This window comes from Arachis hypogaea, chromosome 3 (assembly GCF_003086295.3).
Source record: "Arachis hypogaea cultivar Tifrunner chromosome 3, arahy.Tifrunner.gnm2.J5K5, whole genome shotgun sequence".
Classification (NCBI taxonomy): domain Eukaryota; kingdom Viridiplantae; phylum Streptophyta; class Magnoliopsida; order Fabales; family Fabaceae; genus Arachis; species Arachis hypogaea.
This window is the reverse complement of record NC_092038.1, coordinates 11,420,040-11,492,128: the sequence shown is the minus strand read 5'-3', so window position 1 is coordinate 11,492,128 and position 72,089 is coordinate 11,420,040. Positions and strand designations below refer to the sequence as shown.

The 72,089-nt window shown below is 32.0% G+C and overlaps 4 protein-coding genes and 2 long non-coding RNA genes across 14 annotated transcripts in view; 2 read left to right on the top strand and 4 right to left on the bottom strand.

Annotated features, from left to right (window-relative positions):
* Positions 1 to 1,385, top strand: part of LOC112789490 (serine/threonine-protein kinase-like protein CCR4) — a 3,103-nt gene extending 1,718 nt beyond the window's left edge. The window contains exon 1 of the mRNA XM_025831418.3: positions 1 to 1,385. This exon is cut by the window's left edge and continues 1,718 nt beyond it. Within this exon, the coding sequence (XP_025687203.1) occupies positions 1 to 1,111 (1,111 nt within the window). The 3' untranslated portion in view covers positions 1,112 to 1,385.
* A 1,589-nt stretch (positions 1,386 to 2,974) lies between these two features.
* On the bottom strand, positions 2,975 to 7,852 carry LOC112789489 (uncharacterized). The gene is made up of 3 exons (XM_025831417.3): positions 7,330 to 7,852; positions 3,853 to 6,576; positions 2,975 to 3,518 (listed from the first exon to the last, which is right to left on the bottom strand). Exons 2-3 carry the CDS (start codon positions 6,401 to 6,403, stop codon positions 3,145 to 3,147), a joined length of 2,925 nt encoding a protein of 974 aa, XP_025687202.1. The 5' UTR covers positions 6,404 to 6,576; positions 7,330 to 7,852; the 3' UTR covers positions 2,975 to 3,144.
* Positions 7,853 to 20,984: 13,132 nt separating this feature from the next.
* On the bottom strand, positions 20,985 to 22,778 carry LOC140182526 (uncharacterized). The gene is made up of 3 exons (XR_011878277.1): positions 22,567 to 22,778; positions 21,340 to 21,445; positions 20,985 to 21,224 (listed from the first exon to the last, which is right to left on the bottom strand). It is a non-coding gene; the product is annotated as an uncharacterized lncRNA (long non-coding RNA).
* Positions 22,779 to 23,121: 343 nt separating this feature from the next.
* On the bottom strand, positions 23,122 to 24,184 carry LOC112772946 (uncharacterized). The gene is made up of 3 exons (XR_011878276.1): positions 24,057 to 24,184; positions 23,885 to 23,965; positions 23,122 to 23,219 (listed from the first exon to the last, which is right to left on the bottom strand). It is a non-coding gene; the product is annotated as an uncharacterized lncRNA (long non-coding RNA).
* Positions 24,185 to 38,948: 14,764 nt separating this feature from the next.
* LOC112789488 (pentatricopeptide repeat-containing protein At5g47360) lies at positions 38,949 to 46,564 on the top strand. Of its 8 annotated transcripts, XM_072232369.1 has the most exons (5): positions 38,949 to 39,429; positions 41,076 to 41,587; positions 42,249 to 42,324; positions 42,432 to 42,554; positions 44,666 to 46,564. In XM_072232369.1, the coding sequence occupies exon 5, from the start codon at positions 44,931 to 44,933 to the stop codon at positions 46,374 to 46,376; it is 1,446 nt and encodes a 481-aa protein (XP_072088470.1). In that variant the 5' UTR covers positions 38,949 to 39,429; positions 41,076 to 41,587; positions 42,249 to 42,324; positions 42,432 to 42,554; positions 44,666 to 44,930; the 3' UTR covers positions 46,377 to 46,564. The 8 variants fall into 8 exon arrangements, with proteins under 8 accessions (XP_072088470.1, XP_025687194.1, XP_072088468.1 ...); XM_025831409.3 differs by lacking the exon at positions 42,249 to 42,324; XM_072232367.1 differs by having other exon boundaries at positions 42,310 to 42,554.
* Positions 46,565 to 56,285: 9,721 nt separating this feature from the next.
* On the bottom strand, positions 56,286 to 63,040 carry LOC112789486 (uncharacterized). Of its 2 annotated transcripts, none has more exons than XM_025831407.3 (6): positions 62,339 to 63,040; positions 62,117 to 62,249; positions 61,126 to 61,261; positions 60,442 to 60,478; positions 58,718 to 59,042; positions 56,286 to 57,750 (listed from the first exon to the last, which is right to left on the bottom strand). In XM_025831407.3, the coding sequence occupies exons 1-6, from the start codon at positions 62,519 to 62,521 to the stop codon at positions 57,725 to 57,727; spliced, it is 840 nt and encodes a 279-aa protein (XP_025687192.1). In that variant the 5' UTR covers positions 62,522 to 63,040; the 3' UTR covers positions 56,286 to 57,724. The 2 variants fall into 2 exon arrangements, with proteins under 2 accessions (XP_025687192.1, XP_025687191.1); XM_025831406.3 differs by having other exon boundaries at positions 56,286 to 57,730.
* Between the last annotated feature and the right edge of the window lie 9,049 nt (positions 63,041 to 72,089).

Genomic DNA, 72,089 nt, shown 5'->3' with positions numbered 1-72,089 from the left:
AGGAGGCCGCGTCCACGACTCTGGGCGATTGGATGAATCAGGGACTGGGAGCGCCTCGCCAAGCCACCCGGAAGGTGGAGGCGGCCGTGGAGTTCTAGAGAAGCGTTTAAGCCACGTGATCAGCTTGGGAAACGGGAGCCATTTGGAGGAATACAGCCTTCAAGTGCTTCTTGAAGCGACCAACAATTTCTCAGAGGACAAGAAAATAGGGACAGGTAGCTTTGGGTCTGTATACCATGCCACACTGCAAGAAGGCAAGGAAGTCGCCATAAAAAGAGCCGAAAACTCTCCCCATTCGCCCTCCAATGCCACCAGAAGGCAGGAAGACAAGGACAGTGCATTTGTGAACGAGCTAGAGAGCCTCTCTAGGCTCCACCACAAGAATCTGGTGAGGCTATTGGGGTTCTATGAGGACGCCAACGAGCGCATATTGGTTTACGAGTACATGAACAATGGAAGCTTAAACGAGCATCTCCACAAGCTTCATACTTCAACATTAATGTCTTGGGCCGTGCGCATCAAAGTAGCACTTGATGCAGCAAGAGGCATAGAGTACCTTCACCAATACGCAACCCCACCAATCATTCACCGCGACATAAAATCATCAAACATACTGTTAGACTCAAAGTGGACTGCCAAAGTTTCTGATTTTGGACTCTCACTCATGGGTCCTGAAGACGAAGAGTCGCATCTTTCGCTCCTTGCGGCCGGCACAGTTGGTTACATGGACCCTGAATACTACAGGCTTCAAATGCTAACTACAAAGAGCGATGTCTACAGTTTCGGAGTAGTGCTCCTGGAAATTCTGTCTGGCCACAAGGCCATACATAAAAATGAGAATGGAGTCCCAAGAAACGTGGTGGATTTCATGGTGCCATATATTAATCAAGATGAGCTTCACAGGGTGCTGGACCCAAGAGTGCCGCCGCCAACGCCCTACGAGATAGAGGCGGTGGCGTACGTTGGTTATTTGGCAGCAGATTGTGTGAGGCTGGAGGGCAGAGATCGTCCAACAATGACTGAAGTTGCAAATTACTTGGAAAAAGCATTGGCTGTGTGTTTGGCGAAACCATCCATGTCAAGATCCACAACCAACACTTCTGATGAATGAAGAACCAGTCCCTTTCTTCTTGTAGATTCCATCTCTCTTTCCTTCACTCATTTTTTCTTGTTAATACATTTTTTTAGACCTGTTTCGTTGTCACACCATGAGACAACAATTATACGCGGTCCAATTTTGTTTTTTTGTGTTTTGAATTAGTCAGGGCCGTAGATGCCTATGTATTTATTTTTATGTATTATACATTGATGGTTGCTGAACTAACCATGAAGGAAAAAATCATATTGATAATAATAAAATATAAGAATCACTTCTTAGTTCTTAATGAATTGGTACCCGCTTTAGTTTCTTAATAATTGTTGGAAGATTTTGACATACGACTACAGTAGTAACAGTAAAATCATGTGATATGAATAATAACTGCCGTGAATAATAAGGTTGAATAGCGAATCTAAATTTGATTCCAACAAAATTCTGTTCCTGTAGATATAACTTCTCATCAATCAATCTTATAACCCATGACCATTCCTTTTATGGACATTAATCATTGACTGGTAAGACCATAAAAACTTTGACATGGTACACGTTTAGAACAATTCTCTTATAAGTTTTCACCTTAAAATTTTCTAGAAAAACCAATACTATGTACAGATTTTGAACAAAAGTGGAAGGAAAAAATAAAAATAAAAGACCCATTTGTTCGAGTTTGAAAGTCAGAATTTTCTTCTCAGGAATTTTCAGCACAAAAAATATAAATAAGTAATGCATAGCCTTGAATCAGAATTAGAGCTTACAAATAAGCGGGTGGGTCGGGTTTTAGCAGACTCATCATCAGTCGCGAGCCAAAATTAAAAAACATGGATTGACTTGTACTTTAAACGAGTCAAGGAAATGTCGGTATGACTCGATTCGTCCAAGCTAATGAGTTAAATAGGTTGATTTGTTTCTTTTTTTTCCTAAAAAAATTGCTACATAGTTTTAGTAAATTCTTTTTTACTTAATATCCATACAAATAAAAAAACTATCATACATTAATATATTTTCATAGTAAATTATCTAAACTTTACAAAAATTATTAACAAATCTATAACAAAGATAGTGTCTAACAAATTAATCTAGCTTTATATATCACATATATAAAACACTAATTAATTTGAATATGGAAGCAAAGAAGGTGTTAGACTCGCGTATGGGGAGGAGGGGTGTTTCACCTCGTTGTGGGATTAGAGGAAGAAGAACTCGGACCCTGCGAGTTGTGAATTACCCAGAACAAAAAAACGGAGGGTCCGAATTCTACGTTTTAGATTTCAAATTTCATCAGCTGCAAATCGGACCATGCGATTTGTGAAGCAAAATTTCATGACCAAAGAACTCGCATGGTCCGAGTTGTGTACTCTGAGTTTTTTTAATTTTTTTTAACACAAATCGGACCCTCCGATTTGTGTACTCTGAATTTTTTTCAACTTTTAAACACAAATCGGAGGGTCCGATTTGTGTACTCCCACAATTTTAAAAAACACCAACAATTACCATGTTAAAGTATATCACTCATTTTGTTTCCATATTAAAATTTTTTAGCCTATATAAAAAGTACAGACGAGTCAACCTGTATATGTATATGTTCAACCGAATCTGTTTAACTCGCGAGTTATTCGAGTAGAGTCAATTGATCTGCTTTTAAACAAGTTGTAATTTTATTGATTCGACTCGTCCACTTTTACAATTAAACCAAGGTGACTTATGAGTGTGACTGGTTTTGTTGTTGTTGTTGTTGTTGTTGTTGTAGTATGAGAGATGATAAAATTATCAAGTTAAATTCATATCTAACCCCACTGAAAAACTTGTAACACTACTAAAAGCAGGGGAAATATCCTTTAAAACCTAAGCAAAAATGTTAGAAATTGAATCAATAAGAAAAGTAAAACAAGATGATCTTATACCGTAGGAAAAAGACATAGTTGCCATTTTTAAGGCAGAGAGACATATTTCAGTCCCTACATACATTTGGACAATGTTACCGAAAGTGCATAATAACTGCATGATACATTATGATTAAGGGATAGCTTTCAAGGATTTACATTTAGCTAAAGAAAATCACTTGTTAAAGGAGCCTCTTGTTCATCTTTGAGAGGAGATTTCAATGTGCATGGCTCAGCATCAGTGAGCATGTTGACAACCTCTCTCATTGTTGGGCGCAGAGATGGAAGCTTAGTTGTACACTTTATAGCAATCTTCAACACTTTTATCATATCGTTTTCAGACTTGGATACCAACCTGTTATCAAGGATGTTAACAACACTTTCTCTGTCATTCAGATGAGTCAAAACCCAGTATACAATGTCCTTTGCCTCTCCATAATCCTCTTCAATTGGTTCTCTGCCTGAAACCAATTCTAATAGCACCACTCCGAAGCTGTAAACATCACTCTTTTCATCTATGTCAAGTGTATAAGCAAGTTCTGCACACAAGAGTGTATTGCATAAATTAACTATAACATGATATAACTTATTTAACAACGGCATGCATATTTCATGTCTCAAAAATAATAACAGATTGCATTTGGTTTCAGAGATAAGACACAAATATAAAGACAGAGAGACAGAAAGTTTTAGAATACAAATTTAGTTTATTTTCTATACTTCTTTCTAAACCTGGGATAGAAGGGACACAAATCTTCAGTCCTTTATCTTTGTATTTGTGTTCTATCGTTAAAACCAAACTCAAGTTGTGTATGCTTCCTAAATATTAAACAGTGAAATAAAATTTCCTGCACAAAATAATTTCAAAATTACCTGGTGCTATATAACCATGTGTACCAGCAACACAGCTATAACCCAATTGGTCACTGGATTTTTCTGCCAACCTTGCAAAACCAAAATCAGCTATTTTGGGCTCATAATCCTGATCAAGCAAGATGTTGCTTGATTTTATATCCCTATGAATAATAGGTGGAGAACAATCATGGTGTAAATAGGAAATTCCCTTTGCGGCTCCCAGAGCAATCTTATACCTCTGGTTCCAATCCAACTCCCGCTTCCCATCTTTAATATCTCTGTGTAGAGCACGAAAAAGATTACCATTTGGCATGTACTCAAACACCAAAAAATTGGACCCTCCTTTTACTAAACAAGCATAGAGCTTAAGTATATTCCTATGTCTAATTTTCCCCAGAATCTCCATCTCTGCAGCTAAAATCTTCACATTATCACCTTTGCCTAGTTTCTTTACAGCAACTGTGGCGTGACTCTTTCGCAACTCCACTCGATAAACCCTCCCTGTACTGCCACTTCCAATTAAATTATCATCATTCAATTTGCATATTTCATCCGCATCGATATCTACTTGGTGGAAAGATGCAAGTTTCCATTTTTGACTTGATTCATCTTGACCATTCAAGTTCTTATCCGCAATAATATGCTTGAGGTTTCCACGATTCAAAAGCAGCAACACAGCTAAAGCAATGACAAAAATAGAAGCAATGAGAAAGAACAAGACAAATTTATCAGCAAAAAGCCTTTTCTGACCATGACTTTCAGCACAGATTCTCAAATCAGGATTCATGGGAGGTCTAAAATTTTCCTCAACACAAAGTCCCTTGTTCCCAAGAAAAGCTTGCTTTCCTCCAATAATCAGAAGACCAGATGGGATCCTCCCAGAAAACAGGTTTTGAGAAAAATCCACAGAGCTCAGTTTCAGTGTCTCTAAATTATCCGGAATAGAACCGGAAAGTCTGTTTCCAGATAGATTAAGAGAGTTCAATGAGCTCATAAGTGAAATTGACTGGGGTATGTTTCCAGAGAGAGAATTCCATGCAAGATTCAAGTCTACTAGCCTTGGACAATCACCCAATTCTTCAGGTATTGGTCCAGTTAAGGAATTCTGTTCCAGATGCAAAGTAGAGAGTTGCTTCAGTGATCCCATTTCAGGTGGTATTTCTCCAGAGAAAGTATTATTGTTCAAGTAAAGCTTCTCAAGGTTCACCAGATTGCCAAGTTCTGATGGCAGCTTACCAGAAAACTTGTTCTGTGTCAAAACTAACTCACTCAAGTTGGTAGAAAACCCAATCTCTGAAGATATCTCACCACTGAAATCATTGTAAGCCAAATCAATTATTTTTACATCTGGAAGTGCCCAAACACCATCTGGAATTTTCCCAGATAATTGGTTACCACTAATCCTTAATCTCAACAGAGACTTGCACGAGGCGTAAGACCCGGGAAAATTCCCAGAGAAATTGTTTTGCAATGCAAGCAAAAATACCAACTTCCTTCCTTCACACAAGAACTTTGGGAAATCACCTGAGAATTGATTCTCAGAGATGTCAATACTCTCAAGCTGTGAAAAACGGCCAAAATTCTCCGGAATTGTCCCGGTGAAGCTGTTTCTATAAACTGAGAACCCAACAAGACTCTGCATCTCCCCAAATCCAGCAGGAAGCTCTCCAGACAAGTTGTTACCATACACTTGAAAGACAGTCAAGTTTTTCATATGACCAATTTCATCTGGTAACTTACCAAACAAGTGATTTGAAGACATGTCAACCTCATGCAGATTGGTCAGGTTTGCAAACTCAGCTGGGATTGTTCCTGTCAAGTTATTCGAGAAAAGCTCAAGCTTGTACAGATTCTCTAACTTGGAAATTGATCTGGAAATTTTCCCAGAGATCCTGTTCCTTGAAATGTCAAGTGTCTGCAATGCCCTCATTTCATACAATGATTCAGGAATCTCTCCTATCAAATGTGAACCACCAAGATAGAACCAAGTCAAGTTCTTGAGATTTCCAAGTGTGTCTGGAATCTCACCCTCAGTGAACTCATTCACCCCAAGGCCCAGTGACACAAGGGCAGTTAGGTTCCCAACCCAGCTTGGGATTCTCCCAGTGAAGTAATTTGCTGAAAGATCAAGAACCTGAAGGTTCCTCAGCATAGACAAGTCTGGGATGGTTCCAACCATATGATTTCCTGTCAAATTCAGCACTCTTAGGTTGGTGCATCTATTTATTTCCACTGGAAGTTTTCCAGAGATCATGTTTGATGGCAGTGACAACACTTGCAGGCTCTGAAGAACTGAGATTGATGGGAAAAGGACACCAGAGAGGGACTTATTCTCTACTGAGATTTCTGTCACCTTCCCTGAGAATGCATCACAGTTCACTCCAACAAACTCACATGGAGACACTGATTCATTCCATGAACCCAAACAATTCAAGGGGTCATTCAAATGGTTCTTGAACTCAAGGAGAGCTTTGGCTTCCAAGGATTGAGATCCACATGGCGGGAAAATGAAGTAGGAAGTGAGCAACAACAGTTTGAAGAAGTGAAAGAGAATGGGAGTGTTGGCCATTAGGACAAAAGTTGAGGGACAAAATTGTCAGTTCAGAACAGTGAAAGAAGAATAATTGAAGCGGTTGGCAGGTGGGTGGGGGAATTAAATGATCTTTGAACTTTAATTTGATGAACAGCAATTAATTAAGAAACCATTATTGAAGGGTAAAAAAAAGGGGTCACCTCATCATCCTGGAAACAGAAACAAACATTCACTCACATTAAAATATTAACAAACACATGGCATGCATAATAGTAATCAATAAATAATGCAAACATGGGTGTGATGTGTGAAACTGAAAAGAAAGGTGACGTTGAGACGTCAATTTTGTTTCTATGTGTAGTAGTAAGAAGTATTAATGAATTATTGCACTGTCTTTTCTATGATTGTAATCAAAGGCATTATTGAAACAGACTATGCTTGCTTGCTTGCTTTGGAGTCACTCATTCGTATCTTTTGCTGAAAAGTTTTGTTTCTAATCTAATTTGTTCTCAAAGCAAAGCACATAGATTAATCATGATTAAGCATCCCGCTACTTCTTTAGAAAATCATTAGATACCATTACTAACAACCATGGACGTTACAATGATATTTTATTTTTCACTTTTTCGGAGACAGCTAACATTAAAAGTGTAACAACTCATTTCTTTTCTTCTTGTTCACAAATTAAGACTACTTGTACATAACAAAATCGGTCATTAGTATAAAATATAAGTTGAAATACAAAGTATACATTAAAAATGAGTTAAACAATATATATTTAAACACAAATATATGATAGCTGATTTGAGGATTGATGTTTGATATAAACATAGCATTTTAGAAAACAGAGTAAAAGGAATCCAAAGATTGAAAAAGAAGATATAAATTAATGAACTTGAGCTGCAAGGGATTAAATTTTCCTTCAGATAAAAAGGATGTGGTTAAGGTTTTGATCTGATTACCTGATTTTCAGTGAAATTGAATTATTCTTCTTGTCCAAGATGAAGAAGGAGCTAATGAGAAATATGATTGACGTTTGAGTGGTTTGTGATATGAAAGATGGAAAACAAAGGTGAGTGAGTGAGTGAGTTAGTGAGTGAATGAATGGGTCAAGATAATGAAGAACAAAATGAAGGCATTATTGGTGTTGATGGTGATGCATGACTGTGATTCCTTGAAGAAGTAGCAGCTGTAATATTCTGTTTGGAAGGTTCTACAGGAATCATTGTGGACAAGAGAAAAAAGAGAAGAGAATTGAAGACTGAAGAAGAAGAAGAAGAAGAAGATAATGTTGAAAGTGGAAGCTTGAAGCACAATTTTGGTACTGACTCTGTGGGCACACCCCACATAAGAAAGACAGAGACGGTTGGTAGCAGAAAATCTCTCTCTGATTCTAATTTTCTTTCTATTGGTTAAAAAATTATCTCTTTTGGTAATCTATATCCGTAATACTGAATTATTGAAGTAATTAAAATAGTCTAAGATAAATTTGGTAACGCTGAGTTTCTTCCTATTAGTGGGAACTAAAGAGACACCGACAAATTTATTTTATATTTAAGTCCTTTTTTCTTTTCACTAAAAATAATGAGTTCTATCATTCCTCAAATATTTTAACAGCTACGAGGGGTTTGTGTATGTTCATAGTTCTTAATTAAGCACGAGATCAACAACTATTTCTCCAATTTAAATTCCATTGCGTAATGTCAAGGTTGGAGCCAGTGATATTCTCTCGTTCTAGGTGCCGTTTGGACTGTGCATGCTTTTGGTTGGAGCCAGAGTAAATACAAAATGTTTTGTTAGATAGTGAAATTAGGACTAGAATGATTAGAATTTCAAATAGTAAAACAAAAGAAATAAGATATTAAAATAGAAATGATTTTTCTTTCTATTTAACTATACTTTTGTTTAAGAATCACATTCTTTTTAATTAAACCGTTTTAACTAACATAATTTTTTTTTGAACAAAATTTATATTTTTGATAATTCTTTTTAAAAATAAGTGTGTTTAGGAATAACCTAAATTGATAGGATCTGTGACTTAACGAGGCTTGACAAACTTCACAACTTTTGGATTTTTGTGGTGGATAAAAATAAAAAAATGCAAAGACACTTTAACCTCCAAATCAGAATTAGTTTAAGAGGTCAAAATTTTAGAATTTATTTTGTCTCTTATTTTAGATAGCGCTGCACACGAATCGGATCGGATCGGATCGGATATAGCCTAAAATTTTATTCGATCCCCACTGCATTCATCGGATTGGATCGGATACGATATCTGCATTTTTATAGGTCGAATTAGATATCGGGTATATCCGCATAATTAAAAAATATACATTTTAAGATTCTATTTGGCTGTTTTTACAAAAAAAAATCCAAAAAATTCATTTTTTATCTGTTTAAGCCTATTTACGCCTAAAATATTATCAATAATAGTTCTCTTGAATAACAAAAACAAAATAATAACACAAGATTTAAGTTTAATTATTCTAAGTTGAAATACAACATAAAAAATTAAAAATAAAATAACATACTAAAATTCATATCACATTAAGGTTTACTATCTTAAACTATGCTATTTATATGTGATGTGCGGATATGCGGATTTGCGGATCGGATCTGCGGATATCACTGCCGAATCCGCAATCCGATCCGATCCGACGGCTCTACGGATCGGATAATATCCGCAAAATTCGGATCGAATGCGGATAATTACCGCGAATATGCGGATATTATCCGATTTATGTGCAACCCTAATTTTAAAAGAGTTGGAGACTTCTCTGTATAAGTGTTTTTTTTAACCACATTTTTTCACATCGAAATAGATATGATTCGTATTTGAAATTTAATGCCGGAAGGACATTTGAGTCGAGTCAAGGACTAAAACTCCAAAGTGGTCCCTAAGATTGGGCGAGTTATCCATAATCGTCTTTGACTTTCAAAATTTTCTAACAATATCCCTCACATTCAGCTCCGGGAGCCATAGTTGTCCTGCGACCCTTTCCGGCGCACAGTCAGCAAATGGAGTAATGATCTGGCACCTCCCATGCCATGCTAGAGCCAGCAACGGCTAGCTGACGTGGCAAATCTTAATTTTCTACCCAATGTGGTACTGGTCCCATTAAAACCCTAAAAGCTAAGAATGATTATTATATGTAGTATCTCTTCTTCCCTTCTCCTTCGTCCTATAATTGTGGTCCACCATTGTGATTTAACGGAGATTCCATTGACATGTGCAAAGGTGCTTTCCACATAATAAAATCAACCTGTCAGAGCCAGATCTTAGTAAAAATTTGGGGTTGCAGGAAGAAATTCGTGATGAACTTGGTGCAGAGTTCCACAAAGAAGTTGGATTTGAAGGATGACGATGAAAGGGTAGCTGAAAATGAGAAGAAAGATTCAGACTTTGTAACTGGTAGTGAAAAATATGGTGGTGAGGAATTGGGTGGTGAAGGTGGTTGTGCCCCAAAAATAGGTGAAGCACAAGGGAGTGATGATAATGATGGTTGGGATGATGATGAGGGTTATGGCTGGAATGAGAATGTGAAAGAGAGTGAGGTTGATAAGGTAAGTGGAGATTTTGATGTTGATGGTGATGTAATGGTGATGATGAAGTTGAAGTTGAAAGTGATGAAAAAGTGGAGAACAAGAAAGATAGAAGCAGTGGTAGAGTTCAACAGCAATATCCACTGAGGCCTGATGCTGAAGATTGTGCTTTCTATCTTAAAATTGGAACTTGCAAATTTGGATTCAATTGCAAGTTTAATCACCCACTTGGTAGGAGGAAGAACTAGGTATTAATTATTCTTCTGTTCCTATTATCAATCTAGCACAGTAGTCTATATTGCATGTTTGAAAATTAAGGTTGAAATTCACTTATGAATATTTATCATTTGTCCAAGATTTTTTCCTTGTATTTTTAGCATTATATATTATATCAATGGAATGAGTAGATTGAGATAAAGGGCATTTATACTTAGCTGAATAATCACTGGCTTGCTCTTTATCTCCAAACATTGCTTCAGAGTATCAATGGAATCTCCATTAAATCACAATGGTGGACCACAATTATGGGACGAAGGAGAAAGGAAGAAGAGATACTACATATAATAATCATTCTTAGCTTTTAGGGTTTTAATGGGACCAGGACCACATTGGTAGAAAATTAAGATTTGCCACGTCAGCTAGCCGTTGCTGGCTCCAACATGGCATGGGAGGTGCCAGATCATTACTCCGTTTGCTGACTGTACGCTGGAAAGGGTCACAAGACAACTATAGGTCCCGGAGCTGAATATGAGAGATACTGTTAGAGAATTTTAAAAGTCAAGAACGATTATGGATAACTCGCCCAATCTAAAAACCACTTTGAGATTTTAGTCTCGAGTCAGGATTATTCCTGATTCTTGGGCCGAGTTAAGTTCGAAGACCAGGTCGTTGCTAGGTCGCTGTGGTCAAAACTCGAATCCGCAATAAAATGTATTTATTATTTACAGTAGTTCAACAAAACTAATTAATAATGTTTTTATATTTGTCTTGTTTTATTAATACTATATTAAGATAATTAGTATTTTTGTGTTTCTGACTATTTTTATTATCATTTTTTATAATAAAAATTTAAGTACAATTAATTTTACTAAAATTAATAACTAAAAATTATTAAATAATAATTTAATTAAATTTGTTAAATTATTTAAAATTCTCAAGTTAACTCCGTTTCTACCGTTCTTTATGTACTTGTGTCTCAATACACATTCCAACCACTTGGAATGCTATCAATTAGTATGAGAGGGGTAGCGATGTCACTATGGCAAAATGCATTTTTGATTAGTGTAAGAGATTTAGATTAGATGATTAGATGTGTGATAACGAGTGAGAGTGGCAGAATAATGAGAATATAGATTTTTCTTGAGAGATGTATGGTGTATGACTGTATAATTATTTTTTTTAGAAAGAGATCTTTTTAGTTGTTTTTATAAATTATAATTTTATATTATATAAAATTTAAAGAAGACAAAAAAATAAGTTTAATTTTAATATATTAATAATATAAAAAATTTTATCCATTATTTTTATTGATATAATAATATTCAATTAAATAGTTCGAAAAAATTTTACCCTATTAATATATTAAAATTAAATTAAAAAATTATGTAAAAAGAATTTTAAACAATATAAAAATTTAATTTTAATACATTATTCATATAAAGTAGTTTTATGTATACATCTAATTATATAATGTATATTAAAAAAATTTGTTTTTTATATTGATTATATAAATGATCATTCAAAAAAATAAATGTAATTAAACGATTATATAAAATATTTTAAAATAAAATATTTTATACTGTTAATATATCAAAATTAAACTCATGATATAAAATCACATTTTTTTAAAATTAATTGAAAAGATTTTTTTACTCGTGTATCGTTGTTCATCCTCAATAGTGCGCGGACCACCAAACAAAAAAGGAAGTACGTCGTTGTACAAACCACTTATTTTGTTATCAATAATTTGTCTTCTTTCCTCCTATTCTTTTTCATTGTTTCACACTTTCACTCCATTATTATGCATTACATTGTTACATTTGGATCAAATCTAAAACGAATAGCATCTTTCACAAATTTATTCTCATATATTTTATTTTACTCCATCAATGTCCTACTACTTGTGTCACTCGACGTTTATTTAGGCTTCGAAATATTTTCAATTATTTAAAAGATCGAAGAACTATTGTTAACTTGTTAGTGCGAAATATTTTTTACCTGGTGAAGAGTTGAAGAACTATAGAGCAAAGCTGAGAGAATATATAGGTAAATGCAAAAGCTAAAGAGTTTAAAGAAATATCTTACTAAATAAAAAAGCAAGAAAGCTCGAAAATTCTATTTTTTGCTTGGTGAAAGAGTATAATTAAATTTAGGAGGACAACTAAACTTAAAAAGAAGGAAAAAGAAGCATATCAACCAAAAGATAGCGATTAGTCGGAACAAGTAGAGTCAGAAGCATGAAAGAGTTGATAGCACTCACTTAGTCAAATTCTTTTATCTAGAATTGAGAAAGTAGAATAGATATATAGGAGGGATTAAAAAAACCTAAAAAACACATAATTTTCAAACTACTTGAGCACGAAGTAATTTAATGAAATAGTTAGAAATAATGGCTGCTTATTAGAACGTAGGTTGAAGAGTTTGACATTTAAGAAAGTCGTTTTTCCATGACGTGAGTAATTACTTGACCGCCAAATAACATTGATTTGAACTAAGAAGTACGTCTAAAAATAGAAGATCTAAAGATCATATAAATAGGAGTTTCCGGCTCACATCTCACACATATAAATATTTTAAAGAATTCACAGATCACACAAAATAAAAGTAAAGGTAGAAGTAGAAGAGTATAAATACATGAGAATACTAGGATATATTTTTTTACTTTCTGTTAGTTACTTTTCTTTTTCTTTCTTTTGTCTTTATTTCATGTTCTTATTTCTTTACCTGTTTTCTTTCTTTCTTTCATCTTTATTTCATGTTGTTTTTTTTTTTAACTGTTTTCTAGTTTTAAAACATTTTAATGTTCATTTTTCATCTTAAGCTTTTGTTAGATCTTATTTATTTATAACTTCTTTGAAATTATTGTTATTATTACATTTAATAGCTGTCACTATAAGAAAAAAAACTTGTGGCTATGCTTTTTTTGCCATGCTTTAAAAATGTGAGCAAAGTGGTCAATGGCCACACTTTTATGAGAGTGACAATTGATTCGAGATTTGGCCACGTTTTTTTCGTCACGCTTCAAAAGCATGGCGAAAAGGGTCAATAGTCACGCTTTTCTGAGGGTGGGAATTGATTAGAGATTTGACCATGATTCTTTTGCTACGCTTCAAAAGCGTGGCCATAGAGAAAAACTTACATACTTTTAAAGCGTGGTCATATCGTTTCGTTATAGTGACGTTTTAAAAGGGTGGTCGTTTCCTACAACTCTTTTGGCACGCTTCAAAAGCATGGCCAAAAGGTTCCAAAAAAATAGCTTTCGTTCAGATATGATGAGTTACATTATTTTTTTCGTGAAACACCCTGAAACTCTTTCGAAACTCTTTCTTCGAACCCTAAACCCTTTTGTGCTTCTCACTAGCAAATAACTCTCATACCTCACCTTAAACATTGACAACACTCTGTAAAGAACGTCACAGCACTCTAATCAAAACCCTAGCACTCTGCAAAGAACCCCAGTACTCCGAAGAATATTGCCGGTGCTCACAATGTCTCTATTGGCACTCCCACCACCGCTGCTCCCACCATAAACCCCTAACCCTCTTCTCGGTAGTGACTCCCTCGATGCTCACTGTCCCTCGCAAACCTCCGTCGATGCTCCTTCTGCCGCCACTAACTTCCATCGCTGCAAACCCCTAACCCTTTCCGTCGCTGCTCCCTTCCGTCGGAGCATTGGAGAAGGTTTGTTGTTCAGGGCCATTCCCTTCCGTCACTCGAAAGAAACCATTCCTCGTGCAGGGCTGAGTTGGTAAACCCTATTTCTTCGCTTCAATGCTGCTATTAGCTACTATATCACTGTTTTGTCTGCTTACATATCTCAGATCTGTTCGGTTCACTCTTATCAAATTCTCATTAAGTAAAATTGTAATTTCAATAGTGAAATCTTAGTTTAGAATAAGAGAAAAATTAAATATTTTCTAGTCAATTCATTATACATTGTTAAAGTGGCTGTTGTTAATGGATCATGGATGTCTTAAGCATAAAAGAATTGTTGATGTATTGCTGCTTTTGTTGTTTGATTATAATGTAAATGTTTGATGTGTTTCTGCCCTTGTTCTATGATGATCACGATAAGATTTGTGCTTGTTTGATGATAATGAAGCTGCTAAATTTTCGTTCTTATTATGTAGATTTTAATTGTCTTCATGAAAATAGTTTATTTTTCTCCTACAGATTTTAATTTCTATTCTTATTGTTTTCTTTTTTTACTATGTATTTGTTCTCATAGCAATAACAAAGAGTTTTTTATATTACTCTGTTCTAGTAGTACACACAACTTAATATTATAAGTTTATAACCCTGTTTATCATTGTTTTGTGTAAAATATGAGAGATTAGTAAATAATTAGTCAATAAACTAATTATTAATCCAAAAAATTAGAAAATTAAATTTTGTAGTTCAATATGATAGAGAAAATTAAAACAAGAATTTTGACACTAACTTTAAAGAATTTGGTTCGAACCGAGCAAACCGGACCCAAAATGGGCTCAAGGACCCAATCCAACCCAAATCAACACTAAATGAATCCAGCCCTTCCTTCCTTCCATTTTCACGCTGCAACAATTCGGGAAGGGGGAAGAACATGTAAACTTTCCATAGGTAATCCATTCTATCACTCCAGCCTCTCTATCCCTCAATTTTCGAAATTTAAGAGAATCCAAGTTGAGAATTAGTTGATTTTGGTTATCTAGGTTCAAACTAGCTTGTGGAGCTTGTTGGACTTGGCTCTCTTGGTTCGTGGATATGGTGAGGTCTTTAACCCTAGCCAATTTTTGGTTTTAGTATGTTAAATTGTGAATTTTGAGTATATATGGTGAGATATGTGTATTAGGCTTGTATATGTGTGTGTTGGAGCTTGCTTGAGTACATTGGAGGCTTAGTGGGGTTTGGGAGACCTTGCCTTGGAGATTTTGAACCTTGAGGGTTGTGTTTGGTGCTTTGGTGGTGTCTCGGAAAATACGTGGAAATCGGCCAAGGTATAGTTTATGTTTCACGTATTTAATATATAATGTTCTGTGAAAACTTAGGCTAGATGACCATAGGATAGGTTGGAGCGTATGAATATGTTTAACACTTAGTAACCTTGATAAGAATTGTGATATGGATTTGGTGTTTGTTGGATAAATGATGAATGATGATTTCATGATAATATGTGTAAGTATATATGTTGCATAGGTAAAATGAGAATCTTGTTGATGAGTTGAGCATGCATGTATGACGGCGAATTATTTGTATTTGAAGGAAGAATTGGTATTTGAGTGATTAGTTATGACATGAGAATAGATATGTGCATTGTTGAATGTTTGATGTTGGGTTATTGATAGAAGAAAGTGAATTAAATTGTGAAGGTTGATTGTTGAAGTTGAAGTATGATATTTATAATGATATATATAATGAGCTAAATGTATGTTGATTGGGATGTGGAAGTTTTACTTGATTGAGAAGGTTGAGGTAAGGGTGTGATAGATTTTGGAGCTATGATATGATATGTCTTGGTATTGATTATGAGCATAGAGTGTTAGTTTTGACTGATGAGTTGATGAAAATAGAGGTTAGAGCATTCTTGTGTTAAATTGATTTTTGGCCAAATTTCGACAAGCCATAACTTGACTTTCGGACCCCCAAATGGTTTCAAATCTATTTTATATCAGAACTGGGTTCGTGAAGTTTATGCCGTTTGAAGAATGGAGAGAAAATGATTTTAAACGAAAAAGTTATATGCGTCGGAAATTTGGGATTTAAATTGCAATTCTGCAACTTTTCAGACTTAGTAAAAATTTTGGCAAAATGCGTGTCGTACGCATGACGCGGGATTCTTGCGTATGCATACCATCCATTTGCATATGGTAGCTACTGCCTGGTTTGCATGCGTACGCGAAATGGGACATGTGTACGCATCTTGGTCCAAGCGCGTACCCACAAGTACGCGTGGCCCCTGTTTCAGCAAATATGAATTTTGAGATTTAAAGCTTAATTTCAAAACTCTATTTTCATTCCTTTGGCCCTAGATCTTGTTAGTAAGCCTAGCAATAGGATGAAGTTAGGAAATGATGACAAATTGGGGATGAAGAAAGGTTTCCAAAAAGGTAATATGTAGTTAGAGAAGATGATGAAAGAGATATATGAGGCAATTAAAAGAGTGATGTGATATTGAGAGTAATGTATGAGATAATTATGGATATTAATGAATTGAGAACGATGAGATGAGTTATAAATTATTATTGAGAATGAATTTGATATTTATGAGCTATGAACGATTAATTCTTGAGCTTGAGGTGTTGTCTCCCCCACGTCAGCTTGGGAGTGTTGTTCTCTCCATGTCAGCTTGGGATTCTTCCATGGTTAATCTTTGAGCTTGGGGTGTCGTCTCTCCCCCCCCCCCCCATGTCAGCTTGGGATTCTCCCCATGTATGTTATTGAGCTTGGGGTGTTCTCTCCCCTGTGTCAGCTTGGGAATTTTCTTCATGGTGAATTTTGAGCTTGAGGACATGTAGGGATGGCTACGTAACCGACAATTGATATCAACAGCCATAGGACAGACATACATCATATACATATTATTTGTTTGCTTGTTTGTGCATTAATTGAGATTGCTTAAATGATTATAACATGCTAATTATTGTACTTGCTATTTGTATTATTTGTATTCTACCTGTGGTTGCCTTTGTTTGTTTGTTTGTCCTTGTAATTTCATCGGAGACGGAGAGATGAAGGAAAGCCGAAGAGATTTAGGGTTCTAGTTAAGTTTTAGTTAGATTTAAGAATATGGTTAAGTTTAAAAAGCCTTAGAAAACCACCCTGATTTATGTATTCTGTCTTAGTTTCTTTAAGCTTTATGATATGAGTGTCGGCGTTCTAGGATTGCCTTTGCATTCTCAGGACCTTATATTTTATGTGCGTAGCACCTTTACCATGCTGAGAACCTCTGGGTGAGAGGTTCTCACCCCATACTGTATTGTTATTTTTAAATGCAGGTCGAGAGGCACCTCGCTAGGCATCTGAACTTCTGAAGCGGAGTAGTTTCTGGGTTTCATTTTAATGAACAGTTATGTATATATGTGCTTAACTTTCTCTCCGAATGACTTGTTTATTTTGCTCCTCTTAGAGGTTTACAGAGAGCTAGGGTTTTATTTATGTATTTTGGATTTTGGGGATATGTATATATATTTGTAAATATTCTCCGGCCAGCCTTGGCTTCGCAGGCTGAGTCAGGAGCTAGTTATTTTGTATCCTTGACTCTCTATCCTCACTTTCTATTTATTTTTACTTATGAACTTTAGCTTTCTTAGCACGCAAGTTATCTCGTATCCTGCGTGTTGTGTTTTTATTTCGCAATTTTGTTTTACCGTTTTTCAAGGCTCCTAGTTAAATATCTTTTTCACTATTAAGATATATATATTTTTTCACTTTTAGAAGTCGTAATACCTCAGCACCTCAGTCTTATGACTTAAGCATAAGATTAAGTGTAGTAGGATGTTATATTTTGTGACCTCAAAAAAGGAGAAAAAAAGGGGGAGGAAGGGGACTGAGGGGCACTTTTGGAGTTTTGGAGGCTTGTTGCATTCATATAGAATTTCATTTTTCATGTTGAATTTTATGTTTGTAGTTCATGCTACTGTTGTTAGCTGAATATGCATTGTTGGTTGTTGAATTTTCTGATTGTGTATTGTTGATTGTTCTGGTTGTGTATTGTTGAATTTTTTGGTTGTGTACTGTTGATTCATGGCAAAATAATAAATATTGTGAATACAACATGATTTTTAATATATGCCCTCTCATTTTTTGGTAAAATATAAGATGCACTAACACAACAATATTTAAATTATGCAGAGTAGTGGTGAAAATAGTTTCGCTTATAATGAATGATCAGTAATCATGAAATTTCATATTTTATAATGAAGTATATGTAAAGGAAGTAGATAATATAATAGTTGTTGGAATTGTAATTCATGTATTAGGAATTCATGGGTAGTTGTTATGACTTTAATTTTTGGTATTTTGTTAGAGCATGTCATGTGATCAAACACACTTTTTTTGGTGACAACTTTATGTAAGTTGGGTTGATTTAAAATTACTGCTCATTATCTAAATTTTAAAATTATCTATGAATTTTGTAAGATTTTATTAAGAAGATTAAAAAAGAACAATAGGTTACTGAACAAACTTATAGCTACACTTTAAAAGAATGGCCATATTATACAGTAGTTATCAACAACCACGTTTTAAAAGAGTAGTCATATTTCTCGCTATTGGCACAATTAAAGTGTAGCCATATCTCTCACTATTGAAACGCTTTAAAAACTTAGTCATATCTCTCGCAATTGGCATACTTTAAAAGCGTAGCCATATCTCTCGCTATTAGTATGCTTTAAAAGCATAGCCATATGACCATATTCCTCACATACGTCCAAGCTTTTAAGTGTGGCAATTTATAAAAATGTGACAAAAAATAAAACGTGGCGATAAATCACAAAAAACGTAGTAATAAAGTAACCGATACGTTTGCAGATGTGACACTTTTAAAAGCATGCTAATAACTCAAAAAACATGGTAAAAAATTACTATATCTTTTCTAACTTTTCACCACACTTTAAAAATGTAGCAAAATTAATATTTTCTTGTAGTGTACACTTTTTCATTATTAGTAAAATTTAACTATTTACATTCAAGCATATTGTAAAGTCTTTATATAGATTCGTGTAAAAGATAAATTATATATATTCTTCGAATTGAGATCGATTATACAAGTTTTGGTCAGACACTTTGTATCGAAATTGAACCAAAATCCAAACAAATCAATAGTAATATTATACTTTTTTAATATATACTAATACTTTTGTTTAATTTGTCCTTTTTATATGCAAGAAAGAGTTACGTATTTTTTTTCTTTATAATTCTCAACCCATTTTTTCGTTTGGTTAAATATATTTGTCAGAATATAATCAATTAGCTTAATATTTATTAAAATTATTTAGTATATCTAAAATATTTATTATAGGATATTATGTTTTTATTATTTTAATTTTTCTTAATACCTATAAATACTCTTTTATATTGTATCATTCCACATAATTTGAATACATTGAATAATACACAAATCCTAACATGATATCAAAGTCATGACGTTAGTTTGCCATCTTCTAATAGTTTTGTCTGTGTTTTCTTTCTTTGTGGTAGTTTCGTCTGTGTTTCATGCATCCGTTCTATCAATTTATGCATTTTTCTTCTAATAGTTTCGTCTGTGTTTTTTTTTTCTTTGTAGCAGTTCTGTCTGTGTTTCCTGTACCCGTTCTATCAGTTTATGCATTTTTTTCCGTTCTATAAATTTATGCATTTTTTTTATTTCGTTATTTTAAATAAGTTTCAAATTCAAGTCATAATATATTATGATCAATTAGTATTTATTAAACTTATTTAGTATATCTATTTTTTTTTTTACCAAAAGATAGGGAGACTCGAACCCGAAATTAAAGGTGTGCATGGGTCGGGTGAAACCAGGTTTGATGTGACCTATACCCAATCTGAAATATATACCGGGCCTATTTGTTAGACCCGAACCCGATCCTAGACCCGATGAAACCTATACACTTTCGGGCCATGATTATACCGGGTAAAAACCGGGCCGTTAACATTTCATTACTTTGATAACTTATAATAAGCTAGCATGTGAAAATATCCAAATTTGTAAGACTCCAACCATTATTTGACATGGTAAAATTCACTTAGAAAAATATAACAAGAATCAACTATTCTCTAAAATTAAAGCATAACTATAATCAATACTAATATTGTCTAATAACACCAAATATTTAAATCAATACAAATAACACAATATTATGCATTAGTCTAAAATCTTATGCATTTTAAACATAAAACATTAACTTATAGTCTTATAATAACTAATAATACAAAATATTAAGATTTACAATACTTAAACTCCACATAAGAATAGCCATCATCCATCACTAATAACACAAAATATTAATTGTGTATGACGACCGGGCCGACTTCGGCTGACCCGAGCCATGGTCCGGACCCGATCCGACCCGAAATAATGACTGGGTCTATTTTTGAGATCATTACCCGGTCATAGACCCGATGAAATCACACCAAATTAGCTCCTAAAGTGTTCGGAGCTGGACCGGATCTTCAGGCCGGACTGGAGCATGCACACCCCTATCCGGAACCTCTAAATAAGTATAGGGAGACTATGGCATTTGAGATATAGCTCATTGGCGTATATTTAAAATATTTGTTATAGAATATTACGTCTTTATTATTTCGATTTCTCTTAACACCTATAAATACCCTTTTATATTGTATTATTCCACACAACTTAAAAACACTGAATAATACACAAATTTTTTCTCAAATTTAATAGTCTCTTATTTCTAACAGTATTAATCTGAGATATAAAATCATAATACTTCTTATTTTTTAATATTTATTATTTGCATACTTAAAAATTTGTGCCTACTTTGGCATATATTTAAATATCATAAATTAAAATTATAATTATTAAATATTTTTTATTTATATATTTTTTTAAATTTAAAATATCTAAAATTGTCACTAAATTAAATATGCAAATAACATTACTCTTTCAGGTTTTATATATGATTTTAAATTTAATAAAGAAAAATGAAGCATTATAAATATTTCTTCGAGTCATCCTTTTGTCGTGATCCAACCTGCATATAAAAATAATGCTACATGATCAATAAATATTATTATTTTTTATTAGTGTTTAGTTAGTAATAATTTGTATTAATATTTATAAAAAATTTGCGCATAAAAAACACCTATTTTGTACTCATATTTACTAAAATTTACATATATAAATTAATACAATTTACATTCATATTTTTTAGAATTTACATACATAAATTAGTAAAATTTATTTATTAAAAACAATTTAATATTTATATTAATCATGATAAAAAAAAACTAAAAATTACTGTCGCAAGGAGCTTCTTGTAAAGTAAAGCCTATATAGCTTTTGATGTCCCAATAAATTCGTTTATGAGATGCTCTACTATTTTTCTTGATGTGATCTTATCAATCTCATACGCTTTCATCGTCTCATTTTTCAGACCTGCATTGCAACAACATTATTAATTCTAATGAATTATTACTTATTATTATTATTATTATTATTATTATTATTATTGATTATAATTAAGAGTGAAAACTGTGGAAGTGAAACTAACCTGCTATATGTAAACTTTTTAGGGGGAGACGGGAGGCATTGAAATCGAAGAAGAAGAGCAAACTCTCCAATAGTTTCACAGATTCTGCTGAAACTAAAATTTCCCTCTGTATCTCACGTTGTACAAAATTTTGTTATTACCACCAATAATATAGCAAAAAGAAGAGAGAGAGAAAAAATGGTTTCATGGTTGATTCTGCAAATTATTATGGGTTTTTTTATTGCTATTTTTTTATTATTATTTTAGGCTTTTCTTCTTAATGATTTTATATTAATTCTTGGTTTAATCTAAGTAAACGAAAGATAATAATTTAATAGGTGAAAATGGGCCGATGAATTCATCACCTATAAAATAAAAAGATTAAAATGGTATTAAAACCGTCTTTAAATGACAAATTTTAACTGTTGTATGTCATTTATTTACCGTACGCTATTTTTTCAATGGTGCAAATTATAATGGGAAAAGTTTAGGAGCAGTAATTTTATTGAATTTTGGTCAGCATGTAACCAATAGAGAAAGGTGAGTCATTGGATGAAATCTCATACCAATTTCACACTATTAAATCATCATTGATGACTATTTGATGGCTACTAATCCCAAAAATTACTAGCACCCTAACATTACTCTTATAATAGTATTAAAACCCTCTTTAATCTCACATATAGTACCATTTATCTAAACAAATATTATTTATATACTAAAATTAATTATTATGTATTTATAATAAATACATGTCTTGTTTAACTAATTTTTAATATATATATTTTATATTTTAATATGTAATTAATTTGAATATATACAGTATAGTTGTTTACCTAATATTAATTGAATAAAATGTAAAAAGAGACAAATATGACATCTTTCCATCCAAAATAACTACCCAATTACCCAAAGTACTAAATAAAAGATGGAGATGTTATCATAACAAAAATTAATTAACTTATTCTCTAAGGACATATTTTAAAAACATAATAATATATTTTTTAATATTTTTAATGTATTTAATGCATTAAAAACGTAAAAAATTAATTTTTAATCATTTTTATAAAATATTTATTTTTATAGTATGTTTAACTTATACTGGCACAAATTAACAAAATTTTGAAAAGAAAATAACATTAAATTTAATTTAACAAGCAACTAGAAATTTATAAAACATATTCAAAATAAGATCCACCAAATACTATAAAGGAGTTCAATTAATTAATAGTGAAAGTCAGGGCTAACCTTGAAATTCTTGTCCTCGTTGTAATACCCAGAAACGATAATAACTGCCCGAAGCTTTTCCAACGCTGTTAAGTTTAACAAAAGTAAAAATAAATGGAATAATATGTAATTTAATTGAGATAATAAATTATATAAATAACAATAGAATAGAATCCAACCCAATGAATTTTCTGAAATGAAGCCCTTGGATTATTGGAATAAGGTAATATTCCATGAATAAGTCTAATCTCATGGGATAATTTGTCTATGCACGCTTCCCAGAATCGTTTCCATTATAGAGTATTGCTTTATTCTCAAGTTCGTAGTGTTATTGTCACAATATCTATCAACAAGCTTAATTTAAATCTCTTTCGGTTGCAATTGTGACAGCAACCCACCAACAAAAAGACTCGATTAAATCAAACTTTTCTTTTTCCTTCTCTATCTATTTAGAGTAGTATTGGAATAATATGAAAATAAAATGTAGGAAAATTCCAGCATATAGAGATATAATAATATTCTTTGGAATCAAAGATAGACTTGTATTTGGGACTCACACTGGAAGTAGGTTATTTCTTGGGCTGGATTTTTTGTGTGACCCAGAAGCTGTCCAATTGAAATTCCAATACAACTCATGCCAATTTGCGACAATGACCTTGATTCTCCACTAATCTCTATTCCATATAATGATTTTTCAATTCAAATTAATTAATACAAGAGACTAAAATATATATCTAATAATAAAAAATACTATGGCCACACAAAAATCAATTACTAAATCAATGATTATGTATATACTGTATTTTAACGAGACGACTTTGATAAAGAAACTAAAAATATTTTTTTAAAGACGTTTATATGTATCATGATGTTATTGGATATCTTTATTAAATCGGTTAATAATTTATTTTTTAATAAACTAGAACAAAATCGGTTTATTATAACAATAATAATAAATCTAATTGTTCGCACTATAATTATTAGACCCGATTTGATCTGATCGATTTACACAATCTAAACCGAATCATGTTTAAATTTTTTGATAAAAAGATAAATATATCCCTGATTTTTGTTTTTAAAAAAAAACCAAAAAAATTCACGATCCAATAAGTTATATAAATTAGTCTGTCCGACCAGATTAGATAACAATTAGATTTATTATTATTGTTATAAAAAATCGATTTTATTTTAGTTTGCTAAGAAATTAAAAAATAACCAGTTCATTAATACGTCTAATAATAATGTGACACATAAGTGTGTTTATGGGAAGATCCTCCATATTTTATACTGAGTGACTGATGTGATTTATGAATTTTTTTATACAGTTGATATCTAATACCTTGGCCAGTCCACTTCTTAAAATCCTTTCGGAGGATATCTGATACTTGCAGAGAGGACAGGTCATGCATTTTGTACTTCACTGAATCAAATCATTTATAAGAATCAGATGAATGATCATATCTAATCATACCCAATCATATTACTATGTAAGGGATGAATTAAAGGCTTACATAATTGGTAAAGTCCATTGCACCCATAACGACCAGCACCATTGATTAATAATGAAGCTGTGTACTTATCTTTGTCGCTGCAATGAGGATCCCTTAGATTCCCAGTGTCCAAAAGGATACCCGCTAACTGTTACATGTACCAGAATTTTTGCATATAAGTTAAATAATTAAAGTCATAGCTAAAATATTTTATTATTGGTACTACCAAAATTCTGCTGATGGATTTGCCGGCAAGAATTTCAGGCGAATGCGTAAAGAATTTTTCTGCTATGGCCGTGCAACAAGTACTTTCCTGTAACCATGTATGGTTAAGCAAATATCAGTGATTACTCAGTATGTTTTATATCATTAAATAATTTGATATATTTCACTGAACTGATTAACATAATACGTGTACCTCTCCTGTTGTGATAGTCTTAACCCATGGATATATTGTCTCGCTCTAACAGAACAAGAAGAATTTATGATTAGTCTTTGAGTGCTTATAAAAAAATGAAAACAAAAAAAAATTAGCCAAAAATAAACAAAATTTATTTTATTTATTATTTATTAAATTTAACAATAATTAACAAATGTTAAATAAGATAAGTTCTGATCTTTTTGTTTTTCTAGTATTATCGATAGAAAAATAATTTCAAACTAATTAGTGCGTTAAGTTCACCTTCGTGCAGTGAAACATTTCAACCACAGCGTGCTTTAATTTCTGTCGCCAAAACAAAGAACAAATCATCATCAATAAATGCTAATAAATCGCAAACGCGAATGAAAGCAAATATGAGTATTATGCATATATATAGTTTGTCACCTCCTGCTTATGGGAAATCTTGTTACACTTCAAGAGTACAATCTTAAGGCTTCCAAATAAGTCATAATACGACAGATCAATCTGTTTGGAATTTAATCAAGACAGAGAAAGCATATGTTATGATAAGAACAAAACCGAGCATTATTAATTAAACTAATATTTTTCACTTCAAAATTTATCTTACTCATCTACTATTTTGTTGAGTGATTGTTAATTAAAATAAGATTAATTCTCTAACAAAACCGAGCATTATTTATCCATATGGCGATCATACCTTAAAAACTTGAATTAGTGTGATATATGAAACATACCTCATCTACAAATATTAGGGATGAGTGATCAATTTGAGATGAATGAAGCAACCAGTTGAGTTCAACATGAGATGCAAGATTGGCCCGGTCAATGTTGATGATTGGCACTGTGCAGAATTGCTCGCTTTTTGAAGTTACATGAAGGTAATATGAATACATGATAGTTGATGCCACACTTCCAACATCTGTCATCAGTTAATTATCACTGATATTAGATATATAACAATTTATATACCATAGTATCAGATCAGAGTTTCTATGAAAAAAAAAGGTGGATATTCTAATAAAGATTTTATAATTGTTTTCGTATAAAAATACGAAGAATACTAGGAACTTTAATTTTGGCTAGCACTTAACTATCAAAAGAAAATTAAATGATTATACACCATTAAATGCAATCTCACACCATTAAAAATATCATTCATGACTAATTGATGGTTAAAAACTACAAAATCTGTTGGACTCTAGACTTTCTCTAAAAATATTTCATTTTGATTATTGGATGATAGATTTTAGGGTTTGATTTTCATATGCTATAAAAGTGTTATCTTTGTTTAAAGTATGACAAAACAAATAAATCGCACTTTCTAAATCAAGATTATCGTAAGAAAATGTTTTTGACATCTTTATTAGAGTATTTGCTAAAAGAAATACCGGCATGATCGGAAGCGATGACAGCACGTAGGAACTTGGCAGGCACACCAGCATTAACATCATCCTTTGTTGCCTTCAAATACGCATTGAGCTTGTTTTTTTTTTTTGGTTTCCCACGGTATCCCCCAACCCGGCAGGTCAAGGACTAATCCGTCGCGGTACTGAGCTCCATTTAAGGGTTTGCCGCTGGCCAATGGGTTGCTGCATGCACAAGGCGGGATTCGAACCCCCGACACTTGCTTAAGCGGACTAGTGAGCTAACCACTAGACCAACCCAACTTGGTTTCGCATTGAGCTTGTTAATGCTCTCACTGTACTCAACAATTTCCATTTGGGGTGAGATGCCATGGTAATAAGAGGCAGCAGATAGTGGAAGCAGAACACTAGGCAGTTTCTCTTTCATTCTAGTCACTTTGTATGACGTCTTTTCTATCGTCATCACCTCTTCATCATCAGACACTATAATATTTTTCTGTGTGGTTTGGTCATGGCCTCTTAGCAGGCCATCAAAGCATGGACTATGTCTTGCACGAACATACGGTGGCTGCTGCTGGGGGCTTGGCATGGTCATGGTGGAAGGAGGCGAAGGCAATAGAGGAATTCTTGTAGACTCCAAAACCTCATTCCTTGTCCTTAATTCTTCTTTATTAACAATAAGCTTCGTTAATTGCAATGGAATATGCTTGTAGTTATATGGCAAGTGAACATACACAAGGCTGGCTTTGCCGCTTTTAATTTGTTTCCATGCAACAATTAATAATAATAATAATAATAACAACCCAAGAATATGCTTTGGAAAATTGGACATGACACTATTTGGTAAAGCTCACAACTTTGATTGATTGTCTCATGCATAGTGAGACTTGTTTTGTTCTTTCACCATCAACTAGAGTGATAACCTAGAGAGGTAAATTAATTATTATACTATATACTATATTTTAATATTGTATAAATATATATTAGATAATATATAAACTAATGTTAAATTTTAAGTGTTTTATATTAAAATATTTTGTAAAATATTTATTTCATAATTTGTATATAATTTTATATAATTATATATTTAATTAAAATGTAATATAAATTAGTTGAACTTGGTTGTTAAAAATATTTGTACATCTAGTAATATCGTATAATTTATTATTTTAGAAATTTAAATTTATTTATTTAAAAGAAAGTAAGAAACACATTATATTAAGAGTTACAAATGTATATATTTATTTGTTATTTTTATTATTGGTAAATAATTAAAGGAAGAAGTTAGAAAAAAATGAATTAGAATAAAAACACAAAAAATGTAACATCAAATTATGAATTAACTTTATAATAATGATATATTTTAATATGGCTAGTGAAGAGATATTATGCTAAATTTAAATTTGTTTGGAGAAATTTTCAGCAATTTTTATGAGTGATTAAGAATAGTAATAAGCTAAATGTGGTATGCAACATGCTTTATAAATAGACCAAATAGTATAGTAGTATAAGTATTATACAACATCTATAAGTAGGTTAAGTAGCATGAAATTTAAATATTTGTAATAAAAATTTGTTTATATTTATGATTATTATGACATTTTTAATGTATATATTTATTACATTTAATTTATAATTTATGTTTCAATTTATCTGAATAATAATATGTCAGAGTTATTTTTTTATTCTTCTTCTTAAATATAATTAATTGATTACTTGATTCTCATTTGTCATGTGATTAGAAATACTTATGTAGCATTATTAGTAAAAGTATTAAAATGACTAAAACTTATTGTATAATGAATTAGTATTAATTTTTATAGATTATAAATAGATAAATAGATATATAATTTGCTCTTTGGCTTTTACCAAATTAATTAAATAGGTCCATATGACTAAAGCTAACATCCTTTGTTACTCTCTTCAAATCATTCACCTCATTCTATTTTCTACTACCTACCTGCCACCAGAACATGCTAACAGAAGATATAAATATCAGACACGAGGGATAAAAACTGCAAGTGGTTTGTTACATTGTATGATGCTACATTCTTATTAATCCTTTTAAATAGGAAGTAAGGAATAAAAATGAAAATCAACATATGTTAATATTTATAAACTCGAAATGCAAGTGATAGTAATCACCAAGAACAACTGAATTTCTGAATCTCGTGATTAGGGTGCAGCTTAGCAAGACACTGTGATATGCATGATGATACCTGGAGACAATATCCCAAATTCTTTAATACATGGGTCATAAAGGTTGAGTACTGCTGAAGTTCTGCATAGTGACCCGGTCAGATTGGGTCAGACCACTCGATCGGGTTCGATTCCAACCTCGGTTCATCTGGACTCGACTTGGTTGAAGGAGAATGAGCCACATATATATCACACACATCAGTTTTATCTATCTATCTATTTTATTATATAAAATCAAATTTTTTCATTTAATGATAAAATTGATGTGCCATACTTCTAAAAGTGTTTTCTGATTTATTTCTTTTAACTCATTAAATATAATTCATTACGTGGATTAATTATATCAACTAATTAATTTGATTAGATATTTAAATATCACACAATTTAATATTATGTATATCAATTAGTATTATTTAACATATCTGAATATTTATTATAGGATATTATGTCTTTATTATTTCGACTCTCTTATCACCTATAAATACCCTTCTATATTGTATCATTCTACACAACTTGAACACAAACCCTTTTTCTATTGCTCCCTCTCACCTTTCTAACATGGTATCCTCCTTGAGAATGATAAATTGATTTCCTTTTTGGTAAAATCACTGTATTTTTCAAAATTTTCTTCTATACCATTTTTTTTTTCATTCTCTTTGATCAATGCTATGATGCTTTTCTCACCTCACCGATTAGCTTATCCACTGCTTACTTATTCTCAATTTCTCACAGAGAAACCATATACTTTTGTTACCTTCCGATAGTTTGTCATTTCTTTGCACTTTGTCATTTTTCAGCAGTTTTTCGATAGGTCGCCATCTTTTCAACAATTTTTCAGCAGTTAGCCACTCTTGTGGCAGTTCCGTCTACATTCTCTTCTGGAAGCTTCGCTTGCGTTCCCTTCCGGCAGTTTCATCTGCGCTTCCTTAGCTTCCTGCAGTTTCGTCTGCGTTTCCTTGTGGCAATTTCATTTGCGTTTCCTTGTGGTAGTTTCGTCTACGCTTTCTTCCGCTAGTTTTGTCTGCGCTTCTTTCCGGTAGTTCTGTCTGCGTTTTCTTCTGACAGTTCCGTTTGCGCTTTCTTCCGACAGTTTTATCTGCACTTTTTTTAGGCGTTTCGTCTGCACCCGTTCTATCAGTTTATGTATTTTTTTATTTAGTTATTTCAAATAAGTTTCAAGTTCGAGTTGCCACTTGAGTTTGAGGGGGGATGCTAGACAATAATTATGATCAATTAGCATTATTTAACATATATGAATATTTATTATAAGATATTACATTTTTATTATTTCGATTCTCTTAACATCTATAAACACCTTTCTATATTGTATCATTCTACATAACTTGAATATACACAAACATTTTCTCTACTACTTTCTCTTACCCTTTCTAATAATAATAAATACAATTTAATTTAGTTAGAAATTCATTATTTTATATAAACATAACAGAATAAAATTGTAAAAAAAATCTTTTTATCACTTTGGATATTTTAACTCTTTTTTCTTTTTTTCTCTTTACGTGTAATTTTATTTTGCGTTAAATTTGTTTATTTAATGATGAAATATACTCATGTTAATTCTATTATATAATAGTTTGTTTTTCTCTAATGTATTTTGATTTGTATAATTACTATATATTGATCTTGTTGTTTTTGTTCTTAAATTGTTCTTTATTTTTTTATGACTTGATAATTTAAATAAAAAAAAAGCAAAAAAAATGATGGTCAAAGGCAGAGGTTAAAAGTCTAAAACAACAACATCGTCATTTCTCAACATTATTATTATTAATATGAACTTTATTATTTCTTTTCTAACATTCTTATGAGTTTTATTTCTTTTTTTATTATTATTAATGCTTTTATTATTTTCTTCTCTAATTATAAATCTCCTTATAATAATTCTTTGATAGAATATTTTTTTGATCTAATAGATTTTTTCCTATTTTTTGGCAAAAATAATTTATATTAGAAAAAAAAAGATACAGATTAAATTTTAAAATTTAAATTTAAATAAGATGTGCAAAGGATAACTATTGAATTCATTTGGTAGATTTAAACTATTTGTATTATCATAATTGAAAATTTCAAATAATATTATAAAATTTTAGATATTTTTTGTCTTATTGTTCTTAAATTATACAATATACCGTGTATTTGAAGAGTTTCATCTTTTTTGAAATAAGTGTGACATTATATACTTTTTTGGATACAAAGGGACAATAAAGTTGAAGTGAGTAACAAAATTGATTATACAATAAGATACAAATTTTTAGAATTTCTAATACAATTGACAATTTTTTAGTTTCAAAATAAATTTTTACTCTATTTTTTATCTTTTATTTGATTTTTTAATAATTTTTTCTTGATTTTCTTAATTAATTATGATTGTAATAATTCATCACAAATTTGTGTTTTGTAAAAAAAATTTATCAATCATAAAATAGAAAAGACTTAACCAAATAATTTAAAAAATGTTGATTAATCACAAAATAAAAAATTATAAATTGTGCTTTAATTATATTGTAAAATACAAATTGAAACTATTTAAAATGATTTTTTTACCATTAATGTTAACTCAAACTATAATAAGATAAAAACTAAAAATTGGATATAATAATTTAATTTAATTATTTATACTACTAAAATTATTCTTTATTATATCTCATTCATTTTTAATTATTGGTGATCTTTAATTGTCTATTTTAAATAAAAATTTGAATTGATTGAATTAATTTTTTTCATTAGTAATATAATTATTATGATATTTGTTTTACTCAATAATATTTTTTAATTTATTTAATCTGCTTAATTATCCCTTTTTTATTTTATGCTAATTTAACTAATTAAAGTTAATAAATTTTAATTATTTTAATTCTTACAACTTTTTCTTCTAATAATGTATTTCAATTAATGCATTAATACAATTTTAATATTTTATATGTCATTATTAATAATAATTTCATTTTAAAGTGACGTTTTATCCCCAATATTATATATATATATATATATATATATATATATATATATATATATATATATATAGAGCAATTTATGTAAATAAAATAAATGGAGAAAAAGTTTATCCAAATACAACAATTGAGAATTGGTTACTTATTTGTCCTATTACTACTTTATATAATTTGTGGAACCCCTTTTACGTTTTAGTAGAAACACATAAATCATGATACCCTTCCACAGTTTATGAATAAAGCAGTATACACATAAACCTTGGTACCCATACTACGGTTTATGAATAGGAGTTATGCACACATAAACCGTGGTACCCCTTCCACGGTTTATGAGGAGTAAAAATTCTATATATACACGGTGAAGTGAGGATCATTTTTACAAAGGCAAGTGAGGATGAGAGTTTCCTAGTATTAGTGCATTACTCTGGAAAAATTTATAGAAGCAAGAAATATGGTGCAATGTTCACCGACAAAGAACCCTTGAGTGTATTTATCAGTTCATCAAATACCTTGTCAGATTTAAAGAATAGCATATTGCAGAAGCTTGGGGTATTTGGGAGCAAGTGGGTGAAGAAGTTATTTTATAAGATCCCTATCGCAGTTGTGTCAACCGGTGTGAAGTATGATACGTTTGTGATAGCGGCCGATAAAGATATTCAGGTTCTGTTTCATTGTCATAGGAGTTTTTCAAAGGTCAGAATACACGAGCTGTATGCGAAGTTGGAGGTCGGTGTCGATAGTTCGGGGCATCAGCTCCGGTTCCTCACTCGACTACCATGGGCGGTGCTTCTAGTTCGATGGCTGTGGATACACCAACTGTTTCGTACGTTGCATCTCCTTCCTTTGTGGCTGATTTAGACCATACGGAGGCAGTTGGTTCTGCACCATTCGAGAACCGTGGGGTCCGACAGCAGACATATGAGGTGGATAATGATCCTGGCATTATTCCTGATGTTGTAGGGTTGGGGGAACATGATCGAGTTGAGAATGCAGTGCGGGACGATGACTCAGACCAGGAGCCTGTTGATATAATTCGGGATAGCGATGATGATACAAGTGCCAGTCCATGTACACAGCATGGCCCTTCAAGTTCCGGCACATAGCAGTACCCTCCACACTTCTCCACTCTAAACTTTGAGGCTATGGGGCAACAGTCAAACGGAGATACTACCGTTGGGAGTTCTTCTACAGAATTTCAGATTGGGCAATCATTATAGGTGTTGAGTGTGAAGGATTATAGCATCCGTCGAGGTATTGAGTCCAGGGTCTTAGAATCACATCATCTGAAGTATCATGGGAAATGCAAGGAGTTTGACAAAGGTTGCAGTTGGTTGATTCGCATCTCGCTTTGTGCATGAAAGGGCACTTGGGAGGTTAGAAGGTACAATGGTCCACACACTTGCTTGGCTACCTCTATTTCGAGTGACCACTGACAGCTTGATTACCATGTTATCTGTTCGAAGATCTATCCGTTAGTTAGGGCGGATGCTATAGTTACAATAAAGGTCTTGTAGGATGCAACGGAAGCCAATTATGGATTCAGACCTAGTTATAGGAAGGTTTAGATGGCAAAGTAGAAGGCAATAGCACATATATGCGGAGATTAGAAGAGTCATATACCGAGTTGCCACGTTGGATGCTAGGGGTCCAGTCCAGTATGGCCGTGACGGTTACAGTGTTGAAGACTTCTCTGGTTAGAGTGGGGAATCAGGTCGGTGAGTCTATAGTTTACTTTAATCATCTTTTGTGGACATTTTTACCTTGCACGAGGCCTTTCGACATTGCAAGCCCTTCGTGAGCATTGATGGTACCCACTTATATGGCAAGTATGGAGGTACCTTGCTACTGGCTATAGCACAAGACAAGAACTTGAACATCTTGCCAGTAGCGTTTGTACTTGTGGAGGGAGAAAATGTGGAATCATTGTTCTTTTTCTTATCCAACCTACGACAGCATGTGACGCCACAAGAAGGTATTATTGTTATCTTCGATAGGCATAACGGCATCAAAGCTGCCCTTGAGGCCCCCGATAGTGGTTGACTACCTCCACGTGCTTATTGAACATTCTGTATTCATCATGTGGCACGACATATACATCTATACAACCAGGCCAGTGCAGCCGAGCCCCCAGCTATATTTTTCCAAGTCGTCCATCGATGCCAGAAATAGCAACCATCGAAGGTGAACCCGATTCGTGTTCTTGTCCCCAAACAGCTGAGACGACAACAACATCATAATGTAAACACGCGCGTATATATGCATTGTCTCCTCACTTGCATTTGTTGGGAGAACCCGAAACCTCTCATGGAACCATGGGAATTGAACCGTCATCTGCTTGACTTTATTCGGTGGCGGTAGTTCGCCGAACAATTTTTGAAATCAGTCCCATTTTGGTCTTCCGTTGTCCATTAGCTGCTCAAAGTTAGTGAGGCACCTATTAACGACCTCCCTATCAATGAGAAAACCCAACTGATATGCCACATCCTGCAAAGTGATGGTGCATTCTCCAAAAGGCATGTGAAAAGTGTGCATCTCAGGACGCCACCTCTTAATGAATGCGCTAAGTAAAGCCTCATCAACCTAGAACCAGTGACTGTTCAGTATAGCCAAGTGATACAAACCCGCATTTTTCAAATACGGTATAATCCATTCATGCAGAGGCATATTTTGTTGTCTCCTAACACAGGAAATACACCTAGTTGGCTACAACATGTGGAATACAACATTATTTCGACACTCATGAAATTCGAAAAATACCCGGTTCGTTAACGAAAAATTAATTTGACACATATCAAATTAGAAAAAAAATATGATTCATTAATAGAGAAATTAATTCGCAAAAAATTAAATTTTTAAAAAATATGACTCTTTAGCAGAAAAATTAATTCGACACATATCACATTAAAAAAATATGGTTCACTAGCGAAAAAATTAATGCGCAAAAAATCAAATTTAAAAAAAAAATTGATTTTTTGCAAAAAAATTTATTCAACACATATCAAATTTAAAAAAAAAAACATGAATCCTGAACGAAAAACTAGTTCGCCAAAAATCAAATTTCAACAAAATTTGGTTCTTTAGCGAAAAAATCAATTCCATACATATCAAAATTTATACAAATACGGTTGATTAACAAAAAACATTAATTTGATACTAATTAAAATTTAACGTACAAATCACCACGTAAATTACTTACGAATTACATAAAGCACACATAACATTCTAACACATAAATTAACAAAACAAATTAACTCCTTACTAATGAAATTTTAACATATTCAAACTAACCTCTTGGTCGATATTTCCAGCCACGTGAACAATGCTGTTTAATTGATACATGTGATCTTGGTCTTCCATGACTCCACCACACCAGATTTTTTATGCCCCCGGATTCTCTCCCAACTGCTCACCTCGAAAAACTCTAACCGGCCAACAATGTAAACAATGTAATTCATCACTTGGTTTCGCGGATTATGTATATATATAGCTATTCATAAACTGTGGAAGGAGTACTACCGTTTATGCCCACAATATTATCTTCATAAACTGTGGAAGGGTACCACGGTTTATGTGCTTCTATTAAAACGTGGAAGGAGTTTCAAGTTATATAAAGTAATAACAGGACAAGCAAGTAACCAATTTTCAATTATTGTATTTGAGTAAACTTTTCTTCCATTTATTTTATATAGGTAAATTGTCCTATAATATGTCTAATTGAAAATCTACTATTTTTTTATACGATTAGATTAGACATATTTATATTCAATTCATTTGATTACTTAATTAGAATTAATTATATTAAAAAATTACATTAAAATGATGGTAAACTGATTATATTGTTATTGATTAATTATATTAAAAAATTAAAATTATGATGGATTATCATTATTTTATTATTTTATTATTTTTTATTTTTTATATTAATTCAGATATTTAATTTTTTTATTATTATTTTTTATTCTCTTATTCTATGTGTTTATTTCTATAAATCTTGCTAAACTAAATAAAGTACTGTATATCTTCTTTTTATTCCTCTTTTATATATACATAAAATTCATTAAATTATTTCTCTTTTGTCTTATAATTTTGTTTCTCTTCTATTTATATTTCTTTCTTTTAATATTTTATTGGTTCTTATTTTTTAAATTTATTTTAATTTATGTATTTGTTCTTATTACACCTAACATTTTTTTATTTATGTGTAATATACATTCTTATTTATGTTATAGAAATATGATTTGATTCCATTAACTTGCCAAATTTGTTTAAAAAATCTAAAACTAAAGCACAAAAATATATTTATAGATATTTTACTTTTTAACTAAAAAATATAATACTCTTTGTCATATTTGTTGAAATCCTAAGTTAAATATGAATATTGATTTGAAATAGAATAAATATATTTTAAATTTTTTGCATCTAAAAATAATATTCTATCAATGTTAGAATTATTTAGATGGATAAGTAATAGTGAATATAGAATTATTTATGATAGATAGAACTAAATACATCTTTTTATTGAAAATATGAATTTAAAAATATTATATTCAATTCTGAATAGCCAACCTCTCATTGAATCATTGTATGTTCAAAAGATTTTTGAAGAAATCGAAATAATTTTAGGTATAAAATTTTTTGTAAAAATTTAATTAATTCAAGATATTTATTGTAAAAGTAAATTGAAATGACAATTTAATATTTCTATACTCTTAAATAATTATTATTTATTTATTTTTCTAGCATTCTTTATCATCCAATGATCACATTAATATAATTTAATTCAATAAATTTATTTATCATCATTTGATTGAATAAAAAATTTATTTTATTTGAAAATATTGGAATTTCTCAACCTCAAGATATATCCATGTTAAATCATTAAGAAATATAATTGAGATTAGAGAGGTAGGCTTTTGTGATTCTTTAATATTCGTCAACCAAAACCTTCTATATCACTGGCAGGGCTGAATCACAACTCCACTATGGAAAAGATACGAGTTTGATGTGTTGGAGACCAAAATATAATATCTGAGTGTGATACTCATTAAACCCTAAAACTCAAATAAAATAGTATCTATAATTTTAATCTCATTTATCCAAATCAAAAGTAATTATAACTTATTTAATTCAACATTTATGACAATAAATGAGATCACCGTTATATAAGTCATTTAATGTGAATTACTTAATTTGCGATTATAATTAATATATGTATTGTCCATAATATATTAAAAAATAATAATTTCCTAACAATCTTTCATTTGGGCTACACATATATATTTTTTGAGATAATCACATCTTATAAATTTTATACGCACATCTGAATGTCATTTCTCTGATTACTTTGATAATCTGGTCTGTCTCATATATAAGTTATGAAATTACCGCAACTTTTATCACATTAGTGTCGCAACGAAACCAGATGATTGCCATACTAAAATACTCAACCACATAGATCAAATTTGGATGAGGAAAATTCAGAAATTACATGCAAAAATGATCTCATGCATACCTATTTTCAACTGATCCAACTTGAATAAAAATTCTATTTTATTCGGTAATAGACTCAGATGAAACTGCAAGGACAACGCCCAGACTCATAGCGACGATGGCTACGTGATGAGTTTGTGGAAGAAGAAGAGAATAATTTAACATACACATAGAAAGAGAGAGAGAAGGGGGGATTTACTCGAGAAAAGGGACTCGGCAGGAGAAAGGTGGCGACATGCTCAACAGTGACGATAACGGGATAAGCAACGATGGCGACATGAGCTGTGAAGGAAGATGGAAGCTGTGAAGGGGTAGGCGGTGATGGGCTCAGCAACGACGATAACGGGAGCTATAAGGATTTTTGTGAAGAAGGTGAGAAGAAGAAGACTTTGGGGGTGAGCATGACTGAGTTTCTCTTGCATGGCTATAGAGTATGAATTGAAGGTGTGAATCATGAATCTGTGATGTGAGACAAATTTTAATTCTTAAAAAGTGTTTATATGTATATATCTGGGGTGGATACACCATATACCCGACCATGCCTTGTCTTGAGCAAAATCAGCCCCGACTCGGGTCAAGTTATTATCCTCCCCAACCGGGTATAGATGAGTTGGATACCCGCATATTCGGGTACTCTTACAAAGTCTAACCACGTATTGATCTCTATTTATTAAGGGTTTACCACTAACCAATAAATTGTTATACACACATGCGAGATTCTAACTCCAAATAGTTGTTTAAGCGGACGAGTGAGATGATAACTCAACAAACTCAAATTGATTAAGACAAATACTAATTATTTTAAATATTTTAATATTAAAAATCTTGAGAGTTTGATTTTAATTACAACTTTATAAAATATTTATAATAATAATTATTACATATATTTTATTTAATTTTTAATAAAATTTTTTATATAATTTTATGTATTATCCCGTATAGGATACGGGAACATACACTAGTTAAAATAAAAACTTAATAATACAATATTATTAATTATTTAGTAATTATGTTATATATATTATATATATACCAAGACATATATAATCTAAATCCGATTCTACCCTATTAAAAAATCGAAAAAGGATCCTCTCAATTTTTTTTAACAATTGAGGGAGTAAAATGTGATCTCCCACTATTAATTTTATAAGTGGGACCAAAAATAAATATGAAAAAGAGAACAGATGTCAACGGGATATGACGGGGGCGGTCTCATCCCCGCCGTCAGATTTACTCCCCATCCCCGTCCCCATTTTTCACAGGGCCCCATTCTCCGTGTGGACCCCATTTTCCATCTCTCTAATAGTTTTGACTAATTATTAATTTCTATAGGAATAGAGCTGAAAGTATCAATTCTATACAAAAACAGCAATATTTTATACAAAAAATCCAAACGCCAAGATGGTAACTTTCAAAATGATGCAGTGGGAGACATCATGGCGGGGTGGAGGACATGACATCAGAGAGGAGAATGGACACAACGACAGAACTGTGGAAAGGAATGCCACGAATATAGAGAACGACACTGTGAGGGTGATGGAACGGTGAGAGGTGACAATGCGGTTAGATGAAAGAGTGGCGAGGGAGTGGATGCGGAGAGGTTGGATAGAGTATGGATGACGTTGGAGATCTATGAACAAAAGAAGGGTTATGCAAATGAGGATTAGGAATTTTGAGTCTCTCTCTTTATATATATATGGCATGTGAAATGACTAAAAGATATATATGAGAAATAAACTATTAAGGACAATTAAGCAAATTTAGAATTTCGGGGATTAGCGGAGACGGACGGGGACCGCTCGAGTCCCTGCGCCTGCCTCGGGGAAATTTCGTCCCCCATCTCCATCCCTGCAAAAAAAAAAAAATATTCCACAGTCGGATCTCCATTCGGGGCAGTCCCCGTAGGGGTCCCCGCATCTCGGGGAGTTTTGCCATCCCTATAATGAAGGAAATGGATCATCTCCAGTTCTTTTAACACTTGATAAAATACAGTGTGATCTCGTACCTTTGATTCTATAAGTGGGACTAGAATTAAATAAGAAAGAGAAAGTAATGAATGGTTAGATTAAACACTGGATACCATCCATTTTTTTTTGTTCACTTGAGAGGATCCACTTCCTACAATGAAGAACTAGAGATCACACTTTACACACTCAATTTTTTTAACAATTAAGAGGATCTATTCTCCTAAAAATCTACTCCAAACAGATAAGGGAAGAATAAATACCCACAAATTCGAGTAGTGTTGCCGACTTATCAGCCCTACTCATTGAACCGTCCAAACATCAAAACCAATATTCTAAAAATCGAACCGAATCGGCCAATCAAACTGGTTTAATTGCGAACCAACAACATTAATGGTCCAATCAGACATATAAAACCGTCATGTAGAAAACCGATAAAAAATCGTTAAATTGGACAAATCGAATGGTTGGACCGAACCGAAACCTGCCTGGTTTACACAAAAACGGAAGCTCCTTCGTTTCTTTCTCCTTTCCCCCTTTCTTTCTTTCATTCAGAAAGAAGTCACACAACCCCAGCCAAAAAACCCTATCACTGTAAGCCTACACCACCACCGCAAGGAGTGGCATACTACCGCGTCCGTCGCACTCAAAGTTCGCCATCCGTCCGTCTATCTAGCTTCCCTCGTGATCCAAGTCTTCAACCCCTGTTCGCTGTCACCGATCGCGGCTGCTTCCTCGAGCTCGGCGTCCGTCGTCTTTGTCTGCTCAGCCGCGCTTCCGTCGCCGTTTGTTTGCCGTTCACGTTCGAGTCTTCGTTCAGCTGTCGTCTTCGTTCGCGTTCTTCGCCGTTCACGTTCGTTCGGCGTTCACTGTTCGCGTTCACTCGCCGTTCACCGTTCGGGTTCGCATTCGTGTTCGTCTGGAAGCCACGTTGCTCTGCTTCAAACACTGCGACCAACCCGCGCGCTCCACCTAGCCGTCGAGCTGCTCTCTTTTGTCGCCGCCGTGAGTTCCCTAAACCCGCCACCAGACAATACACTCGCACAACACCAATACTCTGCTTCAAACTCTGCAACTTCTGATTTCTATTACAATAAGTAACTATTTCATTTGGTAGTGGTTTGGATTATTTCATAGACTGAATTAAAGTTACAATACTTATGTTCTCTTCTCTATCACATTGATATTAAGCTTTGAATTCTCTTATTTTGTTTTAATTTTACTGCACTCAACATGTTTGATGAAATGCTTTAACCATATTTCTGGTTGGTTTTATAATTTCTAGCTTTTAGAAACTTAATAAGTTGATTGCATGTGAAATTAGAATAATTGGATTTTAGTAATTAGGAAATTTTAGCTGCACAAATAGCATTTTTGCAGAAAACATATTAGCATAATGATTCCACTTGCATTATTGTTCTTCTGGTGAATTTTAACTGTGAATTTGTTAATTTGCTAATTGTTCTTGTGTTGTTGTTCTGTTGTTCTGTTACTTCTAATTTTTTTTGTTTTTGTTGTGATTTTCTGTTCTTGATTTAAGCTGTGATTGAAGGTTCTTTGGTTTTGGTATTCTTCACTTTCCTGTAAGCTTAGCTTTTAATTCTTTGAGCATACACGGATCAAATCATTGTTTTCAGCAATGGTGATTTTTAGATTTTTTTTTTGGGTTGCTTTGTGTTAAATGTTCCTAGTGTTGTTGTGTTTTTGCTGTGATTTAAATGTTCTTTTGATTCTTTTTTTTTTTCCGAATGCCCAGTCAGTACTTGGTTGATTGGTTTTGCTCACTGAATGTATTTGATGATAAATTTTAAATTGATAACTCTATTACTGCTTTACTGTCTGTTTCTGTAGTTAAATTTTATTAAAGTTTCTTGAATTTGCACTGCCTATGTTATTGATTCACTGTTCCTTCATTGCTTTTTTTTGTTGTTAATCATTGTGATGAGCTTTGTTAAAATTAGGTTGAAAACTACTAATCTTTCTTCATTTTTCACTGTTCTAACTTCTGTTCTTATTAAAAGATTTGCAATTGGTGATCATTTGGTTTATTATATGCTTCATGTTTTCATTGTTCTGTTCTTATGAAGAAAAACTTTGCAATTAGTGATTGTATGATTCATATTTTGATTGTTTTTTTATATAAACAAAATTCTGTTTTCATTGTTTGGTTGCACTGTCCCTGTTCTTGATCTCCGCCGACTTGCTACCCCTCCTCCGTGTTGGATTCTTTTTGTTTCAGGCTTTGTTGTGTTTTTGTTTCAGCCTCTGTTGTGTTGTGTGTTTGTTGCAGGCTCTGTTGTGTGTTTATTGTGCAACACTATCATTTTTTGTTTTACTTTTTGACTTAGCTACAGTAAGACAATATTCTCTATCTTTAACTTGTGCATTGTAATTCAATCCAGCTATTTTTAATGGAAGTATAATTATGTTAATTGTCAACAAATTTGCAGCAAGTTATTGCATATTTTCATGATTAATTACATTTAGTTGGTGATATTTTACGTAGGGTTTTAAATTTGAAAGATATTTCGGATGTTTATTTATAATTTATTTACTATTTTATTATGGAACGGTTTTTCCGGTTGAACCACGGTTAGACCGGTTAGACCAATAAACCAATGAACCAGTGACTAAAACGGTTTGATGACTAGTTTGGTTTTCAGAACCTTGATCAAAACTCGATGAAAAATCGGGTCGATCTCATGAGTTTAAGCAAACTCGGTGACCCGGCCAGTTGATATATAACCCGGATCCAGTCATGCTTAATTTTTTTTAAAAAAGAAATCGAAAACGGTGTCTTTTGTGAATGGCTGAATGCCCTCAGTCTCACTTCTCGAGTCACCACTCTCACCACTGGCCTCAGTCTCTTTCCGTCACTCTCTCTCCGAAGCTAAAGCTCTCTCACCTCTCTCACGGGCTGGTGTTGTCGCATTCAGGCTCTCTCGTCTCTGGTCTCGCTCACTCACTGTCCCGCACTCAAGGTCGTCGTTGTGCTCTGTATCGTCGTCTCGCATTCAAGCTCGTCGTGGTGCTCTGTGTCGTCAGTCGCCGGCGGCAGAAGCAGACGGAATCAACATCTGATCCCTCGGCTGGTGGTCGTTGTCATCTTCTTGCTTCGGCTCGGTTGGTCAGCTTCCTTCACAGTCAGTTGGTCCCTGGGCAGGTGAGTTCCAACAAATTGCCCTGTTTTTCGTTGCTGTAAATCATCACTACAGATGAATTTGTTGCTGACAGATGAATTTGTTGCTGAAAGTATCACTGAGCTATTTTTTTTTTTGGCTGAAAATAATCACTTGTTGCTGATTATCATCACTGGTGGTTGAATTTGTTGTTGTCTTGCTGAAATAATGACTAGCCAAATTTTTTCTTGCTGTAAATCATATTTGGAGCTAAAGTTTTTGTTGCTGAAAATTATTATAGTTGAATTTGTTGTTGAAAATTATCCATGAGCTGAATTTGTTGCTAAACATATCACTGAGCTAATTTTTTTGTTGCTGGTAAACATCATTGAGTTGAATTTTTGCTGATTATCATCACTGAACTTTGAATTTGTTGTTGTCTTACTTAAATAATCACTTGGCCAAATTTTTTGTTGCTGTAAGTCGTATTTGGTGCTAAAGTATTTGTTGCTGAAAATTACCAATGAGCTGAATTTGTACTAGTGGCTTGTTTATTATTTTTTTGCATCATTAGTTATGTCTATGAATTAATACTTGATTGCTATTAATATGTTTGTGAAGACATACATTTTAACTTTTGATTTTAGTTTTATTTTTATAATTTTAATATTTATTTAATTATGACCGGGTGAATCACTGACCCAGTGATCTAATCGTATGACCGGGTTAATTACCGGTTTGGTTCTGATAACTATGCTGTGATCAGGATTTAGGGTTTAGGGTACGTACTACGTTCCCATCTTCTTCTTCTTCTTCTTCTTCTCCGTGTCCTCTGTGGCTCTGCCATCTTCTTCTTCCTCAGGCTCACAGCTTCACTTCTAATGCTAGGCTTCTGCCTTTTCACTCAAATTCGAAGAATCAGACCAACAGAGAAGAAAGAACTGGTTTGTCGTGGTGCTTCGCCTCATTTGTTCGTCTCTGCGCCCGCTTCTGTCCTGCTCATGCATCTGAGTACGCCTCTGCTTTGTTTTTTTCCGACTTAGTTTAACTAATTAGTGTAGTTAGTTAATTACTAGTTGATTTAGTTCTTGATTTTGCTAATTAGCTAATTACTATTTGATTTAGTCATTGATTTAGCTCATTCCTAAGTTAGTTAATTAGTTAGTTAATTACAATTCCATGGAAGCTTCAAGTCAAAATGAAGGCCATGCTTGATTGCTTGTCAAGCTCCATCTTCTGATGAAGAAAGAGGAGCGAATTTAGATTACGCCTTGGACATACTTCAGAATTGTGTTATTTTTATTTTGTTGTACCAAATATAGGAAATGCTAATTTATTATCTACTTTTTGCATTAATTATCCTATCTATTTCTTCTGGTTGCATCTCTGTTGTGCATTGTGTTGGAATGGGGTTTGGGTTTGCGCCTTGAGTTTCTGTCCGTTTATTTTTTCTATAGTTTTTATTTGCCTCTTCAAAAATTTTGCTAGTGTGCTACTTTTTTCTGGTTATGCATTTTCTTTTTCATTTATGCTGGACTTTACTCTTTATTATTATTATTATTATTATTATTATTATTATTATTATTATTATTATTATTATTTTCTACTTGAACTTTATTCTGACATTTCCTCTAGTATGTAGGAACGGACTATAAGTTAGAGGGATGGTACACTACTGTAGCATAGCAGAATGTAAAAAACCACCACACTGCAGTAGTGCAGTTCGCATGCTTTTGTTATGTTTCTTTTTGTACTATATTTCCCTCATTCCTCTGTTCTTCCTTTTATTTCTTTCTACATCATAAATAACTAGATATCATTCTTCTGTTCAGCTTCTGGCTTCTTCTCCTTTCTTTTATGTTAGTATTTTTATGAGGAATTTATCATTATTATAAAATATATACATATATAGGCTGCTATGTCCTCCGCAATATGCAGCAAGCTATCTTTTTCTATGTGGGAATTTCGACTTACAGTCTTACACTATGGGTCACTATCTGCTATTGATTACACTGACTATAGGTTATGCTTACTGCTTACCTTTCGAACAATGGATATATCCGGTGACTTGTGGATAGCCTAGTTGTGATCTTATAATTTCTTTCAGTTGCTGTAATTTACTTCGTCTATTGTATCACAAAAGGTGTTTGCGTTTTCACCAAATGGTGAAGCATGCGTGATTGATTGATTATTTTTTATGAAATCTGTGTAGACGACCTAGGATTTTGTTGTACAAGCTAAATCAGTGCTAAATTACTTTGGTGGATTTTTTCTTCCGGAAGATATCATACCATTCAATAAATATGCTGAATTGATGCCGTAATATTCTTCTCCCATTCTTAATGATACTCTTCTTTAATTTTAAAAACGAAAATGCTTAATTGATGCTAAATGTACAATTATTGAAGGATTCCCACTGAGTATTTTGGTGCATTATACTTATGCTACAAATGATCTTCTCATCATTTTCTGCTTGTTCATTTTTATATGTATAGTATTACTTTTTTAGAATAATTTTTAGTTCTAATGAGTAGAACAATTTTACTCGGTCAACTTATAGAAAAAAAATAACTGCCATGTAATCTCAATTCTCAAGTTTATTGAACATTACATGGCAGTTTCCTTAATTTCAATTGAATAAAGTTGGTGTATTGAAATATTTTTTTTTTAATAATCGTTAAAATGAGGAAAGTGCACAGTTCCTTTTAGTGTTTATTTGGTGAATGCTTGGAAATATTAAGATTCTAGAATTATTTTGGTTGCTGATATCTCCATGTCTAATAATTACACAACTTTAATATGCTTGTAGCCCTTTAATATTTTAATAAATACAGAACATTGCAAACTGTAACTCAGTTTGTAGGTGGTCCTTCAGACGTCCTAATTCAACAAGATTGTAATACAATTGCCAGACATGTAGAATTAAGTCTTTTAAACATTCCTTATATGCAAGTCACCTAGTTGAAACTTCCGTCTGTGAGGAGTATTCCGAGTTTATTTATTTTCTGTGGTTCAGACTTTGGTTGCCAAGGATATTTTTGCATCCTTGGTTGGTGTTTTGCTTTGTAATTTGATTAAGCAACTATTTACCATCTCTTTTACAATTTTTCATTCTTCTCTAGATGGGAAGTGACGGCCTTGGATTTTAATGGTGGGAATGCATGGATGTAACTCAGGTTCTGCTCTCCTTATGAATGCCAAGGTTGATTTCAGGAAGGAGTTGTTGATGGTGGAGTGGGTATAGGTTTGGAAACTTATTTGTGCCAAGCAGCTATTTAGAAGGATAAAGCTGAGCTGAGGTGAGGGTGTTGCTCTTGTGTACTTGCAACGTTTGTTTGATTGTTTTGTGCATCATTGTAGTCTTATGCACAAGGCAGAGAAAAACCAATGCCCCAGTTTGCAAACTCCCGTTTTTACTCGTGCCTTCTGCAGCACAGGCTTAAAGCCCTTCCTTTCTCCACCCAACAAGAGGGTATGGCTTCTGTTTCTGATACCCTTTATGGACACTTAAAAGACAAGAACTATGGCAGTGTTGAAAGGTCTTTGTCTAAGTTTAAGCCCAAGCTTGATTCTAGATGTGTCATGGAAGTGATGAGTAGATGCTATCCTCAGGATCCTCAGTTGGGTCTAAGGTTCTTCATTTGGGCTGGTTTTCAATCTGGGTATAGGCATAGTGCTTACATGTACAGAAAAGCATGCAAGTTGCTTGGGATTGATAAGAATCCTAGCTTTGTTTGTGACGTTATTGGGTCTTATGAGGATGAAGGGTGTTTTGTCAATGTCAACATGTTCAGGGAGGTTTTTAAACTATGTAAAGAAGCCAAACTTTGTGATGTGGCTTTGTGGGTGTTTAGAAAATTGGGGAGCTTTAACATGCGTGCAGATACTGTGATGTATAATGTGGTCATAAGTTTGTGTTGCAAAAAAGGTGAGATTGAAATGGCTGGTGTGTTGATGAGGGAGATGAGTGTGAATGGACTTTATCCTGATTTGATTACATATATGGCGATAATTGAGGGGCTTTGTGATGCTGGTCAACTGGATGATGCTTATTCCGTTCTTGAGGTTATGAGGTTAGATGGATGTTCGCCCAGTTCAGTGGTTCTATCTGCTGTTTTGGATGGATTTTGTAGGTCTGGATCTATGGAAAGAGCATTGAAATTATTGGATGAAATGGAGAAAGAGGGTGGGAATGGTTGTCCAAATGTTGTCACTTATACATCTGTGATTCAGAGCTTTTGTAAGAGAGGTCAGCATGCAGAAGCATTTGATATTTTGGATAGAATGAAAGCTCACGGGTGCCGTGCAAATCATGTTGCTGTTTTTATCATTCTTGAAAGCCTTTGTGCTGAGGGTCATCTGGAAGAAGCTCATAGGTTGATTGATAAATTTGTGGAGGAACATGATGTTTCATATGGTCAATGCTACAGTTCATTTGTGGTTTCTTTGATAAAGATTAGACAACTTGATGAAGCAGAGAAGCTCTTCAGGAAAATGCTTGCTGGTAAGATAAAACCAGATACTTTCTCATGTGGCCTTTTGCTGAAGGAACTTTGCATGAAGGGCAGGTTGCTGAACGGATTCTACTTGCTTGATGAAATTGAGAATATGGGATACTTATATTCTATTGACATTGATATTTATTTTATTCTTTTAATTGGTCTTTGTCGAAGTAACCACTTGATAGAAGCTGCAAAGCTGGCAAGGATAATGCTTAAGAAGTCAGTTCCACTAAGACGTCCGAATGCATATAGTGCACTTAATATTCTTAGTAAGTATGGAGAACAGGATCTTGTGAACCAGTTGTTGGGCATGCAAAAGAGATTTAGATGATAAGTTGTTTTATATAGGTGGTCATCATATCCATTTTTGTTCTGCTTGCTTTCTTGTTTTCATAATTACATTGTATAACAGCAACTGGCCTATTCTCAACCACAGAACATTAGACTCTGGTTATTCATGATGATTTCTTAAACCCATTTTCCTTATAAAATTGATGACGGTAAAGTTGCTCTTGTTGATATGCTTATGGCGAATGATGGTTTGGTTTGTATGAAAGTGGTCACATCCATTGTTTGTTTCATGCATTTGATCTTTCATAATTTGCACATGCAAGGATGATTGTTGCTTCTCTCGTGTTGTGAAAAGATAGGGTGAATCTGACGTGCATCTCGAGAACAATGTGCTCACTCCTCTGATTCTTTTTTCTCGATATGGAAGTAAAAGTAGTGATATACTTTAACATTGTCATTTTTTGTTTTTCAAAATTGTAGAATGTACACAAATCGGAGGGGTTGATTTTTGTATTTAAAATTTTTTATTTTTTTAACACAAATTGGACTGTTTGATCTGTGTACCTTTCACAAATCAAATGGTTTGATTTTTGTATCTTTACAAATCGGACGGTCCAATTTCTATACCTCTAACAAATTGGATGGTTCGATTTTTTACTTTAATTAATTTTTATATCTAATTTTTACTATTCTATTAATTTCAGGTTTGAAATATTAATGTAATTTAAATGTGCCAATATCTAATCTTAGATGTGTTCATGTTGTACATGTTTATGTTAATATCGGATGTGTTTGTGTTTTTGGTGTGCCATTTCTAATTTTTCAGAAGTTAGATATGAGAGTATTCTTGTTCTTAAAAGTGTTCGTTAGTTTAGAAATTTTGTTAGTAAGGTTTGTGTTCGAAAGAAAAAAGTTTGAGCGAGTCAAAGAATTTATTGTGCAAAAAAAATTAACTATATGAGTTTAATTAGTTGTCTGTAGAGGAATATTATGTAATTGGAATATTATGTAATTGAAAGATGCTTGAATTATGTAATTTAATTATTTGTGGATACGTTTGTGTTTTTGTATATTTTCGTATAAAATTTGTGTGGTCAATCAATGAATTTTGGACTTATTTTGAAGACATTACAATTATTTGTTATTTTAGATGTGTCTTGAGCACATTTATAATTCTACATCAAATATCTAATTTTCACTATTTTGTTGATTTTGGATTTAAAATATTAATGTAATTTGAATGTGTTCATATTGTTCATGTTAATATATCCAATATTTTGGATGTGAACTTAAATCTAGTTTTGATGTATCTAATATGAGAAAGTATAGGGAGTCAATGGTCTAAGCGTACAATGTGTACAATGGAGGTTTAGGAAGTATTAGAGATATAACCATTAGTGTTACATTGTATTGTCAGGTGATTTTATGACATGAGATGTTTATTATTCCTGATATCCGGATGGTTATTTTGGATAGTATGGGTGATGTTCATTTTATTCATGGATCAAAAATTTAGTCCATTATACACATTGTACGCTTAGGCCATTGACTCCCTAATAGTACCCATCTAAGGTATTTGTGTTGGTCCAAAATCAAATAGCAGTCACGACGGTTTCTATGGACAAACCTGGTGAACTCAATAACAAAAACATAGAAAAAAAAGTTGGAATATTTGGCTGATTTTTAAGTGTGTTCAAGAAGTATTTTGTGTGTGATTGTATTATTTTGTGGATGATTAATTTAGATATGCCATGCGTGTGTGTTATGCATTGATATGGATGATGGGGTGTTATACATGGATGTGGGACAGCAAGAAATCGGACTATCCAAATTCTGTGAAAAAAAATTGGAAAACAAATCGGATAGTCCGAGTTGTGAGGGAGAGAAAATTTGAAATTCAGGTTAACTAATGGGACCGTCTGATTAGTTTATTTATTTATTTATTTATTTATAAAAGGAAAACGGATCCTTTGATTAGATTTTTCTTATTTTTTTTTTAAAAAGGAAAAACAGACTCTCCGTGTTCTTGTCTTCAACTCTCTCGGTTCGAGTTGTGCTCCCCTAACACCACATGCAGGTAAAGTTCTTGTGTTTTTCATAACACTGCAACACACCAACTTCTACTCCATATTAAAAATAAAAAGTGTTATTTTGTACGTGTTATAAACTTACGCAATTAATTAATTTTGAAAATTAGTTAAAATACCAAATAATTAAAAAATAAAAAAATAGAATGAATAAATGTTAATTTTTAAATAAGTAATGAAAAATTTAACAAATAATAAAATAAAATATGTCAGATGTATTTTTATTAAATTAGATATGAAAAATTCAGTTTTATTTTTAAATTTTAAATTTTGTTTGTATGATTTTAGATGTGTATGAAAGATATTTTGTGTATAATTAAATAATTTTAGATATGTTATAATAGAAAGAATAATTGATTTTTGTGAAAATATAATCCTAATTTTCTTACTTAATATTTTGATTTTTTTTTTAAAAAGATTCGCTCAAACAAATCGAAGTATAAATTTTTTTATTTACAACTTCTTTATGATTAGAATCAAAGAATAATAATTATAAAAGATTTATTGACACACAATGCAAAAACAATAATAATAATAATAATAAGGAAAAGTATATAGAACCAACTAATAATCAGCCAAGAATGGAACAACATAATTAATTATAATTAGTTTTATTAATTTATAATTTATTTTGTTTGTTAAATTATTATTGACCAAATTAATGTTAGGAGAGAATCACGGAACAGATGTTTTGATCATTCATTAGTTGATTTTATATAATTAATTATGTTTTATTAATGCGTAACACATGAAACATAGAAATTATATCCAAAACCATCCAATTTACAAGAAAAAGAAACATCCGTGTGCCTATTAGTAGCAACATCCGATTACCAGTTGGCTGATTCTTGACTTATATAGAGTTGGTTTCCTAACATTGTTGTAATAATAATAATAATAATAATAATAATAATAATAATAATAATAATAATAATAATAATAATAATAAGTTGAGTTTGTACTTGGATAATGACAATGTGGAGACTCAATAGGAGGAGAATAGGTTGAATAAGTAATGATGGTGATAACAATGACACCATATTGGAGAGAGAGAACGATAAAGTTTTGAAAGTAAAAGTAAGAGAGAAAGAAAGAGTGAAAACAAAAGATAAAGTAACGTAACTTATCTAATTTGTTGAGGGGAAGTTAGAGAGATTTTAATTGATAATATTTAAGTTAAATTTAATTAATAATGTGTTTAACTAAAAAATAAGGATGTATTTTAATTAAAAAAATTAAATAATATTTAAATTAAAAGGTTGATTAAAGGCTAAATCTTAAAGAATATGTAGTATTTTTCAAAAATAATATCCCAAACTAATTAAATACAGGTGAAGTCAACTTCACGTGAAATTGATATTTGAGAGTTGTTAGATGAAAATTTAGTCAAATCAGTCAAATCATCTAACTGCTCTCAGGTATCAACTTCACGTAAAATCGATTGCACCTGAGTTTCCACCTCTTTATATATGCACTTGTCTTTATAGAATTCTCTTCTTATTTATTTATTTTCTTTCTTTAAGTATTGTTAAGTTTACTTACATTAATTCTATTCTAATATTTATCAAAGTTTGAAAGGCAAAGGCAAAAGAATAAAATAAAAATAAGAGAAAAGGATAAATAGGTCATTGACCTTTTGATTTGCAGATATTTAAGTTTTCGAATATTTGAAAATACATTTAAATTTCTCACCTTTTCAAAATCTGAACATATCGATCCCTCATATTCATCTGGGTTTGTCAGATTTAACGGAAAAATCAAACATAACTCCCGTTGTACTGACTTGGTTCAGATGCATGCATGAGAGAGTTTTTAAAATTGGACAAATTAAACTTAAAGATCGATATGTCCAGATTTTAGAATTTAGAGAGGTCAGGGACTTAAATGTTTTTTTTAAATTCTCAAAAACTTAAATGTCTATAGACTAAAAAATCAAGAATCAATCTATCATTTTCTCTAAAAATAAAAATAAAAAATACAGACAATTAACTCTATCACAGTCACATTTGTTCTTTAATGATATTTATTTTAAAAATAAATTTTTTTAGTGATGTCTTTTAAAAAAGTGATTTGATCTAAATTAATTTTTTAATTTACAGTATAATTTTTTAATTATATTCAAGACTTATCCAAATTAATAAATAATAACAAATTTTAAAACACATCTAAAAATATATATGATATAAATTTCTTTGATAAAATTAAGTAAACACATTTAAAATAATAAATAACAAATAGCAAATCAAATATTTTATAAACATCTAAAATTATCAAAAACTATAAAAAGATGAAGGCTATCAAACATGAAGATAACAGTTACTATGTTTATTTAGTTTTGATAGCTTTAAAATCATTTTTATAAGAATAAAACTTTCTCCCTCAAATACAAATAAAAAATAGATTAAAAAGATAAAATCTTTTACTAAAGGAAGCATAAAGGACGAAGAGAGTGTTATTTGTAATTTTTTAATAGTGTCTTTTGAAAAAAGTAATTTGATTTACGGTATAATTTTTTAACTATATTCAAGATACATCCAAAATAATAAATAAAGTATTTTTAAAGCATATCTAAAAATATATATAATATAAATTATTTGGTAAGATTAAGAAAACACATCTAAAATAATAAATACCAAACTAAATAAACAGATCCAAAATTATCAAAAATCATAAAGAGATAGTTGCCATCAAGAATGAAGAGTGAAGATAGCACTTACTATGTAGCTATGATAGTTTTAAAATTATTCTTACAAGAATGAAGCTTGTTTCCTTAAACACAAAAAAAACATAGATTAAAAAGATAAAATCTTTTATGAGAGGAAGCGGGAAAGACGAACACTAAAAGAAAAAAACGCTAAATGTCGTCAGATTTAGTATCGGATATTAGCGACGAATTTTTCGACGGATTTGACAATGAATTTGTCAGATAAAAAGATCACTGTTGAATTTGATTTTCCTACAGTAAATTTGCCAATAATAAATGGCGAAAAAATAAGAAAAATTGGCGTCAAGATTACAGTGGGATTTATCATTGGATTTATCCACCGGTAATCCCTTATTAGTGCAATGCTGCGTTATGGTTACTTTCAAAGCGTTATCGTCGGATTTTTTTGCCGGTAAATCAGATCCAACAGTAAATCCGACGGTAAACCCTAAATTCAAACCACGAACCATTTCCTCCCTTATTTTTGAACTACTATCTCTCTCTCTCTCTAACATTCTCTTTTTTCTTTCTCCCTCCCCTCCTGCAAACCACCTCCGGCAACCCTCTAATCCGCCAACGTCGACCACCACCAACTGCGTCTAATGACTGCGTAAATTGGGCTAGGTGCTCATTGCAACGTGTTGGCAGCTCTTTCGCTGCCGTTTTCGTCCTCCCGCAACTGCTGCCGCCGTCATTGCTCCCTTAAGTGTCGACCTGCGTCTCTCCTCCCTCCTCTAGGTAGGTTGCCTTCATCCCTCTTCCTATTCCATCCCCGCTTTTATTTCATTTTAAATAAAAAAATTATAACCCATGTTTGAACCCTAACCATATCTCGCTCCTTCTTCATCAGTGGCTGTGGTCCGTGGTCTGACGTTCTTGTCATCTCGCATTCTCACTGCCAATCGTACTTAGTTTCTGTCACATTGCCGTCTTCTGCTTCCTCTTCTGGTGATTCCTCCATCGCTGTTCTTGGTTCTACTTCTGCAGTGTGGGTGAATTCACTTTCACTTTTTACTGAGGTTTTTTTTTTCAATTTTTTTCATAAATTTTTATACTGAATTTTTTCAATTTTTCAAATTTTAACTTTTGATGTAGATTTAGATCATTTGTTTAATTTGATGTAATTAGTTATTATTAAGTTCATCTAACCCTCTTATTAATTGGATTATCTTAATATCAAAAATGGATTCACACAATCAGAAAAAATTGTGAAATACAACATGAAAGTCAAAACTTACAAAGAATTTTCTCTTGAAAAATTTAAGGTAAAATGGATAGAAGTAGTGTCTTTTATTTTGTAAGTTATGATTGCTAATTGGTTTATTGAAAATACTGAAGTAGTGCAGAGGAGGACAACCGATATTTTTATAATATTGTAATTTGGAATATGATAGTTTCATAATCATTTGTTTGTATGTTTATGGTTTATTGAACATCAATAGTTGGGTTTATAGTAGAATTGAAATATTTTTTGTGAAGATTGGGTTTGAGAGTTCAGTAAAACTGAAACTTTAATAAACTTTAGTCATAAACTTTGATGTTTGAACTTGTTTGTGAGTTATAGACAAATTATTATAGTAATTTGTAAAATTTTAATTTTTGTTAGTTTAGAAATTATTAAATTTAAGGATTTAAAATTATATATTGAATTTTTAAACAATTTTTTTACAATCGGATTTATTGAGAGATAAAGCCGACGATGGTTACAAGTTCTAGAATTACAAGTTTATATCCGCTGCTAAATTTGCCGGTAATTAGCGGCGGATGAAAAAAATCTGCCGGTAAATAATTACCAGCGAGATTTATACCATCGAATTTATACCGCCACTAAATTCGACGGTAAATAGATGTAAAATCTGACGATATTCGACGATTTTTTTGTCATAGAAGAGCACATTACACATCCAAATTCCGGTGCAGAAGAGCGGGGAGAAGAGGAAGACTACTCTGATGAAGTTGACGGAGGAGCGCGACGAAGATGGGAGTAACACAGGATGGGAAAAGAGCGCGGCGAAAATGGAAGGACTACGGGATGGGAAAGAGTGCTGTGACAGACACTACAATAAAATAGAGTTATTTTGACACTTTATTTTTTAATACCATAATTAAATGTCAAAATTAATATATATTTTTGACAAATATCACAAATGTCAAATTTTCTATATTTTCTTGACGAAAAATTTGACCGTAGAAAATTACTCCTCAATTTTGACACTCATTTGTTTTCAATTTACTCTACTATTTTTTTCTTCTTTGGGCTCTGTTAATTTTGACATCACACTGCTCTCAGTTTAGGATTATACTACTCATTCTTTATCTTCAAAATCTCAATTTATTCTTTAGTTTCAAGGTCACATCTCATTCTTTGTTAAAATTTTTTGTCGAGAATATTTTATAGTCAATAAGTGTCAAAATAAATAGTATTTTTGACAATTAATAAGTATCACAAAAAATATGTTCTCAAAATTTTCTAATGAATTATTTTTGACAGCCAATATTTATCAAAATAAAATTTAAATTTTTTTCACAATCGCTTATATGTTAAAAATACTATTTTTGACAAAACTTTTATTAACATATTTTTATAGTTAAAATAGTGTCAAAATTTGTTTTTTTGACAAATTTTAATTTTCTTTTACACGTTATAACCCTCAAAAATAATCTATATTGTTGTAGTGAGAGAAGCACAGGGCAGGAGATGAGCGCGACAACGGAGGAGGAATGTGAGGCACTGGAACTCTAAGTTTTACGGAAATGAAAGGTTTAATAGAATGAAAACTGTATTTTGAGATATGTAGAAATTATTTTGGGATGCGCTAAGATTTAAAAGGTATAAATTTGAATTGTTAAATTTTTCTTTTACTTAATTCTTTTTAAATTTATATTTTAAATTAAAAAATATTAAATCTATTTAGATGTGTTTGTTTTAATTTTTTAAATTAATATAATAAAAAACTATTTAAAAAATAAATTTAAAAAATATCTAGTCATATGGTTTAGAATTAACTATCTAATACAATGAACTCTATTAGTAGTTAATAAGGTTTATCCTTATCTTCAAAGAAAATGGTAGTGTTATCATTGGTACTGCGAAACAGCCTGTGAAGTATGCTAATTATTTTTTGGAATATCATTTGGATTATCTTTATTATCAGTCTCGTTACACATTTAAATTTTTTTAAGTAAGTCTAACAAAATTAATTTTAACCTAACAAAATTTACTTACACAACGAAATATAAAAGTATACTAATTTATTTTTTGAAATATCATTTGAATTATCTTTATCATCAGTCTCATTACACATTCAATCTTTTTATCAACCAAGTCCAACTAAATTAACCCTAATCTAGCAAAATCTACTTACACAACGGGAGCATAAAATCACGTCGTTCTTCTTCTTCACGTTCTCCTTCTTCTTTTTCTTTGCGTTCTTCGCGTTCCTCCTCCAACGTTCGTATCTCACGTTCCTCCTCCTCTTCCTTCTTCTCCTTCTTCATCGCGTTTCTCCTCCTTATTCATGTTTTTTTTTTATTCTTCGCGTGTTTCATCCTCACCGCCATTCTTTTATTGTTGCTGTTGTTGTATTTTTTTTCTTTTTTTCTCTTTCTATTAATTTTGCAACATTATGTATTTTTTTGTTTGATTTTTTGTTTTAATTTTATTCTTGTTAAGAGAGTAAAACAAAAAAAAATCACGAGAAGATAAAACAAAAAGGAAAAGATGAATAAAAAAGAAAAAAAAGATGATAATGACGAAGAAGAAGAAGGAAGATGAAGAGTTTTTAGTTCAGTGCATTATGGATTTGAATTTCAGTGCAATTTGGATTTAATTTTGATGAATTATGGTCTTAACTTGTTTTAAACTGAGTTTGTTTATGCGTCATTATCATTAAGAAATTTTTGGCGTATGTTGAATTTGTACTGTTATACATATAAAAGGAAGACAATAATAATAACGGTAATGATAACGATGATGATAATAATGATGATAATGGAGGAGGAGGAGGAGTTTTGAGTTATGATCATTTAGTAATTGCAGTACATTTTGGATTTAATTTCAGTGTATTCTGAATTTACTTTCGATGCATTATGGTCCGAACTTGTTTTGAACGGAATTTATTTGTATATCGTCATCATTAAAAAATTTCGGTGTATTATAAATTTGAACTGTTATACACATAAGAAGAAGACGACGATGATGACAATAACGATAATGATAACAATGATGATAATAATGATGATGGAGGAGGAGGAGAAAAAGGAAGGAGCAAATCGAAGAAATTCAAATGAGAAAAAAAAGAGGAAGAGGAGGAGGAAATGGACGTGGTGGTGACAACGACAATAATTAAAAAAATAAAAAAAAGGAAGAAGAGAAGAAAAATATCATTAAGGGTGAAAAGAAGAAGAAGAACGCAGAAAAAAAAAAACGAAATCCACAGAAAAAAAATCGTTAAAAGGTGGTTACATATAATGACATGTTTAGTGGTGCGAGAATGTCAATTAAGTTATATCATTTTAGTTGGATTTAATTGGATAATTAACTTAATTATAAAGCATTATTCTATCTTTATTTATTTATTGAATTCAAATAATGAATTAATTTTAATTTAATATTAGTTAATTTTTTAAATTATTTTTATTTTAAATTTTAAATTCTAAAATTTAGTTTTAAATTCTAATTTTTAAAAAAAAATTATAATTAAAAAATAAATTTATAATGCAAAAATTGATTAATATTAATTAATTAAAGATTAATTTTCTATTACACATTTATACTTATTCTTATCTATTTTGGAGTGGGGACCATATGATAGGCTGTAGAAGGTCCTTCTAGCATTACGTGATGTCCTAGATTTTGTCTGGCACTGATTCTCATTTGTTCTGCGCTTTGTTTAACTTCACAAAAACTACTTGTCGATATCTTGAAGGTAAACCAGCATGCTCTTATTTAAATTAAATTAAATGATATTATTTGATTATTTCCATAGTTCAATTTTATTTCTAAATAAAACTTGGACGAAAGAAAGAAACTAAAACAACGTCACAAGTGTATATACATAAATGTATAACATAATTGAATCAGGAATTTCTGATCTGCATGCATGGGACGTGGTGGATTATGATTATATCCACGTGATATATCATATATATAACCAGATTTACTTAATAAGGTGGGTGGATTGATATATAACAAAATGATGAATGTAACATAGTTTGAAGCATTAACTTGATTTGCTCATGTTGACATATGTTGAACAACAAAAGCAATCAAGCAAGCATAACATGAGATTGATTAAACGCATATAGATAGAGTAGTTCCATTCTCACATCCATATCCGGCATGGATAGAGAGAAGGAATTAATTCTTCTCCTATTTTAGCATCCTAATTACAATGCAATACAAACCATATAATTAATAATAACCGAGTATCAAGGTCCATAATCTCGATGTAATATAGAGGAAGAGAGAGTGACAGAAGAACGAAGAGTGAGAGTGATGAAGAGAGAGATCATTCATTCACCTATGCCCTAACCATGGTTGGTGAGTAAGTGAAGTGTACCCAAGGGAATTCCAAAATATCTCCCAGGGTTACATGCAAATTAATAAGTGCTTTTGAGTTCCACATTCCATTGATGCAGTTCTCAACATGATCCTAATCTACCCCTCCTAAAACATTAGTATTGGGCTTAAACTCCCATAGTTTAAGCCGCAATTGAATTTTTACAAGGAAATTAAAAACAAAAACAGTAGTTAATCATTGCATTTTTTGCCTTCCCTTACCCAAAGGGAAGAACATGGTTAATTGGTTGGTTAAACCCTTTTTCTTAGTGAAAATTGAAATGAAGAAGTTGATTTAAAAAAAAAAACATTTTGTGAATACACGACTTGGTCCTAATACTAAAAGCTAAGACTAGTAGCTAGATGTTGCCATACAAAAAAACTGGGACATCCAAATGTCCATGATTGCCCAAAAAAAAAAAAGTTCCTCTTTCATGCAGAGAGGTGATTGGAGGGATTACCTATTTTTGCATAACTAACTTCTACTTGATGATCATCTATCTATGTTTGATCTTCAAAATTTACAGTTTTTGAAACCATTCTAGACTTTGACTTAGTCCTCCTTGGACTCAAGTTAAACAAGATGGTTCTTTTGACTTAGCCTTTTCCGGGGGCTAAGTGTTTTTTTTTTTCTCATTCTTTTTCCAACTTCCCAAGCCATCTCCGTATAGCTTGTGTTGGTGAAAGATTGCATCTTTATTTTTGGTTCACTCCATGGAACCTTCCATTGAAAGATGCAACCTTGTTTGTTTTTTTCTTTTCATATGCATGGAGTAACTTTTTGAGCCCCTACGGGGGGCATCTTATGCAAAAGCCCAAATGCCATTGATGGACTTTTGTTTTGTGTTAGTGTGGAAGAGTGCGTGTGTGTGAAAGAGAGCACCATGGTTAGGCCAAAAGGTTGATTGATGATGATGATGATGATGAGAGACTTGAAGAAGCATGCATGCAATAAGTGATGATGATGGGATGACATAGCTTAGTGTTTCATTTTATAAGTCTCTAGCGATGAGGAATTGGAGCTTGAAGAGCCATTGTCACGCCTGCGGCACAGCAAAACACACTGTCAAAGATGTTAGTATTATGCCTCTTTCTTCATTCGGATCGGAAAATATCATCAATTATTAATTCAATCTATGTATATATAAAAGAAAAACTCTTGGGTAACAACTTTTAGTATTTTTTGTCATTATTTTGTCAATATAAATATTAAATTGTCATTTTATTAATTTATGTATATAAATTTTAAAAAATATAGATATAAATTATATTAATTTATGAATACAAACTGTATTGATTTATATGTATAAAATTCTAATAAATATAAGTGTAAATTATATAATTTTTATGTGTAAATAAAACGTTTATAAATATAAATACAAATTATTATTGATTAAGTGCTGATAAAAAATGATAATATTTATTGACTATGTGTTTTTACTCTATATAAAATACATTAACCAAAAATATAAATTATAATAATATTTTTTTGGTATTATCTTTTTTAAAACGTTAAATAATAAAAACTATTATTTTAATTTTATTAATATTTTTTAAAATATTATAACCACTATAATCATCATAGTATAGACATATTAAAATGCACTTGTATATACGTCATAATATATAGTCCAATTCCAAATAATTCTGACGATGAGCATTATTCATGCACAGGCCACATGCATACGTACGGAGTGTGAAATATGTTGTTATTTATATTAAATTTTGCTAGCTCATTAATATTTATTTTTGTTTTCATATAGAGTTACATATTATCTAATTATTTTTATTTATCAATTTTACAATAACTGTATTTGTGTGAAATGTTATGTATATTAATTAACTACTTACAAGAAGCAAAATGGGTAGTACTTGATATATATAAAGAAAGAGAATGCATGTCTAATAATACTTAAACCTAAAGTTTGTGATTTCAAATTTTGTTAGATACCAACATCATGATCGTTGAATCCAAAATCTTGGGTTGAAGGAGGAAAGAAAAAGAATTAAGTGGAAAATGGAGTACAAACCTGATTGCAAGGCAGGGGAAGGAGCAAGGGACATGGGAGTTGCATAGTGCTGAGCATAGCCACCGGTTGAAGCAATCGGAGAATACTGAAACAGTTGATGAGGCGGATAATTCACACCATAACCCTGCCCTGAAGTAGTATAGCTCCCGCCGCTTGATCCACCTCCGCCACTCCCTTCTCCTCCGTACTGCATATACGGATAAAACGCGGTGGCTGCTGCCGCCGCCGCTGCTGCCCCGGCACCCGTCATCATCCCTCCAGCATGTCCCGTTCCATACACTGGGTACTGTGCTGTTGCTGCACCTCCATACACACTGTAGTAGCTCTGCATTCTCCACATTTTACAAAAATAAAAACCCATTTAAACTATTTTAATTACATTATTATTATTATTAATCTTGTGTTATCAAAACACTAACAAATTTTATAAAAGATGTTAAATCATATAACGATATTGAATTATTAACTTTACATATACTATTGGAATAGTTTCTTTATTTCTTCTCTATGTTCATTTAAAGGGTGGACCGCTATGATGATTTAGAGAATTAAATTAGAAATTATTTGGCTCCCCATGAATTTAGAAGACTGTGAAAGTGTGACCTAGAATATGGACCACTTTGACATGTTACACACACAATAAACTGAATAAAGAAAGAAAGTTGGAAAGACAGGACAAGGAACACTTTGACCAGTACTCATTCATTCATTGGTTCTTCGGGAATCATTATTATTATATATTAAATATTATTATTATATTGTGCAAATAGTGGCCATGCCCACCGACTTACCACGTTCTTCTCCACATTCTGTATGGTACAATCATGAATGGTTTTTGATTCTAGTAAAAACAGGTTGGTGCCAACACCATAGTGGTGCAACCCTCCACCACAATTACCGTTTTAACCCCGTCCCCAAAAGGAGATAAAGAGGATTCTCTTTAATACCAGATAATTACCAACCCTTTTCATTCAATTGTTTTTTTTTTATCTTGCTTTAATCATAAGTTATCTTCTTTTGTTTAGCCGGCCAGACACAGTGTTATACTTTATGTTTACATTATCATAATACAGTGATCATCATATATAATTGAGCCTTTTCTATTATTACTATTCTAGTAGGCCTGCTAAAATCAATGTTCATCACATTTATTACGATAGATATATAAATCAACCTTTGAAGTAGTTGTGAGTCAGGAGATTTGCTGTATTTTTAACTGTTCCTTCGCTTGATTTTGATTGTGAGGATACATTAATTATATATATTGACTCGAATTTCCACGTCATGATTTAACATACATGATGATTGTACTATTAGAAACATGATTAAAAGTCAATTAAAGAAACCAAGGCCTATATTTTTCCAAACAGAAAATTTTCGAATAACATATATAAAATTTCTCCAACCCTAAAAAATAAGTATTAAAACAGTTTCACTGATGAAATTTGAATGAACAATATAATAAAATAAACTCAGTTTTTTTCTCTTATAAGATGTGATTGAAGACTATTTCAAATTAGATATTTTAAGTGAAATCATCATCATCATGAGAAAAAAAAAAGTGAGAAGGTGGTGGAAATAGTTTGATTTGGTGAAAGAAAGTTCAAAAGCCATGGTGCGTGACCTAAAAGTAAGGGTTCAAAACGGATCCTAGGTTAAAAAGATATGCATAGAGCAGACAAAAGAAAAATAGTAAAAGTAAAAACAAAAAAATGTGTACAAACCGTGGGGTAAGTGTAATCCGGTGAGTAAGGAGAGTACCTGCAAATAGTGATCATCAAAGAATAAACAAAGACAAGATTAAAGTGAGAACTTAAAAGTTAATCAAGCTAATAAAGACACTAGTTTAACGAAATCATCTATGTAATAATAAAATGCAACACTCGATTGAAGTATATATATGGAATCAACTACAAGATCCTTCATTTTGGTATATATATGCTAGAGTTTCCATGAAGCACGTAAATTTAGGTATCTTGGTTGGTTGGTTAGTTAGTTAACAGATGTTTGGTCAAACAATGTGGAAGACTACTTTCACATGTTTGTGTATGTCTTTCATTTTCTCTTTGATTTGTTACCGCGCACATGACAGAGAGAGAGAGATGGAAAAAGGCGTATTTAAGGATCATGTGGAGGTTGATTCTGTGTAAAAGAATAGAGATATGAAGTGGCAAAGCGTGCTTCATACTATTGAGTGATAAGCTTAGTTAAAAAAAGAAAAAGAGATTAATAAAAAACGAAATTGGATGGTTTTATTTGTTGTGCATGAGTTGGCATTGCACGTGCCATTGCCACCTTTGTTATTTGTAGAAGCAGTACAGTTATAGAGAGAGAAAGAGTAGCATGCAATAAAGAGTTAGTTATAATTAATAATATATAAGTATATATATTGATATTCATATTCATACCCATAAACGTTATATGGTATCCCTTGCTGGATAGCATAATGAGGGAAGGTTGCTGCCGATGGAAAAGCTGATCCCACTCCCCCTCCAAACCCGGTCTGGAAAGACCCCATTACCCTAAAGTTCCTTCCACTTCCTCCTGAAAAACAAAAAATATAAATCATCATACCAAAACTAATAATAATAATAATAATAATAATAATAATAATAATACCAATCTTTATATATTGTATAGTAACTAAAGAAATATATAATGTACATGTTTTGTTCTTTGCTTATTCACTTGTATAATCAGAATAATAAGTTTGTTTTACTGTATGTAGATACTCATACAAAGTTATTTTCATCTAAAATTCAATAATTTTTAACCATTTTTACATAAAAACAAATGATATGTTGTTTGTTTTAATAGTTTCTTTTATAGCGAGTAAAATAAATATATATATGTGTGAATAAGTAGTGATGAAAAAGAAAAAGGTGAGTAGTAAAGGAATTGGAATAAAGTATAATGAAGTAAATTTGCATTGTTTGGGTTCCATGGCTTGTAAGGGACATTTCATGTAGTTGTTTCCCAAAAATTATACATGAAAACCCTCAGTTTGGATAACCAAAAAAAATGGAACTTTCCACTCTGGAAGAATATTCAAGCTAAGTTGCCATGTATGTATTAGCTGTGTGTGTGTGTGTCTTCCATTCTCATCAAAGAATATATATATAACACACAATCAATGACAACTTGCAAGAGAGGAATATCCATTAATTAGTTAACATGAAGATTTTATGAGTGAGTAGTAGTGGAATAATATGAACGGGGTTGAGAATTGATATGATGAGAGCATCTTTGAACAGTGACAAACTGATCAAAATGGAAAAGATGTTATGGAACTTTCCCAAGATCTTATATATCATATCAATCACAACCTTGCTAAATTGAGATAAAATACATATATAATTAATAACAATGAAAGAAGAAGAAATTAAGAATAAAACGGACCATGCTTTGGTGTTGAAGGCTTAGATCTCTGGACACCCAAAGAAGCAAGGTTGCAGTTAGCTCTTCTTCCATCAATTACTGGAGCAGCATCCACACAAGCTCTCATGGCAGCTTCTGGTTCGCGAAACGTGACCTAATAAAATAAGAAAGTAGCGGTTATGAAATTGGTTCGTTCATGTGGATTAATTTGAGATCTAAGTGGAAGAGAAATAATGAACATACAAAACCGTAGCCTTTGGATCTTCCGGTGGCTTTGTCAGTGATGACAACAGCTTCCAAGATCTCACCGAATTGCTCAAAGTATTTCTTCATGGTCTCTTTCTGAGTCTCCCAAGCCAAGCCTCCAACAAAAACCTTGGTGTATGTGGTGTCTCCGAACTGCCCTGCCAAATTCACTGGAGTCATCTTCCTTGCTTCAATATATTATTATTATATTCACTCTTGATTAAGCTGATCCACCGATTCTATGATATGATATGATCAAATTCAAACTTCTCCAATCTTCTTGCTTCTTATTATTATCCTTATCTTGAGCTTCCTTGTAGCTATAGTAGTCAGCAGCTATATTATTATTTGTGTCAAGAATAATATGAGTCTATGGACAGAGAGATCTAAGAAGAGAAGATGATGAGAGAGAGAGAGAGAGAGAGAGAGAGAAGCAGCTAGCTAGGTTTGTGGGTGGTGATGGAGGGAGAGGGAGATATTGAGGAGAAAGAGAGGAGAGGAGAGGAGAGAAGAGAGAAGAGAGACAATTAGGTCAGAGATCAAAAAGAGAGAAAGCAAAAGTTAGAGAAGGAAGGAAGGAAGAGGAAAAAAAAGAAAGAGGAAAGGGGGTCACATAATAAGGACATGAATTATATACACACCATCCCCCACCTGCCTTCCATTATTCAATTTTTAAATCAAACCAAATCAAACCAAACCCCAATAAACCAACCCTCACTCGGGATCTCATATCCACATATAGTTCTACTTCAACCGGATCTACCGTATCTTATCAAATAAATCATAAATATCATTTATTCCACTTTTCACCTCTAAATTATTACAATATATATTTTAGCCCCAAACTTTCACAATATTTTCCCATAATTGTGACCGGTGTAATTTTATTTTATTTATTTTTATTTCTAGTATTTTCTAAAAAAAAATGAAAATGCAAACTACACCTACCCTAAATTTTTTGACATGTTTCAATTGATTATATAAACTCACCTTTTTCATCAATTGAGTTAATATGTGTGTGTGACAAAGTGGTATATTTAAGAAAATTCAAGGATAATTTATATATAATTAAAAGCAATTATATCATAATATATATACATAAAAAATTAGTCATCACGGATAGAAATATATATTTGGTATCTCAAATTTTTTTTATCATGCTACTAACCAAGTTTAATTATACAAATTTGATTATTCTATTATGACTGATTTGATTATTTTAAAAGTTAATTATTTTATTAGAAAAATTATGTGAATATATAAATATATATTTATATATATAATAATAATAATTTATTTGATAACTGATTTAATTTTTAGTATCTATGAAATATTTTTGCTAAAAGCTTAAGGAAAATAAAACAATGGAGTAAAAAGATACATCTACATAATTTTGAAGAACTGATTTACACAAAGGAAAAATACAGTGATTTCATGAATTGAGATTAATAATTATACACGGTTAGTTGTGTAGTCAAAACTTTCTACTTATATATAACCATACAAATAGCAAACGAGAGAGTTCATTACAATAATGGATGTACGTAATAATATAAAGTCAGGTGATGTTTATAAAAGAATATATACTTTTAGATGATTTTCTATTTACTATAGATCATAATAATTAATTTTATTAATTTTTAAATACCTTTAATTAGCATAAAATACATACTAATAAAATATTCAAAACAATTATCAAATAAAAAAAAGATGAACTTTTTAACGACATCCCAAATAACATTTATATTGTAATTGTAACCATATAGAATTAATTATATAAATGTAGAAACATGCACATATTATCCAATTCATGTCATATAAGTGATGTCGTATCTCTACGTACTTGTAGGTATATCCTACGTATTTACGCATTAACGAAAGAGAGAGAAAAATGCAAAGTGAAAACTGAACCCTAACGAACAAGATGATGATTATTAACGGTCAGCAGTGAGCAGTTGGAGGCGGTCGAATCCAATAATGGGGGTAGAGCGGTTTAGACCGGAAGAAAAGGCGCATGAGGAATGAGGGGTGAAGAGTGGGAGGTCCACGCGCAATGATGGGGGCGTGGGAGTGGATGATGCAGTGATATTATTATGTTCCTTCGTCTTTGCACTTTCTATTATTTTGAGGAGACATGTGGTGTGGGGTGCATAATTACCCTCACTTCTTTTGTTAATTACCTTTTTGGCCCGACAAACGGAACGGAGTGTACTTCAAATGGCGCCAACAGTGTTCGGTATTCTGTTCTGCAGTGGCGGGAAGTCAACGGTCAAACGTCCAATGGCGGTTGTCTAAAGCATATACTGTCATTCATACTGACCACACTGATGAGTGATCCCATGCGTCTACGGTTTTTTATTAAACTATATTTTTGTGCAGACGTTTTAAAAGAAAGTACCAATTGTTTTAAAATATTTTGTAGAATCCTATAAAAAATAATTATTTTTATTAATATATTATTATATAATTAAATATACGTATAATTTTTTTATAATTTATAATATATTAAATGAAATTTTTATTTTTATAATTTTTAAATTTTATTTATATTTTAAATACTTTAAAATTAATTTAATATTATTTTATTATGAATTCAGTAAAAGTTATTAATAAAATTTAATGGGATATATAATAAATATTTCGTGCAACAAATTTTATGATATTATTGTTGTTAATGAATTAAAAACTAGTTAAAAATAATAAAATTATAAAACACAATTCAAAAAGTAATTTATAAAAAATTATAATTTATAATTTTTCTACTTTGCATCATTATCAAATTCTTATATTTATATAAAATTATGTACTTTTTTTTATCAAATTACCACAGAAAAAATTAGAATTCGGAAAGATATAGATTCTTTGTTAATATTTAAAAAGTAAAAAATAAAGAAAATATTAAGTATTTTTAAATTTTAAAATAAAATAAAACAAAAATATTAAACTTAATACGAATATATATTTATTCTAAATTCATTAAAGGATTTTGAGAAATGGTTATGACTGCAACTAAACCATAACAAACTAATAGACTAATTACACCAGCATATTTAGTAATTAAACTATCATAATTTAGCTTAGATTCTAATAGAATGACTGTTGCAACAACTTGAATTATATCCGGGTGAAAAACTAATTGAAGTTCTTAAGTGACATGAGAGGAGGCCAAAAGACAAATGGGTCGTTGGTGGTACTGCTGGGTCAGTAATAATTAAGGACTATGAAGCAACAATAGCGATGATGTCGGTAAAAGGTGGCAGTGATGCTAGTGTCTATGGTTGTGGCTGCATGATGAGTTAGGTGATGGAGAAGAAATTAAAGCATAATAGTTGATGAAGGAATTAAAAATAAGATGAAAATTTAGTAATTTTATATGATGAGTGAGGTCCAAATGACTGGCTGGAGAGACCAAATAACCTTTTCTTCGTTGTGGTTTGAAAGGGCATGGAAGAATGGAGAGTGTTTTCTTAAATTTGATTTAGTGGTTGAAAAAAAAAATGAAAATTGAACATAAAAAAGGGGGACATTTTAGTACTTGATAGGACCAGCTATCATCTATCCTCCACCATAAAAGAAACAACCCAATTTTAAAAAACGAACTATGAGAAAAATGTTTCTCAAAATCATTTTTATAAATGGTATCAATACTTCGTTTATTATTTTTTCACTTTCATATCTTTATTCTAATCCTTAAATCTAATGACGAATTTAAAAAATTTAAATATTAAAAGTAAAAATATACAGAAATAAAATTCAACTACAGATCGAAATATTATAATTTGAAATTACTGTTTCATATCCCAATTAATTTTTTAATGAATTGATTGCCTCATTAAAAAAATATACAAATCTAAAATAATGAAAAGTAAATTTATAATTATTCTCCTCTCATTGTTTTATGAATGTGATTAAATGTCAGTTTTTTTTAATATATGCTCTTAAATAACTATTTAAATAATCATTGTCTTTTACTCAATTGTGACGTTTATTTTTTACAATATTCATGATATAAAAAATATTAGTAAACAAAACAATTGCTACAGGAGAAACTATTTAATCCTTAATTAATTAAAATAAAGAATGTATTTTCTTATCTCACTCATTTTTTTTGGAAAAATATTAATAATTTATTTATATTTAGAAAACTAAACTTCGGTTAATTAGTTTGCTAGTGTTACAAAGTTCATTATCACTACAACTATGCTTTTGGGTTGCTTTTTATTTTTTTTATATAACATAATAATCATAGATAGAATTATAGTTTAGTAGTTAAAAAAAGTAAGGATTATAACTTCCAAGAAACCAAATTTGACTTCCCACAATAATTATTTTAAAATTAATGTTATAAAATTGTGGGAGAGATAAATATGAAGGAGGCCAAAAAGAGCGTAAAAAAAATCAAAATACAAATCAAAACTATTCTCATTTATCTATTGCTAGTTTTAATACGAGATCAAATTTAATAAGATAATTTTAACTCTATGTTAAATAAATTTTCTCTAACATAAAAAAAAGAAGAAAATGAAATGAATTATATTTTATTATGAAGATAAATAAAATATAACAATAAAGGCGTATATATACGTTTACTATATTGTTTTAGCTTTTAAATTAAATTGATTCTTAAGATAACAGTTACTTTTTAATTGTATATATAAATAATAAAAAATGTTGGATGAAAAAGTATTTTGCATCTTTTAAAACAAACACATACGGAATTCTATAAAATCAATACAATTTTTTTTTTAAACTAATACAAAAGAAAAGCACAAAATGTTATTTTAATATTTTTTATTATTTTAAAAATTTAATTTTAATATACTGTTAGTATAAAATAATTATATATATATTTAATTATATATTATTATATCATAAAAATAATTATTTTTTTATATTAATTATGTAAACAAAAAATAAATGTGATTGAATAATTATATAAAATATTTTACATATTAATGAGTCTCAATGTTTTAATGATCACTTAATTAAAAATTTGGTTAAAAAACTTGTCACCTAGCATGCATGCATCGGATTGTGAGAATAATCCACATAATAAGTTGCATCTGACGCAGTATTTAATATATCTCTCAGATTAATGCCATAAAAAATATTGGAATTCTGAACCTTGCAAGGAATATATGCATTATAATACTGGACAAAAAGAATATTTAGAGAAAAAAATGTTTGGATATAAATAAATTGCCGGATGTAAAATCAAATATACAATTTCATCATCATTATATATATATATATATATATATATATATATATATATATATATATATATATATATATATATTATGGGTGTATCTGATTAAGAATTTTTAACTTACGACAGCTACCGGATTAATTAGCGCTGACGACGGACGATGAAATTCTTTAAATAGAGTTTGATCAGAAAGCATATTTGATGATTATGACGGGTTCGTTGCATCCAGCATGAGCTGGAAGGAGTAGGTTTTATAAAATGCCACACGATCTCTCCAGAGACATATACAAGTTATGAAGTTGTTGATCAATTTAAACTCATAATTTTAAGGGTAAATTATATAAATAAATTAATTGAGAATTATTAAATTGAATTTGATTATATGTTTTATTTAATTTTTTATATAAATTAAATTAATTTAATTTAATTTACATTTTTTAATATAAATTGAAATAATTAAATTTGATTTTGTATATATATGCTGTATTAGTAATAAATCAAATTTACTTAATTCAATTTACTACTAATACAATATATATAATTTAGATTAACTTGATTCGATTTACTACTACTTTTCAGCATATGCATATTGATTCAATTTACTATTAATACAGATTAATACAGATTATTGATATTTTTTATTTTTTTAATAAGTTAATTTTATTAATTTTAAAATATAAATATCAATAAAAAAATACACTCATTTAGATTTAAATAAAATATTAAAAAAATCAAAATGAATAATAATAAAAATTTAAATTTTACGTTTTAGTTCAAATTCCAAAAAATTTATATTTTTACAAATTTATAAATTCAAAACAAAAAAGAAAATAATTTCTTAAATTTCGTTAAAAATCATCTTTTGACTCATTAACATCTAAAAAATCATTATCAAGACTTTTGATGTTGAAATAATTTATATAAAGTATAGCACTCCAAGATAAGACTGGCAATGGGTAGGATATGGTATAATTTGGACTCTACTCTAACCATATCCGAGGATTGAAAACTTTCTTAAAATTTAATTCTAACCTATCCGTAGGTTGAGAATGCTCTCAACCTTAATCTTATCGCACTCTAAAGTTCTAAACCCTACTCTACATACTCGTAAAAAAATCAATTTTTTTTAAAATATAAAGTTCAACCATTCCAAATTTTACATATACTAATAAAATAAAAAATAAAAAATTAAATTCAAATTAAAATTAAAAACAATACAATCTTAAAGAAATCTAACATAAAATTACAAATAGCATGTTCATCAAGTTTTTAATAAATTTAAAATAACACAAATAAAGATAAATATTTTGTCATACTTATTATAAAAAAAATTAAATGTACTAAATTAATAATTTAAATAATTAGTTTAATGGTTACTCTAAGTATTCATAAAAGAGAGGTTGTAGGTTTAACATTCACTTTCTTCACTATACACATCATTTTCACATATATATTATCTAATATTAAGAATGCGGGTAGGATAGATATACTTTGAACCTATACCTTACCCATAACGTATCGGGTAAACAACCATATCCAAATAGAATGGGTCAGATTAAATACTCGTAGGTAGGATATATATTGTCGGTCCTACTCCAAAGTGAAAACAGATAGTTATATATAATTTGTGAGATAATTAAAAAGTTATATTAATTAAATTATCATTTAATTTGTGAAATTAAGTGTAAAACAAATTTTTAAAGTTACTTTTAACTCAAACGTAATTTTTTCAGAACATAATATCATCATATCATAAATTTTACATTTAATTTCACAAATCAAATAATAATTTAATTAATATAATATTTTAATTATTTTAATTAATTACATATTTCATAAATATGTAATTTATGAGATAATTAAAATATTATAATAATTAAATTATTATTTTATATATATTTATACAATATGAATAATACCGTCGGACATTATTGAGACTAATTTAATTAGTATAATATTTTAATTATTTTACAAATTACATGTTCGGTTTGTCGAGTACCGGACGGTTTGGAGGAGTCTTTGTGTTGATGAGTAGGGGTATGGCCTGGTTCTGGATTGCAGGGCTGAATATGGAGTAACCGATGTCCCGAGTTCTTCGCGTGGAGAGGGGGCGTCACCTGCAAAGACACTCTGACGCTCTAGTCAGTCGTGATGCAGGCGAGAAATGAGGGTAAAGTGATATGTATGACGTACCTTGGGGGAGGGGTAGGACCCTCCCGTTATATACCGTGTCAGAAGTGGGTCCCGCAAGGACAAACCCACCTTCTTCAAAGCTTCTCTATACAGCTGTAGCAGAGAGCTGTGAAGGACGCGTGTCTGGGTCGGTGGTTGAGCGCCTCGCACCCGACCATTCGGGTCGGGTGGCCTATGGGTTGGGTCGGCCCGCGTGATGTTTGGGCCAGGCCGTAACAGTGCCCCCAATGCGTCAGCAATGATCGTGAGGGCCTTTGGTGGCGTGCTATATCCTCTCTCGTGTGTTGTCGCTAGGTCGGCCGCTCGTGGAAAGGACGTGCCTCTTGCGCGCGTGTCTATTCGTTGCTGGGAATAACCGTTCGTCGCCTTGTTCCTCGCGTTGGACATTTAATGCTCATAATGGGTTGTTTCAAACCCCGCGAGTAAAGACTCTTTCCTACTTTCATCCCCAGTTTCGCACTCCCTCATCCCCAGTTTCGCATTCTATTCTCTCCTCAGTGCCTAGCTCTTTCCTACTTTCATCTTTTCCTCTCGAATTTCCCGTTGCGGTTCCTGCGTCCTTGTGCATTCACTCCTTCTCACTCCCTTTTGAGTCATCACAAACAATCCTAGTAAGCATTCATCCCTCATCTTCTATTTTATGTTCATTTTATCTTCATTATCTATGCTCCTGTATGCATGATGCTCTCCTGATTTGACTTGCATGATGGCTGTAGTTAGCGTTAGATAGGTGCATTAAGGGGGTTACCATTCTAGGGCGTTAAATTTAGGTTTTACTTAGGATTTACTTCGGTCGTGCTTGGTTTCAGTTGTGAATAGGCTAGAAGTAGTTTCTGGGGCCTTTTTCGAACTCCCGACCTCGTAGACTAACCGAGTGGTGCCCCCACTGTAGGTATGCCTCGTATCGTCTCACGAGCCTCCTCCTCAAGCGCGAGTTACGACCGGTATGCTTGGGTGAGCTCCGACGTGAAGGACTCCCCGAATCAGATGGGTGAGGAGGAGTTTACAGAGTTCCGTCAAGCCGAGTACTTGTGCGGCGGGACTGACGAGGAGGCCAACTATGATGTTTTTGTTCCTGCCCCCCACGAACGGTTATACGAACTCAGCCTCCACGCCCCCCGAGTTGCCGACTGAATTTGGTTCTACAAGACAATGTTTACCCAATTGGGAGTTCGCATCCCCTTCTCTGCTTTCTAAATGATGCTTCTTAACCGAGTCTTTGTGGCACTGTTGCAGCTGCATCCGAACAGTTGGACTTCCATCCGCTGTTTCGAGAAGGTGTGTGAATACTTAGATCTGCCGGTGTCTGTCGACGTTTTCCTTTATCTCTTCAACCTTACGAACCCTTCCAAAGAGGGGAAAGCGAGGAAAGGGTTTATGTCCTTCCGATCTGCCCAGGGTCGGAGGATTTTTGGCTTGTTTGAGGACTCTTACCATGGGGTTCAAGGACAAGTACTTCAAAGTGCGCCCAGTCAAAGGTCGTCATCCCTTATGGCTATCGCTGGAGGGACAACACCTCATCCTGACGTATTGGAGTTTCGGGGCGGGGTCTAATACTTTTATAAAAGTAACATACAAAGGAATGTCCTCTGTGGACAAAAATATTGCCGATGTGTTGTTGGCTGTTTTCGGGAAGAACCATGTGAAACCCGTCTCCTTATGGGTGACCAGGAGGTCGCTAGAAATTATGTTTGTGAGTAGCTTTAACTTGCATTTCTCGTATTATTGTTGCTTTGATTTGTCATGCCGATTTCACGACTAACCTGTCTTACTGGTTTGTTGTAGTGGGAACGTCTGCCGAACTAACAAGCCTTGAGAATTTGTACTACCTTTCTGGCCGGCGGCAGCGATGAGGAGATGGTTGACGGGAAGCTGGTGGCCCCACCCGAGAATAACGACAACCAGGCGATGCCTCCTCCCCATGATGCTGAGATACCGGACCGCAATGCTGGCGAGGCACACGTCTCTCCTATTCACGAGGAAGTGGTCGGTACTGGGGGCTCGACTTCCAATCCACAAGCCGAGGAGGATGATGTGAAGGTTATCCACAACCCCAAAAGGAAGAAGCCGTCCTCCAGTCTTGAGGGTGCTCTCACTGTGATGGAAAGGAATTTTGAGGCCGGGAACTTTATAGACTCTCAGCTGCTTTCCACGGAGGATTATTTCCATGGCTCAGATCTTCCTGGGTAGGCGAGGTGGATGTACCGCTCTCTCTTTCGCGGTGCCGCCATAGCCAGGAAGGATGAGTTTGAGCTATCGGGGATGCAGTCGGTGCAGAGAAAGCTCGAGTCCTCTGTCAAAGTTAACAATCAATTTAAAGCGCAAGTTGAAACACTTTGGGAGCAG

Bases quoted from the DNA above. Each gene is read 5' to 3' on its own strand.
- LOC112789489 (XM_025831417.3), bottom strand. From the start codon at position 6,403: ATGGCCAACACTCCCATTCTCTTTCACTTCTTCAAACTGTTGTTGCTC. The intron at 3,519-3,852 runs GTAATTTTGAAA...TCTTGTGTGCAG, and splicing joins ACATGGTTATATAGCACCAG to AACTTGCTTATACACTTGAC.
- LOC112789486 (XM_025831406.3), bottom strand. From the start codon at position 62,521: ATGACTCCAGTGAATTTGGCAGGGCAGTTCGGAGACACCACATACACC. The intron at 60,479-61,125 runs GTATGAATATGA...CACTATTTGCAG, and splicing joins ATACCATATAACGTTTATGG to GTACTCTCCTTACTCACCGG. The intron at 57,731-58,717 runs GTTTGTACTCCA...GCTGTGCCGCAG, and splicing joins TTCCCCTGCCTTGCAATCAG to GCGTGACAATGGCTCTTCAA.
- LOC112789488 (XM_025831416.3), top strand. From the start codon at position 44,931: ATGCCCCAGTTTGCAAACTCCCGTTTTTACTCGTGCCTTCTGCAGCAC.